A 72089-nucleotide genomic window follows, 5' to 3' on the forward strand; every position below is an offset into this window, starting at 1 on the left:
ATTCGAACAATATGTTTATGCTTCGTTTTTTATCCGACCACCATTATTGAGAATACTTAATATTATTTTTATATTTTGTTTATGTTCTGTCTTTCTATGTTTTTATTTATTTTATTACAATGTTTGTTACAGTAAAAAAAAATAATTAAAGATTAATATCATTATCTATTCTTGTATTTAAATTAAATGTTTAATGTAAAATTTAAAGGGAAAAAATGGTTGATGTAAAGTTAAAGTTAAAATGATTAAATCATTTTTTTTAATGAGGTAGAATTAAAGAGCAAAAATATAGACGGTGCGTCGCTTAAATAAATTTAAACGAAGTTTAAGTAACCTCATATTCTCATGGCCTAGAACTATTATTGAAACAAAAGCATTTCCTCTTTAGTGAGGACCATAAGTGAAAACGATATATTGTCTACATTTAAGCCATTTAGGTAAATCTTTGTCACATAACACTAATTTCCAATCCATAGCAACACTCGTATATTAACCACCATTAAACCATTATCCTACCCACTCTCCAAAACCTCCATTCATGAGTCTACACAAAAAATAACCAAAACAAACCTTCACTGCATTATTATATTTGAAGAACAAAAATGAACAAAGTATCGAAACCCATATCAAGTCCAGGAAGAACAGACAAGTTCCCACCGCCATTGATGAGGTTTCTACGAAGCAACGTTGGAAGCAAGAGCAGCAGAAGACGGTCACGTGCCAGCCCTATGTTCCTCAGAAAGAAGAACACATTAATCGAAGAACCATCTTCACCTAAAGTCACGTGCATCGGCCAAGTCCGTGTTAGACGCTCCAACAACAAAACCACCGCCGCAACCACCTCTCTCCACCGCCTTTGCCGCTGCTTGAGAAGCATCAAATCCAAACCGTTTATAACGGTTTGGACCCAATGCTTCTCACTTTTTCAATCCCGGAGTTGTTGCTGGAGTTGTTATTATTGTAACACCAGCAACAACAACTCCGTAGATTTACATGCTTCACCATCGCCCGTGGTTACGGAGACCGTTATAGACACCGTAACCACAGGCTATGGTGAAGTAGGAAAACTAAAACAACAAGAGCAACAAGAAGATGAAAATGAGATATTTGAAAAGGTGGATAATATTATTAATGAGACGACTCCGAAAAATGCGTTATTGTTAACGAGATGCAGATCTGCTCCGTACAGGTCGTCTTCATTAGCAAGCATATTTCGGGAATCAATGATGGAGAAAACAGGTGAAGAAGAAGAAGAAGTTGAAAAGAAAGTTGAAGATTTGAAGATTGAAAAAGAAGATGAAAGTAATGAATGTGAAGGGTCAAAAGCAGTGCCATTGCCATTGATTCTAAGTAGGTGTAAATCAGCACCAGCAAGAAGATGGGATCAATTACTTCTTGTATGAGGACTTTGACCTAATTAACTGTGATTAAGTTGGTTATTTATTGTTTTTTTTATAAGCCAACGAATCCTTCAAATGGGCTACTCGCTAAATTCACCGTATCCGGATACATTCATCTTTCGTCTTTCGATCCGGAAAAAACCCCACTTAAGTCCAACGCACGTGAACACTCGCCCGAAGGCACGACAGGACGGTGAGATAAACCTGTTCAATTCAAGGATCCAATTAATAAAAACCAACTAATCACCTAGTCTCTCGTCATTACCCTGATGTATCTGAAACTTAATGGTGTGGACAAGAACTCATTGGCTATTTATTGTGTTTAATGCTGTGGACAGGAGCTCATTGGCTATTTATTGTGTTTTTAAGTTTACTTTTGAGTTTGTCTTTTGTTTTAGTAATATTTTTTGTAACATTTTTTTGTAATATGTTAAAAAGTCTATATAAAAGTATGGATTTTGTAAAGATAAGTTGTACAAAGTGTTTGAAGCTTTTAACTTTTTTTATTAGACTTTTGAGTTACTGGTCAGGTGCAAAAGTCCACGTAGAGGAATTCACATGACCCACACGATATTAGGTTTTTGTTTGTCTCACACTTTCCTTTTAATCCTTTTAATTTTTGACTAAATTGATTTTTCGGCCCCTGTTGTTTAGTTCCAAAGCATTTCAGCCGAAAACGAAGTTTTTTAAACATATGAATCTTTGACATTTAAATTTGATAACGAATGGAATTAGCTTAAAGGACCAAAGCCACCAAAAAAAAAAGAAAAAGAAACTAAACTTCAGGGGCAAAAGATAATTTAAGAAAATAAAATAAATATATTTTAAAAGTAATAAAACAAGGAAATAAATAAAATAAAAATATGAGAGTAAACTACATTTTGGCTTGTTTGCGGTTTTGGCCCCTTACGCAAACTCCACCCATTAGCGGGGAAAATATAATTTACTTATTGTTAAATAGAATGTAGAAGAGTGTTTAAGATTTTAAGTTTGTGTTTAATTATAATTAAGGTTCGATTTCCTTATAATTTATATTTCTTTTATGGAAAGGTTTATGAAATTTAAGTTGCTATTATGTGGATATTTTTCTAGTTGTCTTGAACTTTAAAAATAAAGATTTGAAATAGGAAAAGAAAATCAATATGAAATTTAGTCACATTGTAAGGTGTAATGACAGAGTTAAAAGATTAGATTTATTTAGAGTAAAAATGTAACTTATTATTCTATTGAATATTTACTTTATACTAAACAATATTTTTTTTTCTCAAGTGGGACAGAAGATACAAAGGAAAAGTTGAGTAGAGAACTAGAGATCGAAGCTGTGACATTCGTCAATTTCGGGTCTTGTTTGTATTGGTTTTTGTATTTGTTTATTATGTAAACAGACCCGATTTGTAAACCGAAGCTTATGTTATAATCAAAATGATGGATTTATGTTACAATATTGTTTCACACTTGTTGGGTCTTGAAAACATCCTATTTTTATTTGTATTTTTATTTTTTATTTATTTATTTATTTATTTTTTTGTTCTTTTGTGTTTTTGTCTTGATCCATTTTGCATGAAAACTCTTGTGTCTCACAACCATATTTGACCACCAACATTACCCTATATATACACCACCTTTCCTCTTCATTTTCCTTTGCTACAACTCCAAAAAAAAAAAACTCTTTCAAACATCAAAGATTTAAGGTTATCTTCTTAAGTGTTCTTGAAGGATTTTGGTCTTTCATCTTAATTAGTTTATGTAGCCTTATTAATACTTGTTTATGGTTGTGCAACATATATATAATATACACCCTTTGTTTACCTTTGGTAGTTACTTCTCTGATTCCGGTCGGTGAGGTTTCAGACCCCATAAGGCAAGGCTTCATGGATGACTTCGTGTCCTTGATATATATACATCTATATAACTAGTTCATAAATATTAATCTTGCTTATTTTAGTTTGTTGGTCATGTTTACAAGTTCCATGGTTATGGGTTTTTAAAAGTCTATGCTTCGGTTTAACTGTAAATAGCTCTAAACCGTAAACCGAACTTTGTTACTAGTTTTGTTTGTTTAAACATACTTAGTATTAGATCTAAGTTTCTAAAATCATTTTTAAAAATTCTATGATTATGGGTTTGTAGAACCTTACCTCGGTCTTAACCCGAAACACGATCCGAACCGAAAACCGAACTTTTGTTTAAAGACTTTATTGTTAACTTTTGGTATTTTTTTATTTGTACATTATTATACAAGTTCTTTAGTGTTTGGACATGTGAAAACCATCTATGAACTTGTTGTGAGATGGAAACCGAACCAAACCGATTCTTGCTCGTTTAAGACACACAAGTGTGTTTTTTTTAGCCATCAAGACTTGTATATTTCTTTAAAAATAGTTACAAATTGATTTTTAAATATTTTCTTAAGTACTTGGAAATGTTGGATCCAACTTGATCTCATAACAAAGTTTGGACCGACAAAACCGAACACTCGCTTAACGTGCGTTGTTAGTTCTAAAACAATGGAACTACATACTTGGTTAAGTCTTATTAAATTTTATTGAGTTATCTCATAACATTCAATATTTTGGAAAGTTGACTTTGGGTTTGACCAATTATCAAGACCCGAACCGACAACCCGAACACTCGATAAAAAAAACCCGTTTTAGTATCTTTATTCCAAAGGGATTTGCATTCTTGCATTTTACCCACCTTATTACTTAACATAGGTTGAGTAAATATTAAGGTTAGATACTTTAACCCGGTTTCGAGCAAAATTACATTTTTAAAGGGTTATTATTATAAATTCTTAAATCGTCACATTTTAAACCTTGAACTTTAATTATTTACATTTCTCAACATTTATTTTGTTTAAAGACCTTCAAGACAACCTTTCTAAATTCAAGACTTCTTTTCTTTTTAGGCATTGTGCGTTAAACTCGTCGTTCCGACAAATCTCCAAATTATCATCTTTCAAGTTTAACACTTGAATGTGAGTACTTCATACCCCATTTTCCATCTTTTATTTTGGGGGTGACATTTCATACTTATTCAACAAAATTCTTTATATTTGAATCTTAAACCACAAACGTAGTTGTATACTTTACCTAAATAATTGCTCGATTTGGTGTTCTATGCTTATATGCCTATGCGTTTATCGCTTTTGGTTGGTGGAACTATAAAATCCTAGACTATTTGGCATCCCCTTATAGCAAGGTGTCGTTAATGTAATGCAATTAACGATAACTATAAAATCCTAGACTATTTGGCATCCCCTTATAGCTAGGTGTCGCTAATGTGTTTAGCGATATCTATTTATCCAAATTACCACTTTTATTTATCGTTTCGTATGCAAGTTTTGTGGCTATCTTTATTATATACTAATGATCAAACTTATGAATTGCTCACCGACCTTTGTGTTGACAAACTTTATTTTATGAAATGTTGAAGGTTTGCATCTTGGTTGATTTATGATTGTGAAGAAAACGACATCAAAGACCCTAGGATATTAGTAAAAATGAACAATATCAATTTGCCATATTTTGTGATATCTTGTTTATGGTTTTTTTATGGATAATTGTTATGTGACATTTTCGATGTTGTGAAATGAAACGAGTTTATTAAATACTGTCACTTTAATTAGTGTCATGTGCTTATGGACAATCGTTACACCTCGGCATGTTCCGCCGCCTTTGGTCGGAGTGTGACAGAAGCGTACACGAGTGGTATTAAAAAATAGTTGACTAAAATTAAATAGAAAAGTGGTGGGAAATTAAGACCAGAGGCGTACGTGGAATCTTTGAGGTTATTTTTGTCATTTAATTGTATTAAATGACAACTTTTTATGTTAAAAACTTAAAATATAGCATTGTTGTGTAACTTTTGTAATTTGGGACCACGATTCTAGATGCATTACTCTCACCGTCTGTCACGGCCCAATATCAATGAGCAATCATTTAACGAGAAAAGTTAATATTTGAAGAAAATTAATTTATAAAACCACATGGAGTGGTGTCGTGGAGAACCCATGGACGACCCGGCACCGGCCAGGGAAAACATGTAACCCCCCCACCCCCACCCTTTTCAATTCGAGCTTCTTTTTTCCCCGATTGTCATGGATGTGTGGATGCAATGTGATCGCTGACAATGATCTAGAGACCGTTAAAAAACATTTTAAACTGATAAAAACCATTCGAACCAAATTATTTTTTTTAAAAGAAATACTCTATCAACTCTCTCAAATCTTCATATTAATTTCAATATTCAAGCATTTTTGTTGTTTCAAAAAATGGAATCATCATCTAAATCCAACCGAAAACAATGAAAACAATTTCGAAAGCCTTGCCTATAATCGTCACAACCACCGCCACAAGAAATAAAAACATTAGTGACACCCGGATACCTTCCACAATTTCAAACGACCCACCATCGTTGTATAACAATTTGGACAATATCTGTCGAGAAACTTTCAAATGACACGACGCCGGGATGGCAATTCCCTTGCTAATTTATTTTAATTGTTGCATTATAATTTTTTTAGAACGTTTATTTAAATTTATTGCAATGTTTTAATTCTTAAAACATATAGATTTTATTTTTAGTTTTACATATTGTTAGAGATTAATTTAATTTAAAAAGACAGAATTACAAATTTTGTCCTTTAAAAAAAGCCAAATTACGGTTCGTGTCCTTTGTTAAGTTTCCTTGCAGGCGGTGTACTTTAAACATTTTTTTCCTACACGTTATGTCCTTTACGCTAACTGGGTTAGAAAAACTCAGTTAAGTATGACATGTGCCAGACATGTGATGGGCATAATTGTAATTTTAGTGTATCTTTAAATTAAAAAAAAAAGAAAATATATATAACATTCTCCCAAGCCCAAGCCAACCCAAGTTGAATCAAATGGAACAACACACTGATTGCAATTTGGGGTTTTCACGGCCACCAGAACACCGCCGCTACCAACCACCGTCACCTAGGGTTTCCAAACAGAAACCCGGCAACAGTTGGGCAACAACCTCGCTCACCCTTTTCCGGTCGTTTCCTAACAACGCCACGACACCGAACCCCGTCTTCAACACACCATCACCCTCCACTGACCACCATCGCCTGTTACCGTCTCCACCCGACCCTACCATCGCCTATTACAGTCACCTAACCCGATTTTCCGGCGAGCCCACTTAACCTAACAAATCTGAGATCCGGGTTAACCTAACAGATCTGGTTATATTAGCCCACTTAACCTAACTCCAGCCACCATAAATTCCGGCCGGAGTTATGATTAGCCCGATTTTCTGGTAAGATGTTATGATTAGCCCGATTTTCCGGTAAGATGTTATGATTATCCCACTTAACCTAACAGATTTTCCGGTAAGATGTTATGATTAGCCCGATTTTCCGGAGTTATGATTTTCCGGTAAGATGTTATGATTACCCAAGGGTGTGACGACTGATCTAGCATCCATCTGGCAAGAAACACAGCCGCTGCAGCAATATTCGACGGAACAAATACCAAGAAATTATAGTCAATCAAAGTCAACTCAGCTAGATAAGTTGCCAAACACTCCAATTCAACACTCGGGCTCTAACAAAATGTAGAAAAAATAATTAAGACCGTGAACAAAAGATTAAAAGTTAGCCAGAGTTACTAGTAAAGATACAATATTTACCTGCTGTGAAGCTTGTGCTGCTCTTATAAATCTCCTGTAAACAATAAAGATCCATAAAAAATGGACATCAGTTACACCTACGGCTCCGGCCGCCTCGAGTCTCGCGAAACCCTTGTCGGTGAACCCAACCCACGTGTTCAACGCCGCCGGAGTGAACAGTGAATCGGGGAAATAAGTGAATCGGAGGTTCAATGGAACTTCTGATGTTCATAGTTTAGAAGCAAATCGGAGAGGTGGTGCTTGATGCGACGGTGGCGAACGGTTAGGGATGGTGGTGCTAGATTCGATGGTGGCAGGTGGTTAAGGTTGGGTGATGGTTGAGGAAGGGTGATGGCAAGTGATGGTGTTAGTGAAGGTACAGAAACAGAAGAAGAAGTTGTTGCAGGGTAGGCAAAAAGACAAAACTACCCTCACATGCTTCTCACGTGATGGGATTTAACAGAGTTTTTCTAACCCAGTTAGCGTAAAGGACATAACTTGTAGGAAAAAAAAGTTTAAAGTACACCGCCTGCAAGGAAACTTAGAAAAGGACACGAACCGTAATTCGTCTTATTTTAAAGAACAAAATTTGTAATTCTGTCATTTAAAAATAAATATGAGGAAAACTGGGAGTTGTTTGAGGAAAAGTGGAAAAAGTTTTGAGGGGAAATAAAGTGACGATGTGACATACGAGATAAAATAAGAAAAAATAGATAAATTAGGAGGAGTCCGTAATCCGTATGCTCTACATAGGAATGGCAATGAAACCCGAACCCGATGGAAAAACCCAAAACCTGACATAAATGGGACGGGTAATACCCGACCCATTAGGGTTTGGGATTAGTTTTGAAATTTTCGCGGGTTTGGGACGGGTTTAGGATTTCTAATATACCTGATTACCCGATAACATAGACCCATTTACCCGATTATATACCCGATATAGCTTATTATAGTGAATATATATACTATATTCCAAATATATTATTTGTCGAAACTTGTTTATGTCAATCATTTGAGATATTTTATCTTTATGGTAACCAGCTTTGTAATTGATTGGTTATATTTTGTCAAAGCCCGGTAGAAACACAACGGGTTTTGAGCCGGGTATACTCAATGGGTATTTTATCAAAACCCGATGGGAAAACCCGAAACCCGATAGGTAATTACCCGATTAAAACCCGACGGGTTTGGGACGAGTTTGGGATGGACTTTTATAACCGGGTATGGGTTTGGGAATACCTAAACCTGACCCATTGCCATCCCTAGCTCTACGAGAGAGACTTGAAGATTAAAATGGGGCAATCGATTATTAGAAACCCTCATTTATAAATCAAATCCTCTTAACTTTTTACGTTTCTCTCATATCTCACGGATGTTTACTTGAAAACCATTAATTGCATTGTTATTGGTAGAATCTCAAGAAAAACAGAGGAAGAAGAACAACAAAACTAGAAGCTGAAAAAGTTTTAAGTATGAAAGTAACAATCATTACACATACTTTCTAAATGACATCATTTACATATATGCAATGGTTCCCATACAAAAAAGTAAGAAAAAGTTTATGGATTTAAACTCATGCGAATTAAAAAAGTATTTGTGTTTATGTTCTACTATGATGGTGTTCTTGAACCAAAATCACCATCAATCGATTGTGATAGAGCCTTGAAACACTCATTTTTCTGTTTACTTATACTCTTCATATTCTTTGTATGAGTGTGTGAAGATTATGGATCATTTGAAAAATCATGAGTCATGACCATGTTGAGGAAAAAACCAACAAAATCATTTGTGAAAAAAATCTTGTAACATACCTTAGAATAGGGGTGAAAAAACCTTAACCATTAACTGAAATTAGACAATAACTGGACTGCCACCAGACCAAACTAATTGACGGTTACGGCTTAGGTTATTTGATTAACCGATTAACCAGTTATAGTTTAACCATAATAGAACTTTAAACAAACCACACCGAAAAGAATTTAGATATTCTTACAACATGATGAACATATATATATGGACTGGGTATGTGTGTGCATACAAGTTGTGTAACAAAAAACCTTAAAAGAATATTAGCAAAGTCGAGCATTTCGCATTTCGGCACCGGCAATGATACCAAGTTTTTGAGAAAATCTGGATTGGTACCGGCGTCCTGTACCGAGCATTTTCGGCGCCAGCACCGGTACTGAGTTTTTGAGAAATTTTGGATCGGTATCGGTCGTTATTGAGTTCATCCCTAATTCATGTTTGATGTCATTAATTCTTGCTCCATGTTCGTTTAGTCCAGACCCGGCTAGGTTAATTAACCGAAATTAATCAAAACCGAACCATAACCGGGCTTCATAACCAATTAACCGAAACTAAAGTTTGTTTGGTGTTGGCAGAACGGGATGAAAAATAAATAAATAAATACGTTATTGTTAGATCTAAACGAGTCGATCCACTTAAACCAATTTCATGAACATACTATGATCAGTTTAGATTATGTATAAGCCGGTCAGCCCATCTAGCCGTCCAAAACTAGAATTAAACAAAATACTACCAACCAACTTATTTAGATAACGCGGTTCATGCCAGTTACATAGGTTAAGCAGATAGTTCTTTTTACACAGTTAAATAAACAGAATATGCTCAGATGACGCGACACCAACCCAACCAAAATTGCCATCCCTAACCAAAATGCACATCACATTCTCATCACAACAACCTATAACTAATTCAGTTAAGCATCAAAAAAACAAAAAAGTTGCCCACATATGCTGCATTTTTTTGGTAATAAAGTAGTGATGCTAAATAATATTCGTATTTCAAGACATAGCATATAGATGCAACATGAACTAAAGTTATTATTACCATGGTTCACGAGCCCTTGTGTGACAAGGGCTAGGCTACTAGAACACAATGACAGGTCCGGTCTAAACTAACAAAACTAAACCATTCATATTTAGACAATAATCAGAACCAAAACTAACATAATGCAAGCATCTCACAAGAAGACTGTAGGACTGAAACACTAACACGTTTATGGTCGTTTTTGCTTCTGGTGTCCGGTCTATTCTCCAGGAACTGCAACACCCTGCTTCAGTTTCTCCCTCTTCAACTTCTTCTTGGAGACTAGTTTCTTCTTTCTTGGTGGAAGTGTCTTCTGTGCATACATGTAGAGTGCATAGTTGCCAACAAGGAATGTTATCAATAGCCCACCCACAACCAGCAAAACAATTAATCCCGGGTTGAATCCTGTGGCTTCAACATTCTTGTTCACAAATTGCTGCCCAAATTGGTGGATATTAGATTAGCTAGTTGTGTTTGCAATTGTGTACAAGGTTATTTTTTTCTTTGTTTTTTTTATATATTTGTTTTCCTAAAGAGCTATTTTCACAAATTTCCATTACTCATATACTTTGTTTATAGGAGAGGGACAATAGAGCAAAAACATTCAGAATTCGGAAATAACACATTCTGGTTGAATCTGAATTATTATTATCCACCATAGGAAAACTCAATTGAATATTAACAGTTTGGGGATTCAGATATAAAATAAGAACATAGCTATAAGTTTCAGATATAATGTGAATCATGTTGAAGCTCTTCAATAGTAATCATATATAGCAAAATCGAATGTTTTCGGAAGCATAAACAGATCTCAATTTCAATTCCTTTAAACTATTTTAGTTTTAATTCACGATCGTAAACATGTCTCACAACATAAATCACTCTTCCTTTTAAACTATTTGAGTTCAAATTCGCTAACGTAAACACATTTCACAACATAAATGACACTTCCTTTAAACTATTTGAGCTCGAATTCGCGAACGTTAATGCATTTCACAGCATAACTCACACTTCCTTTAAACTATTCAAGTTCAAACTCACGATCGTAAACATGTTTCACAGCATAACTCACACTCCTTCAACTATTCGAGTTCAAACTCACAATTGTAAACGCATTTCAATGCATAAATCACATTTCATTTAAACTATTCGAGTTCCAATTCACGATCATAAACATGTTTCTTATAGAAATTGGTAACCAGAGAGAATACATATTTTTATTTATTGTGTGTTTTTCCAATCGAGTACATAGGTATATATATAAAACTCATAAAGCAATCTCAACTAAAAATGTAGAGAGACTAAATATGTAAAGAGATAAATATGAAAAATAAAAGATATATCTCCAATAGTTTAACAGTATAATCACACTTCATATAAACTATTCGAGTTCAAATTCACAATCTAAACATGTTTCACAGCATAAATCACACTTCATTTTTACAATTCGAGTTCAAATTCACGATCGTAAAAACTTCTCACTCACAGCATAAAATCACACTTCCGTTTAAACTATTCGAGACGGAATTCACGATCTAAACATGCTTCAGCATAAATAGCAATTACTTTAAACTATTCGAGTTCGAATAAATATGTTTCAGCAGTCAGCATAAATCACACTTGCAGACCTAAATTAGCTTAAACGATTAAATCGCGAACGATTATTGAAACCGAATCAACTCAATCCAGATAAAAACAACATGAATGTAAACATCAAGCTAAAAACCCTAGATCAAAGGATGCATACACGGATCTTAAGAAAATACACGAATAATTACGAGATCTGGAAGGAAAACTAACCGATTTATCAAAGGATGGATCCGATCGTAATCCATGAAACGGATTTGAGAGTGAAAGTGCGATTGGACTTCGAAATGAAATGGCGTAACGGAGACTTCCAGGTGCGGTAGTAATAGCATATGGTTTCTGTGAGTTAGAGATTAATTTGCTTTTTCACCCTTGGGTTTTGTGTATTTGTAAATGATACCCACAATTTTTGTTGTGCTTAACCATCCTCGATATTATATGGAGCAGTAGTTGTCGGTTAAGGAAGTAGAGAGATTTTTGTTCATGAGTAAATTTGTATAAACATTATTTATCATTTATAATATTTTAATATTTTTAGAACGTGATTGTGAGTGGAGAAGAGAAAAGATAATGATAAAAGTTTAAAAATATATTATTTAATTGAAAACGAAAGATAATGTAATGTTTTTTAATACAACTGTATAGATGTATAGATGAGTACAAAGACATTGTTGGGAATGCTCTTACACTCTCAAGCAATGTTTTCATAACCGTATCGGACACTGAACCGGTCGGGTTACCGGTTCAACGGTTGAACCGGTCGGACCGGCCGAACTCAAAAATTATGAAAAAAATGTAAATGAAAAAACATATAAAAGTTCCATAGTAAACCGGTTGAACCGGTCTGGTTGTGCAGTCGGACCGGCCGGTTTTTTGAGAAGCGAGTGAACTATATCGAACCGGATCGGTCGGGTGACCGAATCCTGGTCCGACAAGTCGGACCGGCCGAACCGGTCTGGTTTTAAAAACATTGCTCTCAAGTCCTTTCCACCCAAATGAAAAATACTAATAAATATGAAAATGAATTAAAAGCAAAAGAGTAAGCTACGGTTTTCGTCTTTGTTGTTTCTTCAAGTTTGTTATCTTAGTTCAAAAGTATAAGTAAAATTTGTCTTTTTTTGTCCTCATAGTTTTATTTACGGTTTAATTTTCATTCATCTCGTTAACATATTTTGGTCTAAAATGATATATTTTACAAATCACATAGAAGAAAATCGCAACAAAAATGAAACTCTGAGGACAAAAGTAGCAAGTTTTAAAATTTGGACGGAAATAACAAATTTGAACAAACCAGATGATGAAAATCGATTTGAATCTTGACCTGCAAGTTGCAACTAGTGGAATTCCCCGTGCATTGCAGTGAGAATTCGTTTGGTATGAAATTCGTTATACGAATAAACATAGAATAATGATTACAATGGTATGAAGTTACAAACATAAAGTTGTGAGCCTGTGAGTTACTACTTTGATGCCGGTGGTAGATGGTCCTGCGTAACTAAGAAAATAAAATGGTGGTACGTCTAAAAGAATACCAACACATGATGTTTTATATTGTCAGGTTGACCCGCTTGTACACCAAATTAATCAGTGATTACACTGTGACGTTGACCCTCTTGTTCTAAACTAAATAGATCAATGAGTTTGCTAGTTTCTAACTCATATGTTGTAAACCAAGTAGTACTATAGTTAAGTTATGTCTTAGTCCAGTTGATACAAAGAAAGTTCAGAATACCAAAAATAGTATTGGGTTAAATAATGTAAATCTAAGTGGCCATTAGTTTGGAAAAAGGAAGTAAATATTTTTAAAACTATGTGCAATAATATGTCACTTACAAGTTACAATTACAATGATTTATGCATATGCAAGAAGCATAGTATCGAACTTACGAGTTTAAAGTCGAAATATAATATTTTGAGCTACAGGAGGCATATTTTATGCTTGAAAAATGGTAATCCTACAGTGGAATCCTGATGTTTTACATTAGATAGTACGTTCAAGGCAGGCAGCATATTCTACGTTGTATTTCGGGTTTGTTTCAACTTCAAAATTGTGATGTTTTTAAGTTGGATTATGCATGTGTTGTTCATATATGATTTGTAATGTCTTAGGTGAAGGACATGGATAAGGAAATAGATATTGTGAGTAGATGAGAGAGAAATTTAGTGATTTTTCTGTATATTTGAAAAACTACGTTCACCCCCCTATAAGCTTTTAATATTTATTGAAAGTGGTTGTGAGTAAAAGAGAGAGAAAGCGTAATGATAAAGACAATAAAAAATATTATTTAATTAAAATGAGAGAGAAAATACAGTGTTTTTTAGTGTAATTTTGGATTTAAATATGGTGAAGGAGATGGGAATGCTTTAAGACTTTAAACACATGAATTGAGTATTTGTGACTTCGTTTTTTCAAAACTTGAAATTTAGAGCCGATTATGTAAGGATCATTGAAAAGATAGTTTGAGTCCTTTATGATATTGATGTTATTATGTTCTCGCCTCAATCCGTCCCCAACGACAACTTGCCCGAAAATTCTAATGTTTGCTTACGAAAAATTTGAACACCGAAAAATGCGGGCACCATTCAATGCGCCACTATTTATTATATTATGTTGTGTCTACAGGCGTTGTATCATTAATCAAATATATAGGGTTACAATGAGAAAATTGTAAAAAGATAGTTAATTAAGTGTTTTCTTTTTTAAATAAAAAAACAACAAAATTTGAATTATAAGAACAAACTAATTACAATACGATAGCAGGTAAACGGGATCTCAAACCTAATAAATTCTTAGTTACCAAACTCTTAAAAAATTGGATCGAATAATATAATCAATATGAGAAAAGGCCAACAATACACACGGATCTCAACCTAATAAATTTTTTTTTGCAGATTGTAGTAATTTAACAAATATTAATAATTGAACAACATGGCCTATCTTCTTTGAATGATGCATCAAATTAAAGATTTGAAAAAAAAATAGTAAGATTCGTTTTGGTGAAGAAACACACATTATCTTAGTGAAGCATATTTAAAATAAGTTGTTAAACGAGAAAATAATTCACAATGTCACAAACTTTATTTATTTAGGCAAGTGGCATAACCTTAGATATGTCACACATAAAGATAACAGCACCATAAAACCTCAGAATTTACACATTTTGCGTCATTTCATTCACTGTTTACAAACCGACAGTCTGTTCGAACCTCGCCCTCCTCCTCACTTAATGGGTTGTTCTCCGACATAATGAGAAGAGCCTTAGCAAACTGTTGGTGAAAGTAATCGTTATCGGCTGCCATTTTCTCAACAAATGGAGATGTAATTGGGTTTGTTATAAGCTGTTGATCAACCACAAGTAATCCCTTGTTGTTCATAATGTTCTTGTAATACATGTTGTCTAAGATCATTGGTGTTTCTAGGTCGTTCCTTGCGTATTCGACAGCATTCGGATCTGGATCAGGATGTGGACAACGACCCTTGAGATACTCGGCATAAGTCGGGTCCAAAGTTGGGTCAACTGTGGGATATAGTCGATCGACAATGTTGAGACAATGGACCCTGCCTACTGAATGAGCCCCTACAGCAAACAAAAAAAAAAGAAAATTAGGATTATCCAATGTTTTATAACCTATATATTAAATGACTTTCATATTTTATGATTTTTAACTTGCATTTTAGGTTTTGCCACCTAAATCTTGTGGAGTGACTCTTTATATGATTTTTTCTGCCACATTTTATGTTTTCTTTTAGGTTTTGTCATCTAAATCTTGTGGAGTGACTCTTTATATGATTTTTTTTCCACCACATTTATGTTTTCTCCCATGATATTGATCCTCTAAATTAGTTCAAAAGTTTAGCATTTGAATAGATTTTGTTACAAGGAGTTTTAACAACGGACATAATCGTTGACAATCCCTTGGTGAAGGTAAGAGTTGTCGGTAATCCATTAGAAAACACACATGAGAAATTATGATTTTAATTGACAATGAAAATTGCTGGATCACCATGGTAAAATTACCAATGGACTAGCGTCAAAAGTTTCACCTTATGAATATTACAGACGACTCATCTATTACCTAAATATTTCAAGTTTTCAACCAACAACTAAAAGACATGACAAAAAATCTTATATGAAATCTTATCTTCAAAACTTCTGGCCAATCACCAAAGAACTTATCCATTGCAATTCTGAAATCAACGGCTGCCCGCAAAAATGCCTAGGGTCGAGAAATCTTTTTTTTTTTTAACTTACTACTAAATGAGCAATGTAAAATCTTTATATATATTTCAACTAATAATGTTATTTTTATTTCTTTTGTAATTTGAACTATCTTTAAATGTTTTTTTTTCTTCTTAAGGTCACTTTTATATTGGTGTTAGTGACTTAGTGTTATATTATTATTGAAATGATTTTTCATTAAACGTGTTGTTAGATTAAAAATAAGCATAAAAGTATGAAGGTTACCTAAGAGAGTGAAGAAACACTAAGTGACCCCGGGCAGATTACGGATAATCTGGGGGTTAAATAGATGTTTCCCACGAGGGTTAGGTCCGGCAAGATGGTTATTCTTCTGATGACCTGCAAAACAGACACCGTGAGCTCGTCACTGAGAAGGGGGGGTACCTCTTTGTGACCACCCTCCGGCGTGAGAATCAGACTAGATTGCTCTGAATATAAGTGTATATTAAGAGAAATAGCTAGAGCAGATAAGATACAAGATAATGATACCGTTCCAAGGTGTTGGAGTATTTATAGCCGAAGGTAGGTGTCCAAGCAGGTACAGCCAGCTGTATAATATTCCTTTTCTACCAACTGTGGGCTACGCACGTGCCATGCTGGTGGTTGGTGGGTAGGCAGCGGCTGATAGTGACATGGCCGGCTGTGTACTATTCCTTTTCCACCAACTGCAGGCTATGTGCGTGCCACGACAGGGGTTGGTGAGTAGGCAGCGGCTGATAGTGACATTAAGTACTAGAGCGTGCTCCTCGTCGTACTGTTGTCAGTGAGCTGTCGCTGCTTTGGTCAGATCTTTTGTCCATACCTTGGCAGGTATAGTACAAAAGATCCTCCAGTAGCGTACGGACTGGCTCATTTGGGCGGGAGTATTCCCAGCTTGCTCATTCCTTCTTCAGGTGACATTACTGAATTATTTGAGAGTTAGTGCCTTGTGCGTGTAGCCTTGCTGTTAGTGCGGGTAGCCTTCCCTGATGGCTAGTATCCGCAGCTGTAGGAACAGGCGGGGTACGTCACCATTGGGAGGCTTTTCCTGCGGGAACAGCTTGCGTACTGCGCGTAAGGACGTCATCTCTCTGAGCATGGTGGGTCCTACGGATCCAGTTGGTCTTTGCGCAGACGTCCCTCTTTAAGGTGAGTCTTGCGGGTCCAACTGCGCAGACGTCCCTCTTCAAGGTGAGTCTTGCGGGTCCAACTGGGCTCTGCTGGGACCTACCTCTTCAAGTCCCCCCAGTCCAATGTTCTTCTCATGAATTGTTAATAAGTGAGGTGAACTTTTGGACTTAAGCAAGGGGTTTTGAAAAGGGTTTAGTTTTAAGGTTCTTCGCGGGGATTCTTCCCGCGGGTTTCCTAATGTCACGTGCAGAAATTCCCGACTTTTCTGCTTGATCTATGGGTATGATGCGGGTAAGTGTGTAACCTCCTCGCAAGTCAGGAGCGTTGAGTTTCACTTGTGTAGATTCTCCACGAGGTTTTGGTAGTTTTAGACATAGTGATCAATTATGTTAAACAACCAATTCTATCTTGGAGTTTCAAACAATCTAGTTCTCAACGTTCCCGCTATGCGGGGATGTTATTTCCCTTTCCGCAAGCATGGCCCAGAAGATCCTTCTTGGTTTCAATTCCCTGCGAGTGCTAAGTATGTGAAGGGTTTCGCCTTGACACTGTACCCGCACTCGTCTTATAGTTACTTTACTTCCAAGGTATTCTTGGCTTCAATTCCCTGCAGGTGCTAAGTATGTGAAGGGTTTTGCCTTGACACTGTACTCGCACCTGTCTTATAGTTACTTGGTTGCCAAGGTATTCTTGGCTTCAATTCCCTGCAGGTGCTAAGTATGTGAAGGGTTTTGCCTTGACACTGTACCCGCACCTGTCTTACGGTTACTTGGTTACCAAGGTAAGAGGGTATAGTCCCTCTTACTTTTGAATCTTTTTGAATTTTTTTGAATCTTTTTGAAATTCGAAGAGTTGGTGAAAGGATAAGAACAGTCCAAACTGTTGAAGGGACGTTAGCGTTGTCCGACGGTTTCTTCTGACAGTTTCAGGACGTGCAGGAAGTTATGGCGACGTGACAGTATATGGTCATTCCAGACGCTTTTTTAGGCACGTGGGCGCGAAGTTTACGGCGCGCGTCCTGTCGACAGCTGTTGCCAGCTTGCTCTTTCCACGTGTCATAGTTTCATTGCACCTGCGCTTTTCCGTCTCCCCCGCATTAAATTCATCGCATTCATTGCGATGGGTATATAAAGGGGGAAGAGGATGCATCTCAACTCACACTCACTTTTTCTTCTAAGCGATTTCCGGCGAATACTCTAACTTCTGTCGAGCATTCTCCTGAAATCGTTCTTCTTTCCATCCTCAACATGTCTTCCATTCGTGATCCTGAGGCTACTGCCGAGGAGTCCGACGTATACTCTGAGAATCCGGTGTCCGCGTCTGACAAGGACGATAAGAGTACTGCTGGCGAGTGCCAGTGTGCTCTTTCCGTCGACCTTTATCAGTACATCGTCAAGAAGTTCATGCTCGAGCCTTTCGAGCCTGAGTTTCCTGAGCCTCACCAGACGGTGTACGATGCCCCCAAGGGCAAGATAGGGGTGTATGCTGCATTCTTCATCTATGGGAATCTCAGGTTCCCATTGACGAAGTTTGTGTACCGTGTTTTGGAGAAACACGGTGTACATTTGACGGAGGTGCACCCAATGGCGATCGCAAAGGTTCGCCACTTTGAATGGGTGTGCCACATTCTGGGCGTTGAGCCCCGCTTCGACCGCCTGATGACCTTCTACTCCTGGAGGTGCATCTAGGGCTGGTACACCTTGATCACTCGGATCAAGGGTTTGAAAATCTGTGCTACCGAGCGCAGTCTTCGGTCTTGGAAGCGGGAGTTCTTCTATATCTCTGCCCGTGTCGTCCCTATTGCGATGACATTCAAGAAAGGGAGGGCACTCCCAAACCTTCACGCCTCCAACTACCAGGAGGCGGAATGGTTTACCAAGATCTCCCGGATCCAGACTCCGGTTTACCGCTTTGCGGAGTCTGGGATGGTGATGCTTGGGATGAGCTGGGTATGGAAGGATGCTGGGGCAGAGGCGCCACATATTCCCATCGTCCTCGAATACGGTTTGAACTCTATCCCTTACGGTATGCTTCATATCTTTTTGCTGATTTAGGGTTTTTCTTCTAACTGTTTCTGTTTATTTTCAGAGGGGAACAACTTGCAGTCGCTTCTGCAACCGCGTGAGAGCGGTGGTCCCGCTCGGCTGGGTACTCGTGCTCTCGACGAGAACGAGTTGCCCATCTTGGAGCAAACGGCGGATCGGTTTGTGGTGGTCTACCCGCCAGACCACGAAATTCTGAGCACCACGCGGCTAGGTAAGGGTTTCATTAACCCTCGCCCTCTTCATGCTCAAACCTCTGCTGGAGTTTCTCTAATTTTGTCATCTTCTGATGAGGAATCCGCAGATGGTCCTTTCTTCGTAAGGAAGAAGAAAGCTGCCGGCGTGAAGGGCAAGGCGAAGGTTGCCTCCACTGCCGATTAGGGGAACCGGTCTGACTCGGAGACCGAAAGTGAGGAGGCGGCAGGGAACCTTGGTGGTGGTGAGACAACTGTCTCGGAGGTTGAGACAGCTGCCACCTCCGCGCGACCAAGTTCTACGACGGTGACTGGCGTGAAGAGGCCAGTTCCATCGGGTTCGTCCCCGTCCGTCAGAACCTTCAAGATTAAGAAAACTCGTAAGTACCTTTTATTTATCTTACTCTCAATTCTTTCCGCCATTGTTTTTAATATCTTGTCTTCATGCAGGCGTGGATGTAACCGCATTCCAAAGTGATGCGGGAAGGAGCAGTTCTGGACACACGAAGGTAGGTTTGGTCAACCTACCCGAGGCGATGACCCAGGCAGCTGCGCCTGTTTGCAGTGTTGGTTCAGTTGCTCATCCCGTTGAGGCAACTGTTCCAATTGTGACGTCATCTCCGCCGGCTGTCAGTGCCATCTTTACTGCATCCTTCACTGAGCCGGCGGTGATTTTCTCTGCGGGCTCCTCCGCAGCGGCGGCCACGGTTGTGAGTTCACCTCCAGTGAGTTCACCTCCGATGGTCTCTACCGCGGCGGCTTCAACCGTGCCCCCGGCCGGTTCATCAGGTATGTTCAGTGTTGGGGCTTCTAGCCAATCTCTGCCTCCTTCCCATTTGCCTGACCTCTTGGATGGATATCCCTTAGGTTCGGGTGATAGGTTTGGCGGCTACCGGCCTGTTGTCGACCCTACAGGTGCGTAGGGTTATTTTGGCATATTTTTTTTTATCATCTTTTCCTAACTGCTTTTTGTTTTTGCAGTTTCGGATTCCAATGAGGTGTATGTTCCGCGGTGGAACATCCGCCGGGGAACAACCCTTCGGACGGCTGTGGACTGCGTCGAGTGGGCGCGTCACGCAGCCCCAAGTGGTGCGTTGGGGGAAGCTATGTCTAGCTACCAGGAGGGTAGGTTGACGAACGAGCTTCGGATTCTCCTTGCCCGGATGCAGCCGCGCGTCGAGTTGCTTTGTCGTGAAAACGACAAGTTAAAGGCGGCGCGTAGCCAGGAAGTGGCCCAGGCGCGAGCTATCCGGGAGGAGAACATGAGACTTTCCGCCATTACTGCGGAGAAGGAAAAGGCCTTCAAGGCCCTCGAGGTTGAAGTTCAGGCCCGGCTCGAGGCCCTTCCAAGGCTACCCAAGCTGTTAACGAACAGCTTAGGTTGGCTAAGGAAACTGCGCGGAATGCGACCGAGAGGGCCACCAAAGCTGAAGCTGTTGCTGAGCCTCTGCGCGCCGAGAATGAGGAGCTTAAAGCCAAACTAGAGAGGCTCCAGCAGGCTCATGATGCCTTGGCCATGGAAGACGCCAAGAAGCTCCAAGAGATCTTGGACCAGAGGGGTATGCTTGACCACACTGAGCGTAAGCTGAATGGCGTTGTAGAGGCTGCTGCTAAGTGTTGCTTGCCAACCTTAACAAAAGTGAAGCCGAACGCGCCCGTGACCAAGCTCAAGCTGCCCTCCAGGAAGCTCTGATCACCAAGGAATTGCTTCTACGAGAAGCGTTGTCGCAGGTATGCGTAGCTTCATAATGTCTTTACGCTTTTCTTTATACTTAGAAAAGTTTTTGATATTTTTTTTTTCTTTTTGTAGGTTGTGCATCGGATCTTCACGAACACATATTATGATGATGCCATGAGCGCAGCCCTCAACGCTTCCCATGAGGATGGGGAAAAGGCTGGTTTCCTGCTTGGTCTGGGGTTTGTTGAGAAGGGCATCCCGCCTTCCAACTTCCCTCTTTATGACGTGGACACTGAAGCTGCCTATGACCAAGCAGTGAACCAGTATGCTGCCTTCCCGCATCCAGTGGTGGAGAAGGTGAACGAAATTGCTGCTGCTGATGATGGGCTAACCATTCTCAAGACTTTCCTTGAACCGCCACAGCCAACTGATGGTGCGGGTTCGAGTGGGTTTGGAGGGAGTGGTCCTGAAGTTTGAACCTTGAGATCCCTTCCCACCGTTATGATAGATTTACATTACTGTAGGTGGGTAGATACCTGGCCATTCTTATAATGTTTGAATTTTTTATGAAATATAAATGTTTGTGCGGGTAGGACCGTCACTTTCACTTAATGACTTGCTTTATAAACGTTATATGACTTGCTCATGCATATTATAGTTTAATTTGGCACTTGTGCCTCATAAACAATATATGATTCGCTCGTGCATACTTTAGTTTAACTTAGCAATTTCCAAGTGTTTTGGATAAGTTAACCTTTCGACGCGTGGTTGTCAATAGGTTAGTGTTCAGTTTCCTCTATCATGAGTGTGCGGGTAGGACCGTCACTTTCATTTAGTGGGATGACCAATCTTCACCTATAACTGACCTGCGTTAAGGTTTTCCTCATATTTTCCTTAGAAATTTTTGCCGTTTTTTGTGTTTATGCGGGTTTTGCCGCCGTCCACACGCAACGACTTCCCCACTTATTTATGCGGTGAATACCGGCATATCAGTGTTTTGAATAAGTTAAACCTTTCGACGCGCGGTTGTCAATAGGTTAATGTTCAGTTTCCTTTATCATGATTGTGCGGGTAGGACCGTCACTTTCATTTAGTGGGATGACCAAACTTTACCTATAACTGACCTGCGTGAAGGTTGTCCTCATCTCTTAGAAATTTTTGCCGTTTTTTGTGTTTATGCGGGTTTTGCCGCCGTCCACACGCAACGACTTACTTCCCCACTTATTTATGCGGTGAATACCGGCATATCAGTGTGGAAAGTTCATAAGTATAAATGTAAGACCACCAGCGTCAATGTGATAAGGAGAATCATTTCCATTAGAAGTGGCTCTAGGCCTTTTCTTTACAAGTTTGGAATTGATCTACATGCAGCCTGCGTAATTGAGCTCCCTTCCATGTTCTTGGGATGGGGGTGTCATCGAGTCTTTCGATCCGATATGCACCTGGTTCGGAATCTCGTTGTTTACGCAGTATGTAGTCTCCAACATTGAAGCTGCAGTATCATTCGTGTTTTCCCCAACTGGGGTTCTACACGCATTAGCCTGCTCAGCGTTCATTACGCCACGAGGTGTGTGAGTTTCCCATCTCTGACAAATGCTTCGACGACGTCCTTCAAGTCTACGCATTCCTCGGTGGTGTGGCCTTTTGTCCTGTGGAAGTCACAGGATTTGCTTTAATCAGCGTTTGGACGCTGTCGGATAATTGGAGCCTCTGGCCATGGGAGCCTCTCGGTGGCGAATATCTCGGTGACGCTTTTGGTGAGTGGCGTCCATCTGGAGTTCCGGTTCGACAACTGCATGTTATCCTTTCCGCCTAACCGAGGGTGCGAGCCGGATGAGGTGTCAAAGTTTATCCTTGACTGCCAAATACCTAGCTTCCTCTTTTTGTTTAGTCGGGCGGTAAGGACGTTGTTTTCTCTTGTTTTCTGAGTGTAGAGGTTTGTGCTCTGGGGAAGATCCCTACCCAGTTGCTTTTCCGTTTCCGCAAAGCGTTTAGCTGCTGTCATGATGGCATCCCATGTGGATGGCATGCCGTCTTTACCCGTCAATGTGCGAATAAGCTCTGGGTATTCGGCGCCTTGGATGAAAGCTGCGCGAACAAGATCCTCGCTTATGGTACCCAGACTCAGCTTCTTTGAGTTGAAGTGAGTGATGAAGTCTAGTAATGACTCTTCTTCCTCTCGGATGCAGTTGAGGATCGTCCATTGCTCTTCGGTATACTTTCGTTGTTGGCTGAAGTGTTGGCTGAATTTCTGCTGGAAGTCTGCCCAATCGTAGATGTGGTGGACCGGTAGACGGTCGAACCACGCTCTGGCTGCCCCAACAAGCGTCATTTGGAACATGTAACACCACGTGGGTTCCGTCCAATTGCTGACGGTTGCCCCCGCTATGAATCTGTTCAAATGATCGTCTGGGTCAGATATACCATCATATGTGCCTATATTGGATATTTGTTTGGCACTTCTCGGGGCAATTGCTTCCGCAATGTCCCTTGCAAATTTGGACGTTCCCGCATTTGCAGCAGTTGGTCTAAAGGTTTTAGAGAAGTCACGTGGGTTTCGTCCCGCGTTTTTTGGTTTGAAGGTTTCTCCAAAATTCCTTCTCGGTTGGAAGTCCGTTTCTTTGCGCTTCCCTTTCATTCTATGACGAGGGTTTGCGTCGCTGTCGGACTCCCCCCGATCATCGTCCCAGTATTCGCACTCATTGCTCATGTTGAGCTGTTGTCGAGTGCTTCCGAATTCGTCAGCCTGTTAGAGTGAACGTAAGCGTTCATCCAACTCAGCTTGGAATTCCCTCTGACGTGCTTCCGCCCACGCTTTAACTTGATCAAGTGTTTGGCGGGGGAGTCTCGTCTGTTGTTTCTCCAACTGGGTATCGGTGAATCCCAGTGAAGGATTGTTTACTGCACTTGCCCCGGCTTGGGTAACCGGGGTAGTGTTCGTAAAAATTGTGTATTCGCCGGTGTTCCCCCCAGTAGCTGGGGTTGTGGTTACCGGAGTTTCTTGGTCACTCGCTGGCCTTGGCACCGGAGTAACCTTAACCATCTTTCCAGAAGTTTTGAAAAAACTGACAAAGAATAAGTTCTAGCTTTTATGCACGGATGGCGCCAATGAAGAAACACTGGGCTCTGCTGGGACCTACCTCTTCAGAGAGCCACGGTGCCTTCAGCATCAATTCCCACGGATTGAAACCGAGCAAGGACATACATCATGGAATCGTTATGATTCGGGAGTGACGTGTCGATCTCTGCAAGATGGCTTTCCTTGCTATCTTTTCGCCCAGTTTTCATCTCAATGCGCGGTCCTCGCAACTACATAGCATGACATCCAACTTGTCATGTATTATTAAAAAAAAAGAAAAAAGGAAAGTGCATGTATAATTAGTTAATTAATTACATACCAAAACAGCACCATCTCTAGCAGAAAGAGCAACAATGTCTGCACATGAAACAGTCATGGGGCATGAACTCTCAACTGCATCTTTGATTGTTTTTATGTACTTGAAGTTTCTCATTCCCATGCTTCTTGTTGATATCTTTTCTGACTGAATCCCATTTATGCTCTCCAGTAATAATGATGCATCACATGACTATATATATTCAAAAAGACATTTGATTAAGGCCAGCCAATTATGCAATCATGAATTGTTGGTTCATTGTTTTATCTTAAAAATTAGCTTGAATTAATGTTTACCATGCAAGAAACATAAGTAAGAGTACCTTAACCATGCAATCATGGAAGAGAGTTCTTATCCAAGAAACAGCAGTGTTTCCATGCTTATTATACAAAGCTATAACTTGTTCTTTGACTATTTCTTCGACATTTGGACATGTTTGTGAATAGTAATTTAATCGTAATTCACACATACCTTCAAAAACAGTATATAACACGTATAAATATAACTTATGTACGGTGTAAGTATTAAGGAGAGTGATCTACAATTCTACATGTCGCAAACACAAGTAATTAAAACTAGAATTAAAAATTTGTGTAGAAATACCAAAATGAAAATGGAAGAATAAGAGGAAGAGGAAGCTTAGATTGCAAAATGACTTATGGGTTGTCATGTCTCTATGCTTTATAAGCTTGTACTTTTGAGCAAGTGTTACAACTATCTAACCTTCTTTATATAGAGGAGTCTTTGCAAGTGCAAATGAAAATAACAAGCATGCAAAGGTTGTCCACTTGGCCTATTTTTTTGACTTTGTGTTCCTTCATTCACTACCGCCAAACTATTTTAAAAGGGAAATATTGTTAAAATAACATAAATCAATGTTATTAGGTGATATTAAGTTGAAATTTGTTTTGTTTATGTGGAAAGAATAAGTTGTATGATTGCCTAATCAGGCCTAAGGCTTTAAGAAAGATTTCACTAAACACGATTATTTCTTCGAGTAGTTACGATTGGTCGACTAATATGCATATATATCACATGACTAGTTAAGCTTAGAATACGATTCAACAATACTTAGCATTCATAGAAAGTCAGAAACTCTTTGCAGACATCATTCGTAATTATTTTGAAACATGTTAGAATTTGATTATTTGCTAATGATTTATGATTACCTAAACCTTTAAATACTCCAAACTTTTGTTGTTGACTTTTGACTAGTCTGAATTTCCATTATTAACTTTTGAATGACATGAATTTTCCAGACATTTGTTCAAAACTTGGTTATTTTTTGTTGTAGACTTTTTAGTATTTATGATTCAGTTATTGATTTCAGAATATCTTAACTTTCATCATTTCTAGCTATTAGGACGTTTGTTATTGTTCTTCGAACACCCTGGCCCTGTTTACTGGCTTTCCGGATATTTCATATTTTAATGATTCTTAGTTCATAATTGTAATCAGTGGTGTTATAAGGTGAATATAATTAGTAAGAATATGAAACTAAGAAATTATAATAGGAATACTAAATTTTAAAATTGATAAATGAAGCATAAAATTCTACAAGAAATAAATGTTGGGTGTTACACTATTTCCCATATGACTAACAAAGTTGTGTATCATCGTCGAAAGAAAGCAATATGTTAGTGTGTATATAGAGGAACGGTTATTTCATAGTCCATAATATTATGAGAATCACTTTAAAATTTCTACTATCTGTTATATTCACAAACTATTATAAATGCAGATTTCAATATTTTTTAAAGTAAGAAACATATAGTCTTTTGTTTAAATGCACATGTACATATTATGTACATTTTTATAGTTTATTTTCTATATATTAGAATAGAAGATAGATTAAAACAAACAAAGAGTGAAAAACAAAATAATTTTATTTTTATTATTGAAGAGCTATGTATAATGTGTTCATAGAACTTTTAACATAATATTGATTCCCAAATGAGTTGTCTATATATATATATATATATATATTCTTATGACATAATTAAGTATTCTACACAGTATATTAAGTTAAAAAAATGTCATCCATGCAACCATGACTCCTAAGTCCTAAACAAAAGATTATTGTGGATTTGTGGTGCATTTGCACCTATCCGTTATTTGGTCTCGTGATCATACATTCAACTAGACCGTAACGTTACATCTTTTATATAAAACTGGAAAATGATCAATTATTTGTGCAAAAACCTTGCGTGCTTATATTTTTCTCACTAAATAATTATGTTTAATTATGTTTAGTACATTTAAATGAATATATAATGATTAATAATTGAAGTGAGTGGATATTATACGGAAATTGAAAAAGACAATATATAGTAATCGATTTGGGAGGTTCTTGAAATGATTAGAAAGACAACAAGAAAGCCACCCACTAAACTTTCTAGATTTAAAAAATTGTTTGTTGTTTTGAATTTTGTCGTAAGATTCGAAAACTAATAACTAAGTTGTGAAAGAGTTTAAAGAAAAACAGAATAACATATTTGGATGATCCATATTTGTTAGTTATTACAGTCGTATCTCTATAAGAGATGATGCATGATAATCAAAGACTAATGCTCTACTATTCAATATGGAGATACCCAGATAGGTAAATACTGAAGAAGATGAGATAGGCATTCCAAAATATTCTTAAGATAACTTTAACATTGGAATTCATTGAATAGAGTAACACGAACAAACGTACTGATAATGTTGTAGTGACTCAACACAAATTTTTAAATATTATTAAGAACAAAAACCACATAAAATACAATGAGTCTACACCTCTATTTATACTGCATACAAGTATCTGTATCTTATATTCTTATTAACCTTTTGAGACACAACTAACACACCTATTGATTGTACTTAAAGTTTAACCACTAGTGTAGATAAAACCTTTAACCAGATTAGATATATTTTATAAAATATCCCGCAAATGGGATGTTACATATGCATTGTAAGTAGTAGATGATAATTCTCATAATTCTACTACATCAGGAGCATCGAAGACCACTTCTTAGAATAAAATAAATGGATTCACTAGAACAAATACCGACCAATCAATGTGGAGTTCCTAGTTAGGCAATAATGCATGCTTGTTTTCAATTGTGGGATTCATACCAATTTCGATTTTCTTTTATTTATAGTTTTTTTTTAAAGAGTTGATCACTTTGGGGGGCTAATTTCATTTCCTTTTGATTTTCTCACTTAGTATTGCGAATTAGAATTAAGCATCATACATGCATGCATACATATCTATATAGCTATATCCATCATATACACATACTAATCCGCGTGTAAAATATATTGCCACGTCACTCCAGATAACACCCTATAAGATATTTATGGTTTGAGTCAAAGCACAAATATGTTATTTTTGTTTACATTATTATTAGAATATTAGGTGTGTTTTTATTCCATAAAATATTTAATATTTTTGTGCTTTATGCTTTTATTTCATAACTAAATATGAGATGCATCATGTAATAGTCATATATATCTACTTATCCGTATCTTTATACGGGTGTCACTTTTAAAATATACGGTCGAATTGATGTCACTTAAATAAAATACGAAAAATAACACACATAACTTCTTAACCATTGTTTACTACGTACGCTGACCCGACTCAAGTTTTAGTTAAAACTTAAATGCCTAAAGCCCTAAACATGTGCCGACAAACTATAACCCATAACCATAAGATCATTTGTCTGAGCATGTTGCTGCCCGGGGTTCACGTTTTTCTACACAAATTTCAGGTTTCACGAAAAGAGGAAATAGAAAAATGAGTCACGATACAATCACAATACAATCAGCTCATGGCACACGTGAACGTCTATATTTTGTTTGAGGAAGTAGTGTTTTCATGTTAGGTGAGTCTGTTTTAAAAGTTATTTCGCTTCATTCTAAGTGACCAAGTATGAAAAAACGTGCCTTGACAACCAACAAATGTTTATACCATTTATGTTTGAAACTTTTGATATTGTTTTGCCTCAGGTTGTGGAGTTGCTTAGTCGAGTCCAACGACTCCAAGATCTATCAATGTAAATTTTAAAAGACTTGGTTTTGCTACTCAAAAAGTGCTAGCGTGTAGATTAGGCATGTTCAAAACGGTTTGGGACTAGGAACCGGAACCGGTTCCTAACCGGTTCCTATATTCAAAACCCTCAATTAAACCGGTTCTAGGCTCGAACCGGTTAGGGAACCGAACCGGTTCTCCCACCCTCGGACCCCTAACCTATCTAACCGGTTCCTAAACCGGTTCCTGTACCGTAACCGGTTCCAACCGGTTACAGTGTAAAAATTTTTTTTTTTTTCGTTTTTCGTTTGCGGTTTGGATTCTAAACTACGATTCGTATTTGTATAACATGAAAAATAAAAAAAACAATTAACATAAAAATAAACAATTAACTGATGAAGAAAAGACAACTACTGAAGATGTTTGCCACTGAAGACAACTACTGAAGATTGCCACTGAAGACAACTACTGAAGGTTGCCACTGATGACAACTACTGAAGGTTGCCACTGATGAGGAATACTCATCAGTGGGAACATTCATCAGTTGCAGAGTTTGTTGTCACTGATGCAAAATATGAATCGGTGACACATCAGTTGCAGAGTTTCATCAGTTGGAACATCATCAGTTAAATATGTAACCATTGTACAATGTACACTTGTTCATTGGATTTGCAATACAAGTGCATTTAGTTTTTTTTTTTTCGTTTTTCGTTTGCGATTTGGATTCTAAACTACGATTCGTATTTGTATAGCATGAAAAATAAACAAAACAATTAACATAAAATTCATTTTATTTACTTTAAGAAGTTCAAAAAAAAAAAGGTTACATGTTTTAAAATATTCAAAAACAAACTAACAAAACATTAAACTTATAAATATAAAGTTGTGACATATTATTTCTATAAAAGCCTTCTTGTTCGTCGTAATTATTGAGCGGCGACTTCTTCCTCGGAATTACTTGTAGAAATGTCTTCTTGTTCGTCGTGCACTCGAACATCAAGTGGTGTTTCATCTTCGAGAATGGTTACGTGTTGAATACGATCGATTGAGTCCAAGTGATCCTTTAAGCAAATGCACATCTCCACCGACTCCGAATTTAGTCTTGTTCTTCTCACCGATATTACCCTGCCACTAAGAGAAAAAGCGGATTCCGAAGCTACCGTAGAAGCTTAGACGGTTAGTAAATCACGAGCCATGGTGGCAAGAATCGGAAACTCGGTTTCCTTTACCTTCCACCAAGCCAAAACATCAAAAGTGCCATATTCCTCTTCGGATAAACCGGTAGAGTAATCATTTGCACTATACCTTCCTAGTTCGCTTGAAGGGGTGTTACCCCTTTGTTTTTTAGCCGTTACGTTGCGAACGGTGTTCATAAGGCTAATCATGGGATCTCGTACTCTAGTAGCACTTGAACTTGATGAAGACCCCCCCCCCCCCGGCATAGGCATGTGTATGTTTGACCCATATTTATTTAAATAAAAGTCATACATAAATTTAAAATTCAAGTTAAAATCATTTTTTGCCTCTGTTGAAAAGTTTGGGTCAACTTCATGCATATCTAAGGCTGAAAAAATTTCATCTATCACACATTCAACCCCCGTAACATTTAACATTGGGTTTAAAGCGGCGGCGCAAGTAAAAACCGGTGGCAATTCAAGAAAGTATTTTTTTAATTTAAACTTCATTGGTAATATGATGTTTGAAAACATTGGACTTTTATTTTCAAATTCTTTAAGATTGTTAACGATTAAAAATAACTCCGAAAGAACCAAGGGACTTGTCGGATAATACGTTCCCGATAGTTTCGTAGTTGATGTTTTAAAAACTTCAAGAAAAGTCGATAAGTCATTGATAATTTCCCATTTCTCATTTGAAAAGGGGATTGCCAAATCATTCTCGGCAAGACTATAATGAAACATATGTAAAGTTTCTCTTTGTTTCAAAGCACTTTGAAACATTATGCAAGTGGAATTCTATCGATGAGGTACATCCCAATTAGCTCCCAAAGCTTTTCTTCCCGTATCTTTACAAAATTTTCTATATTCCATTTGTCTTTTTTTACTTTTCTTAAAAACTTCATGTATCATTAGTCTAAAATCGTTTATAACCGATGTAACCTCATCCGAAGCAAGTCCGTCTTGCACGATTAAATTAATGATATGTGCAACACACCTTGAGTGAAAAAATACACCATTGCAAATCGGCGTATATTTTAATTTTAATTTATCAACCGCCGATGTATTATTCGACGCGTTATCAAATGCCATTGAAAATATTTTATTTTCTAGTTTATAAGTTTTTATAACATAATCTAAAATTTCAAACAAATTATCTCCCGTATGTGGATACTCAAAGAGTTCGAAAGCAATGGTGCGTTTCATCATTTCCCACGATGACGGGTCTACCCAATGAGCGGTGACACAAAGATAAGATTCGGGTAGACCATGTGGAGCCGACCAAACATCACTAGTTAAGTTTATTCCCGTATTTATATTTTCAAAATATGCAATTAGTACCTCTTTGGCCTTCTTCCACAATTTTAAACAATAACGTTTAAGAGTATGACGACTTACGTGAGTGTATTGTGGTTGAAGCGTATCTCGAATCATGGCGGTTAAGCGAGGGTTGTCGAAGTGGCTAAACGGCAAAGCTTCTTGAATCACAAACTTCGCCATACGATCTTGAACTCGATCAATTTGGTATGTAAATAATCCGCCTTCACTATCCATTTGCGTTTGTTGCGAATCGACGTTCTTTTTCAACGCCTTGCAATACGGTTTTTCGATGTGTTTCTTCAAATTTGTTTAGAAAGTGGGTTTAAATAAATCCCACAAAACTTGCACCGAGCCTTCAATGAAAGGTCACTCAATTCAACCAAATCCCAATTGCACCAAATCTTTTGATTACGATTATGAGGTACAATACGAACGAAACTTGGTTCGGCGTTGGAACCTTGACCAACCGATGATTGTGAGGTAGCCATAACAACAAATATGAACATAGAAGAAGAGAAAACAAGAGATTAGAGAACTCAAAACGTTGTAATAGCGTTTTTTTTGTATTTTTTTGCGTTCGGGTTTGCGTTTTGAGTGTTGTGATGAACCCATGACACCAAATACTTATTTATACTAGTAGTGGGGTGCTTGGGGGAGCCAAAAAACGGCTATTTTTGACCCCAACGGTCAAAAAACGGCCAAAAAAACGATTTCCAACGGCTATATTCGATCCAACGCCTAGAACCGGTTAGGAACCGGTTCCGGATGGTTCGGTTCCAGAACCGGTTCCGGTTCGGTTCCGGTTCCTACCCGCCCCCACTCAGAAATGCAAGAACCGGTCACGGATCATCGGGTTGAATCAGATAGGGTCCGGTTCCTACAAAAAACGGGTAGGAACCGGTTCGGGTCCAGGAACCGGTTTCGTTGAACATCTCTAGTGTAGCTTATTGTCCGTGTGACTTCTATTTCAATGTGAAAAAATATTTATTTATTCGATTATTTTTAAACGTTTATTACTCTAGATAAAATCAAATATGAAACAAAATATTTTTGTTAGGCTATTTATCTATTTTAGAAGGATGAGGCCTAAGTCTACTTTTAGGGCCCATGGCCCATTTTATGTGAGTCAATTAGACTCTTCGCTATGGGCTGGGGGCTTTATTGGGGCACTTTTGGAAGTTAACACTACAGAGTGTAGAGGGACGCTATTGTAGGGGCGCTCGAAGGGGGGGGGGGGGGGGGGGGCTCGTGAAGACCGGGCCTATGGGGGTGTTTTTGTGGGCCCTCTATTTTTCACTCTCTCACTTTCTCATACACACACGTGTGTGTATAATGAACCACATCGGGCATTATGGAGAAGGGCTTTGAAGTCCAGTTTCCTAAGTGGTGATGACGTGGATCATGCATAGTGAGCAGCCTCAAAGATCAAGACGGATATTGATACTTAGGTCCCTTTGGTTTTGTCCTTGTTTTGTGTAGATGAAATAATGGAAAACATGAGAGACAGTAAGACAGAAACACAGAAATTGGAAGACCAATATATAAATGGTATGATCAGGGCCGGCTCAACATCCTCAGAGGCCTAAAACTAACTAAAATTTTGAGGCTCTTTTCTCTTCTTTTCTTTATGCCTAAAAGGCTAAAGAGTATACAAGAATGATAGAATTTTGATGATATACAGTGATAATAGATATGAAGCATTCCTCTTTAGCTTGTGGCACATCAACGAGTTACTAATTATAAAATAACTCTACTTCAAGATCTCATAATACATAGCTCCTATTTAAAATGGAGGCCCTATAAAAGTGGAAGCCTAAAGCGATGGCCTCATTTAGCTTACCATAGAGGCGGCCCTGGGTATGATGTAGAGGTGGTTGAGATGGTAAGTTGCATGAGTAATAGATTCATTAACTACAATTACAAACAGTATTACTAGTTGAGTTCAACGTAATGTTATGACTTCAAGATCAACCAATGTAGCTTCTAAAATATTGGGTTTTGAAGTTCAAAAGGGAATAACGGTATAACTTACTGTCCGCTTGCCTTCTGTTTCGATATAATCACTACTTTTTAATTTTTACTTAGTTAAGATGTTTGTCAGTATTACAACAATAATATATGTAAATATTGAAACTAAGCTAGTGCTGATAAAGGCTTTGCTTTATTAAATGGTGAGATTTCAACCTCTAGTACCTCAACTCATTTGCAACCCTACAAACATTGAACCGAATTAGTTCATGTTAATAATGAGTATAGTCACTACATGATCTAAACAAAATTTAGACTTTGCGGCCAACCAATGAGACTCCATTTCCATGGAATTGATACTACCAAGTTGGATCACACCTAATATTTCATTAGTGGAAAAATACGTTTGATGATGATTTGAATGGGAGTTAAATGGTATTTATTGAATTTGTTTTTTTAAGTATCATGTCAATCAAAGGTGTGTTTAGTTTGCGTAATTCAATATATTTAGTAGAATTAAAATTTTTATTAATTAATGTACTTGATTTCTAATACTTGTTGGAATTAAAATCTTAACTTAATTCTTAATTTGTATGGTTAGCAAATAATCTGGATTTTGATGTAATTCTTCATATAAAGAAAGTTAGCAATCCTATTAAAATGTAAAGAAATTCAACCAAAATAAATGGAATCTCTGACCACATAGCCGTCGCACTCCCCACCATGCCTGCACCACAGCTAATCCATGGAGTAACGACAAGGTGGCTAGGCGTGATCGGGTGAGAGTGATCAAGTCAACAAAGTTGGTAGCAACGACCGTTGGGTGAGTGGTCGAGAGGGTAGAGGTTGCGACCAGTAGATGGTAGCCGCAATGATAAATTTTAGTTCATTTGCGAGTGTTGTATAAACCAAATTCATTACAAATTCAAAATTCTAATACTTTCAAATTCTAAATCCTTTTAGCATTTTAGAGGTGGTTGGTTGGTGGTGGTGTCATGCGGTGATGCTGATAGTGGTGATTGCCATGCCATGGTAGTGGTGGTGGTGGATGCCATGGTGGTGGGATGATGTAATCTGCCACGTAAGTCCGATTTTGCCATATATTTTGCACATAAACACGTTTTTTGGCATGCATGCATGACATGTCACCATCAAACAAACGGGGGTTAGGCTTTTGTTAGTCGCGGCTCGTTGGAACCAAATATGTTAAAAAATGGGACCGTCAGCAACAAACTCGTTAATTGAGACTGTTATTTGTCAATAATTAGAATTATTAAAATCCAATTTTCCAAATAATAATAATAATTGGGTCTAGAACTAGATTAGCATAAATGAGAGTCCTCCAAACCTTTGTCTCTAATAAATTATAAATCTCACCTCAATTACATAAGATAATCTATTAACTAGATAAATTAACTTTAAACGCCACCATAGTTTAAAACATACATCACATCAATTTGCAAGCACCAATAAAAGAAGCCAGGGACTCACTCATGCAAAACAATCAACAAACCTTCTGATTTTAATCTAACTTTCACAAACATTTAACACAAACAAATATGTACACACACATCCCTAATAAGTTAGTATCATGATTGTCATGATGCACAATGTTCATAAAACATATTCAAATCCCCCAAATTTTACACACATATTTACAAATTACAAACATAAAATGAGGTCTTACATATTATTTCTGTTTCACGGGTTCTGCTTTGCAAACAGGACACGAATTCTTCACCGACAACCATTTTCTAATGCACCCGACATGAAAATCGTGCCTGCACACTCTTAGCACACCTACATCATCCATGTTTGCATACTCTTCCTGCAAACAAAACAGCGTCGCATCTAAATTAGTCATAATATTCAAATAATATTTTTATTTAACGCAATCTCACCAGGCAGATGACACAGGTTCCTTCATCTTGTACTTGGTCGGAAGAACAATAAATTGATTCTTGTATACATTTTGAGATAAGATGGTCCGGCAGGCCAGTGCCAACACTTCCAATTCTTTCCCCAAGTGCTAGTAGTTCCTATTAATTTCATTATTTAAACAATAAATTATTAATAATAAAATTATGTAAGAGCCGGCCTGTAATTGAACTAAACAGACACAAATGGGTACATGTTTGTTCATGTAACTTTAACCGAACACGAACAAGAACGTGGATAATTAATTAAACAAACTTTTTTGCTCATGTTCGTCCGTTAAAAAAAGTAACATGTTCGTGTTCGTTCATGTTCGATCATTAAAAATCTAAACAAACAGTTGACGAACGTAAACGAACACAAACAAACATATTATATTTATAAATTTTAATTTATCTATTGATTTTTAAATTCCCTGTTACTATTTAAAAATTGGATCCTTTTATTAAATTCCTGCTTACCCACCTCTCTATTGTAATTGGATCCTTTTGTTCAATATTTATATAATTTAGAAAAAAAAAAGAAAAAAATATTTAAATAAGCATAAACAAACTAGTAAATAAACGAACATATGTGAACTCAAATAAACGAACGAAACATGTGTTCATGTTCGTTCTTTTAAATAAAACAAAAGCTTTTGTTCATTTTGTTTGTTTATTTAATAAACGAAGTTCCAGCTGAACATTTCATGCCATCAAATGTTCGATTTGTTTACAGCCCTATAAACGTCTCGCAAACCTCGTAGCTCATGTCATCTATGTCAAGTCTCATGTCTTGATGTTGATCAAGTGAGTTTCTAGATCCATGGGAAGTTGACCGATCCATAATCATAAGACCCTGCATATTCAAGATAAAATTCAACATGGTTAAAGTCACAGATACAGCAACTGCCATGCCATTATTTTGACCAGTTTACAACCTGACGCGGTGGTCGATCATGAATATTCACCCTAGATAAAGATCGGTATCTCCTGTCACTAGTGTGCCATGAAGGCCGAGGTGGGTGGGAAGGAGAGTTATTGGCGGCTACCTGCACCCCGCCATCCGTCAAGTTGGTTGAAGACACCCTGAAAGTTGAGGCAGGCATTTGACTTTGACTATATCCACTTCTAATTGCTCTCACAGACTGCACAGTGGAACTCGGGAAATTTCTAAGGGTGAGATTGTTATTTTGTTGCCCGGTTACCATCAAAGAGCTAGAATTGCTGCTTCCTTGTTCATAACTAACAGAACTGTTATCTGCAAATTGAATAGTAACTTTTCGTTTATATTATTTTAGGAAACTTGATAATATATTAATACGTACATCAGTACATGAATAACGTTACCATGAAAAGCAGAAGGCATATGATTTGGATTTAAATTGATCGAGGGTGAAACATCCATGGTATGACTATTTGTATAAGAGTGAACTGACACATTATTTGCCAAATGATTTCTTGCAGCGTTTGTTTCCAAGTCAAGCGTAGACCGGCTTCTCACACTCCTATACGAGATCTCCCTGCCAATCGATAGGCCAATAGAGTTTGGTGTATGATAATCCCGAGGAGCATGAAGAAAATTTATGGGTTGACTTTCTTGCCAAGTTGCATTGACCATTGCAACATCAGAAGAACTTTGGCCTTCTGGAACACCGGGGCTTTTACGTTTATGTTGAACTCCAGCATTACCAACCCCAATGTCAAATAAATCTTCTTCATTAAAAGGATTTCCACTGTAATTAGATGAAGATGCTTGGTTTCTATAATCTTCAGGGGCAATGTAAGCAGATGGTGTATGCATAGAAATATTTGACGGACCCGCAACATCTTGTTGATAATTTGGGAGTTGTAGATTGTGAGGTAATAATGAATATCCAGTCGGTGTGTGATTACAGTGCGTGTATTGTGCACCATCAATCGACATATTATCTGTTGGATGTATATGAGAAAAGGGTTAGTTTTTTGTTCATTAACGATATGAAGTAAACATAACTAAAGTCGGGTTTAAGATTAGTTCTAAAGTTTACCTGTATGCGCATAGAAATTTCCTGCAAAGTTCCAGTTTTGATCATTCTCAGTTTCTAACATGTAGGACGAACCGAAATAATGTGGATGCCCCATTTTGATCACAATGCTTGATTCTCAATTATGGTCTACAAGTTTTTCAAAGTGTAAGATGTTAGGAATTATGATAATGAACACTTTGAAACAATATATACACATGAAAGACAAGAAAGTCAGTGAGCATATAGCATCCATCATATTATAACTAGTTACAAGTTAGCTACTTACATTGTTACTTAGTCTAGTATAAATAAGAGATATGTGTATGATATACGTATTCATTACAATTTGTAAATTAAAATCACAAATTTGTCACTTTCAGAATTCTCTCCACGTTCTTTAGATTAGTTCAGAGATTTCTGTTTATACAAAGTTTACACGCCATAATCTCAACCTTATGAGATATACTAAAAGAAGCATAGCGAAAGAGGTGTAAATACAAATAAATTTTTTTTGGAAGAAATCGAAAATCAACTAAACGTGCGGATCAAAAAAATAATCGATGACATCAAGTCGATGGCACATCTTTGGATAAAAAACCGATCTAAGATTTTGGACCTAGATTGGGACAGGCGGACTGGAGAAAGTTTAATTTATAATTCTATTTTTTGTTGTTTTCGTGCCCCGCTCACTAGTCGCTAGCTTCTTGTTGGCCGTTTTGGTGTTAATGAAATTTGTCCATTCGAAAAAAAAGAAAAAAAAACCCAAATGCGTGCGGAATGAATGAATGATAACACCAGAATTTGATTCAAAACTTGTACTAAGTAGAAAGTAAGTAATTGGACAGGATTAGCATACTAACACCATTATTATTATTATTATGATCAATATATTATAATTAACTGTGTTAACATCACAATTAAAGTAAAACAAGCGCAATATATGAGAAAAATTAATTAATAAAATTCTCTTAATTTCTCCTTTCAGTATATTTAAGCCTCTAACTGATGTGTTCTTTCAAATTGTCAATAATAATAATAATAATAATAATCTAGACATGATGATGATGATCATCTTCTACGGAGCTCTTAATTCCGTAAAGTATCCGATAATCGCTAATATCTTTCAACATAGACGATCAATATAACAGATTAATCAAAACAGAAGAAAGTAAGTTAGCAATCTGAATAGTTTATTAAAATTACAGCAGTGATCGATCGATCGATCAGGAAACTGAAAATGAAAAATAAACCTGTAAATTTGACGGTGGATGAATTGAATGAATGTAGAAAGAATTTGTGTGTGAGAGAGAAAGAGAAGAAGGAGAGTCAGGATTCGGTGAATGACCCAGTTAAGAAAAGCAGGCTTTAAACTTTAAAGAAACAAAGAAAGTGTATGTGTTTTGGCTTGTGGATTCACACCTTAATTAATAGCTACTAGGATGGTTTTTATATTTCTTACAAAAATATAATGCACCATTTTGTAATGAATATTTTTACAAATTCAGTGAATTGTTATCATCCAGAAATAAATGCACCATTACTTTATTACAAAATATAATCATATTTTATGAATATCATATTTTACGCTTTTATGCAGCATATATTGTAATGATCTTTTATAAATATAATGAATTTTTTACAGTTTTATATGCCACTGATAAATGCGCAACTTTTGTAATACAAACATTATATTTTTTAATGAAAAATTTCCCTTTAAAACTATAAAGTATCAAATATTTTTAAAAAAGAAAATGATTTAATGGATGGTATAATATTTTCTGAAAAGTATATTTGTATTGGGATACCCCTTTTCAACAAATCACACTACATACAAGCTTCAACTTGAGTTTTATTTGCCAGAAGACAAAACAATTCGTGTTTCTGTTGGTCGTTGATTCTTTTGACTCTTTTTTTCGTGTGTATTAATGTATCTAAGATAGATTCATATTTACCAAAAAAGCAACGGATGTACAAGTGGGATCCAGAGACGGCCCAACCATTTTGAAGGCCTAAAGCGAAGAAAAAAATTTGAGACCCTTACCGAGAGTTTGAGAGACAAAATGGCAGAATTTATAATTTTTATTTTTCAATTACCAAGCTTTTTCGTGTTTCATATATGAAATTACAAATTTTCAGTGTTTGTTACATTTTTTTAAGTTTGATTTATGTATATTATACTTATAAAAGGAAGATATGAATATTTAAAAGCAGTCAACTTTGTTGTGAAACTAAAGAACAATCGTGAAACAAATTGAATAGAACATATAAACAACAAAAATAGAAAGGAAAAAAAAAACCAAAAAGCAACTTGATTATCTGAACATATCGAACTTCGAACCCGAGTGAATGAAATAGAACGCATGCATCTTAACCACCAGGCCAACTATAGCATTGCTGTAAATGTAGTTAAATGTTTTTAATATGCTATATATATAAATATAAATACTTAAATGTTTTAAACGGAGGCCTTGTTTTTTCGGAGGCCTAAAGCCCTACCTTTAGCCGACAATACTGTAGGGCCGGCCCTGGTGGGATCACACCATGTTCATCAAGTAATATTTATACATGTTTCTTTTACCTTTTTAAAAAGAAAAGTTTCAAGTGTCATTTATGATTTAAAGCAATCTAGTAACATAACATGATAACAATCAAAAACAACGTAAATGTCAACTTCTTGTTTTTGCCGTGTAGGCAATGACACATAATAAAGACTAAAGATAACATAACCATATTTAGCAACACAAGATAGAATTTCTAAACTAAGATAACTGGAATAAATAAAGGTAATGAATGAGATAAGATAACTTTATGATATGATAAAACTAGGCATGAATGATTGAATGTCACCAATAATTTAGAACATGGGAACCAAGAACCCCCATCGTGTAACACGGGCATGCTATTGGTTCAAACCAACATTGAAACAAGTCAACGACTTGATCCTAAAACCAAACCATGATCTTGACGTAACTTTGGATTTTTTGGGTACCTATTTTGGTTTGTTTTTCGTTTTGGTTTTTGTTGTTCATAACCAAGCTTTCATGTTTTCGAATGAACTTAACCAAAGGTCAAACCCCTAATTAAAAAGTGTTATCTGTTAAGGGATGAAAATAAGTTTTAAACTCAATCAACGTAAATAGTTTAAGGGAGCGTATAAAAGTTGTTCTTTTAAAAAAAAAAAACCTCCGAGTATCTCTTACTACTAAACTCACTATAGTCAGCAATACACTAAAATTGCATTAAACTAATGGCACGGGTCATAACTCGTACAAAAAGGAAAAATGACAAAGTATATACTCAGAAAATTGAATTCAAATTTAAAACCTCCATAAGAGAAAAAGTAAACCGGTATCAATGTGCCACTCCTTGAAAGTTTATAAATCTGAACTCTATGACTATACGCTATAAGGTCAACTTGGAATCAAACTTTAAAATTATGCGAACCGAAAACCAAAACCATACCGTTTCACACTTGTTTGTTATCGGTTTAGAAACGCATGATCTTAGAACCAAAATATGGATGAAAACAAACTTTATGCTTGGTTTATGCTAATGATTCAAACTTTACTATCCAATATTAATATTAACTAACCTTGTTTTGTTACTAACATAAAAAAAACAAAATGAAGTTTGTGTTATAAACTTATAATTTTAAATGGAATTAACATCCAAATTCCAATAACATGAACAGTTAAAGAAAACATGACGGATGGTATTTACTATCTAGAGCTTTTCACAAGTCGAGCCAAACCCAGCGAGACCTTGCTCGTTGGTTGGCTCATTTACAAACCAAAATGAATTAATGAACCAAACGACTCATTTACAAATCGAGCGAAAATCAAACGGATCATTTTTCAATCGAACATCTAGCATTAGATATTCGATTTGCATACATTTGCTCGTTGCTTGCTTGTGTACAAACCGAGCCAAAATCGAGTGAAGCCTAGTGGTATGGTAACAGTCAGCATCTGAAATAGAACCAGATAACAGTACAAAACTGTTTATTATATGACAGGCTGGTCCAGTTCTCTGATAAAGAAGACACAATAGTTTCCTGTGCTCTTATCATCAAAATCAAATCAAATTACGATGAGCGTAATCGAACTATTAACTCGAGTTGACGCAATTTGCAAGAAGTACGACAAGTACGACGTCGAGAAGCAGCGAGATCTTAATATCTCCGGGGATGATGCATTCGCGAGGCTCTACGCTACGGTAGAATCCGACATTGAGACTGCTCTGCAGGTGATTTTGTGCTTAGATCTGTATGTATTTGTTCGTTTTGGTACCTAGGGTTTTGTTAGGTTTGTTTCACATAGTTAATTCGTTAGTGATTTTGACTTGTTGTTGTGTTTAGAAAGCTGAGACAGCTAAGAATGAGAAAAATAGGGCTTCGGTTGTGGCGATTAATGCCGAGATTCGACGAACTAAGGCTAAGTTACTGGAAGAAGTCCCTAAGTTGCAGAGATTTGCTATGAAGAAGGTTTGATCTCTCTCATTTTGTTTGCTTGGTTAGACTTATATATGCACTATACTATGAAATTAAAGTAGTATGAATTGCTAGATGACTGTTGAGATTAGTTGCCTAATAATCTATGTGTAGCAGATGAGCGAATTGATATGAAGAACAAAACGATAATCGGCGCATTGAATTACTGAAAATTAGGTTTCTTTGTACAGAGAGATTATGATGAAAATGATAATGATATGCTGGTCAACTAATAGTAATTGATAAAACTAGTCAGTAATATTCAAACTGGAGATAGAATGATGACTAGCAAGCAAACTTAAAGATAAAAGATAAGTCAAATAGTATATTAGATAATAGATAACATATCCAGCTAACAGCAGACAGCGTATTTAAAATCTTTTCTTGGTGTTCTAAAGTTTTGGGTTGTGCTTAATCTGGTGGAGGTTGTTTGGTTCATTACAAGTTGTTGCCTTGTGGTTAGAGATTAAGATGATTTGAAATGATTTAAATGAAAAACAATAAAATGCAGATGTAAATGCATCGTTTTTGGTGAAATTCGTATGTCAATCAATCCACATAAAGTATTTTGTGCCATATTTGGGGGACGATTGTGATTAAGTACTTGAATCAGGTTTTTGATATCAATGCCATAACAGGTGAAAGGGCTTTCTCCAGAAGAATTTGCAGCTCGTAATGATTTGGTTCAGGCACTTCCCGATAGGATTCAAGTGATACCTGATGGTGGTGGTGCTGCACCTAAACAGACTGGAGGCTGGGCTGCTTCAGCTTCTCGTACAAATAATATCAAGTTTGATTCAGGTGAATTACATATTCTCAGATTCTTTAGCTCTTGGTTTCTTTATATTCATATGTTAATGCTTCATGTGATACATGAATTTCATAGATGAACGATTTGATGATGAATACTTCCAGCAAAGTGAAGAGTCCAGCCAATTCAGAAACGAGTTTGAAATGAGAAAAATGAAGCAGGTATGTAACTATGTACCGATTATTCAGTTATTGGTCGAAATTGGCATCAATACAAAATACCTTCACTGAGTTTCATGTATTATCTTTTTAATTGTGTTTAGGATCAAGGTTTGGATATGATATCAGAAGGTCTAGATACTTTGAAAAACATGGCACAAGACATGAACGAGGTTTGTTATCTTGTACTTAACCTGCATCTTCCATTGAAAAAGTTGCATAACTGTCAAGATTAAGCTTTTATATTTCATAATTTATGCAGGAAGTAGACAGGCAAGTTCCATTGATGGATGAAATAGACGATAAGGTTTTACTTTTTTTCACTCATTCTTATTGTTATTTCAAACAATATACATATTCGTTTTTTTTAAATGTGCTTTTAATTTTGTTTTTCCAGGTGGATAAGGCGACTTCTGACCTTAGGAATACCAATGTTAGACTTAAGCATACTGTTAATCAGGTGATTAAGTGGAAAATTAAGATATTATTATTATTATTGTTGTTGTTGTTATCATCATGGATTAGATCTAACTTGGTTTTTTTCTCTGTTTATTTTTGTGTGGCAGTTGAGGTCGAGCAGGAACTTCTGTATTGATATTATATTACTGTGTATAATTCTGGGAATTGCAGCCTATTTATACAAGTAAAAGTTCTATTCCCTTGCTTTAGCTGCTTCTAGTGCACATAAATTGACTTTGAGTTGACTATTCAACTTGCAGTGTTTTGAAGTGAAGATTTGTGAACATCATAATTCTGCATGTGGTTTGCTCTTGATGATTGACTTCTTGTGTGGTTAGTTATGTTTGTTCCCGCACTTATGACTTGAACTCTTATGTATATTACGCGACATATTTCTTTTCTAAATATATATTGTTGAATCTATCAAGCACTATGTGCATGTGTATCATATTGGTTTTCCATTTAAATTGGCCATGTATTGAACGTATATTATAACTTTAATTACAGTTGTATAAAGCATAGTTCTAAACTTGCTTATTAAATGAGCTCGACTAAGGTATGAACTTAGATTGAGCTCGTTTTAGCTTGGATCGACTCAAAGTTTTAGTACACTGATCTTAAGTTAGGTTGCGAGAGTCTTGACTTGTTTTGTGCAGACTTTGACTCGGTGTGTTGGTCTATTGGTTATTGAAGTTATCATTGCTTTCATTGGGGCAACTATTGGTAGATGCTTTTTAATGAACCTTGTGAATTCGATTTACGGAACTGAATTACTGTTTATAGGAACAATCGCAACATTTGTTACACAGAAATAAGATTTAATTCACAATGTTTCTCGACGAAATTGTAAGCAATCGTTTTCAGAAAATGCAAGATAATAGAGAACAATCATAAAAAGTAATATTTTTCATTTCTGATGACATTGTATTGTATTTATTTATATAACTATGATAGAGTCCGTGTGATACACATGTGGTTAAAAAAAATTAAACAAAATGGAAGTTTGTGAATCTATAACAATTAAGAAAAAGAGAAAGCTCACATTAATTCATCCTAGTTGAGCTGGTAGACCACAAGCATTTTGAAAACAAGGTTTTTATCCTTCGTGAAGGGGAAATTGAAAAATGGAAACTTGTACATTTGGCAGCCTATGTGATTGTTGAGTGCCTAATTGAATGACATGTGGAAACATTGTGTTGCTTTAATAATATAGGTAGATGTATTTTCCTAATTTGGCAGCCTATGTGATTGTTGACAGACATTAGAGAGTATTGAAAAAAAGGGATAATGACATGTCCTTATTCGTTCCAAAATTTTAAATGCATATCTTTCCTCAACTAAAGATATGCAAATATATCCATTTTAATTTAATTTATTAAAATTAATATGGCGTTGGCAATAACTAGGTGCTGGCAATAACTAAGTGTTGGTGTGACTTGGCACCTTTTTTGGTTGGTGACTTGGCCTATGGCACTTGATAAAAGGCTCCAGAACGGGCAACATCATGAAAAATGCCTCCTTAAAAGTGGTAGGACAAGCCGAGATGTGTAGACATAGCTAAGAGAAATCTAATATGCCTCCTTAAAAATCTCTAACCTTTTCACATGCATGAAAAATGTAATGAACACTTGTTAGTTACAGAAAATGTAATGAATACATGTCAGTTACATGACTCTCAAGACAGTATCCAACAAGATAGACAAGAAAATATAGGAAACTTTATTGAAATTGTTAGGTTTGCTCAGAACTGATGCAAAATTTTGTTCGTTAATTCGTCATAAGTATTTTAAACATGCAAACAGCTATCATGAAAAAACTGGCCCAAATGCCAGGTAAATAACTTCTCTTCTTGCTCACCAAAAAGAGAACTAAGGTCAACCTTGGGTCCACAACTTTTCCTGTTAATCTTCTGGAAGCAAACTGACTTCTCACTATTAAGGAAGTGATCACCTATTACAAATGTTTTTCAAGTGGAAGGAAGAATGGTATGAAATTTGGCTCACTTGATATTTTCTTCTCTTGCTTCTTCTCTTGAGATTTCTATTACAAAGTATATAGGAATTGATCACTCAAGAATATGTTCTAGTGTTTTTGAATTTTTCATTATGCAAGTGTTGGAAGCAAATATTTTTAAATAGAAGATTTGCAAGGCATGTTTAACTTGCAATAGTAAAAGAGCCTTTGTTTCTCAAAGTGTTAGGTATCTTCCTCATGCTTGAGTTAATTTTGTTTAATTCTACTTCTTTAGGAACATTCCTTCTGGTTTTTCTTTGTTTATTTGTATAAACATGTTTTAAGTTCTTTTAATAAAAACCATTAGTTGTTTATAAAATCTTTTATGAGTTTTTATATATTAATCAAGAGTGACTAATTACTTTTGTGATACCCTTGAACTTTTCTTGGTTTATACATATCTTGAATGCTGCTTTGACCTTTATAAGAGAAATATCGTGTATAAGAAAATTGTATTCACTAGCTCAAATGATTACAAGGAGAGTCTTACCTATTTATAGGAGACTTTGACTACAAATGACGCACTAACTAATCCTCACAAATACTAATAAATTAACTAATAGTAATTCTGTTGCATCAACCATAGGTCTTCTGTCCATGTTTCCAATTTGTTTATTTTTATGAACATTGTTGATTGGAGGATTTGATTATGAACATATCTGCGTTTAACACATTTAACGTTGTTGTTATCATCAAAATGTGGATAGTATTTCCAACGCAATTTTGTGGGCAATCTATGAAGAACATTGTTGCAATTTTTATGCGATAAAAGAGACGATTAAAGTAAATTTACAGGAATAACAAGATTAATATTTGTTTCTCTTCTTTGAAGCTAGGTGATTGTGATGAAAGGAAGTGTATATTAAAAAAAAAAAGATGATGTTTTGACTTTGGTGATAAGCACTTCACCCATTTTCTTTGTAGCTAGGTATTTGAGCTCAGCTTATCAGTGACAAAGCATAACCCAACCCGTTTTTGTGAATGCTATCTAATATACAAGGCTGAGGGCAATTGACTCGCTAAAAGCTAGATATTTATCCAGATTCAACTCGCTAAAAGCTTGAAATCGAGAAACCGGAGCTTGTCTAATAAACGAGATTGACAAGGCTTCCAAGTCTACATTAGCCTTTATTTATGTAAATGTAGTAATTTTGATACATAATAATTATCTAATTACATATAATTATCTAATTACATAAATTATAACAAAAATAACTAAATAATATATACTTTATTATAAGATTGTGAATGATATCGGTACATTTTGAATATGTCTTCTACATATTTGCATTTAGCCAGTTCAAAAAATGATTATGAAATGAGAAATATATACCCCTAAGGATTTACTAGGTACGGTTGTTCTAGAAATGAGTATGAAATGAGAAAAATGAGGCAGGCATGTACCGATTATTCAGTTATCCTGTATCTGTGTTAGGTTGGATAACAGGTAAAAATGGTTTATTTTGTGCAGGGCAAATTGTTCAGATTAGTTGACCCAAAACTGATCTGAGTTTCATGTATTACTCTTGCCATTTGTATCTATATTATACAGGATCAAGGACTGGATATGATATCAGAAGGTCTAGGAATACCATTGTTAGACTTGAGCACACTGTTAATAAGGTGATTGAGTTAGCTGGAATTTTTCTTTCTCGTGACAGCTGAGGCCGAGCAGGAACTTCTGTATTGATATTATATTACTGCGTAATTCTTTGAATTGCAGTGATACAGGAGAATAAGTTGACCTGACCCAAATGACAACACGTTAAAGAAACGGCCCGACTGGCGGCCTCGAGTAGGAATCCTTGGAGTATGGAGCAAGGTATGCGATTTAAATTCAAATTTAAATTCGGATTGCATCTATTTTTTATTATTATTTTAAATTTCAATTTCCTAATTTAAATGTTTCTTTGTTCATCTATTTAATATAAATTAGGATCTAGATTTCATTGTCAGGTAGACTTTTATATTGATCAAAGTCATCAAACAATTGTAATCGAGACCCTTGAGGCTTGAGACAGCTGACTTTTGGCTGGAACCATTTGGTTTCAAGCCTTTGAATAATCATATGCCTTTGAGCCATTTGATTCTTCTGTTCCCGCCTTATGCAGCCTACTTTTACAAGTAAAAGTTCTATCCCCTTGTTTAAGTTATTGTTTCTAATACAAACAAATTGACTTTGAGTTGGCATTTTCAACTTGCAGTGTTTTGAAGTGAAGATTTGTGGACATAAGAAATCTACATATGGTTTGCTCTTGTGATGATTTACTTATGGTGTGGTTAGTTACGTACGCTCTCGCTCATGAAACTTGAATTTATGCTTATTACATGACATATTTCTATCTTTTTCTGAATTTACTTACATATTATATTTACTTTCTTACTGTATTCCTAGCCCGTAACATTGCTTGAGGGCAATATAGGGTTGGATGGGTCGGTTCTCAGTTGCCAGTTTAACAGTTCTATTTCGATGGTTCGAACCACTTTTTTTTTTTTAAACATTAGTTTGATTAAAAAAAAATCCTCTATACATCAAACAACTAATCAAGGATGCCTTTGTTTTTAGCTTAAGTCATTCATTTATCTGATTAAATATAACCAAAACTTTATACATGTCTATAAAATATTTTAATAGTCGATGTTTGCTTAAAAAAGTACAAATAGTTAAATGACATCTTCATGTATTCTCTCATATTTCTAGAAAAAGTTATTTGTTATATCAACTAATAAGCTGTATTTATTCACACATGCTTCTTTTATCATGTTTAGAAAAACATTAATTTCATCATTTGGTGTACTAATAGTTTTATTGAAGTTATCGTTGTACACAATGGTTACAACAATTGATAGATATTTTTTTTCAGTGTAAGCTAATGAACTCGGACTTACGTAATCGAATTACTATTACTAATAGATATAAATAATAACTTTGGTGCCGCAAGTGCCCTATTGGGCCACTTGGCGGCTCCTTAGTGGCCGAAGATTTTTTTTTTTTGGGTTTTTTTAGGTCCAATACCGTAACAAACATAACGTAAACCGACCGAATGATGAATGTTGTTTTTTTCTTTTTTGTTTTAGTTCCGGTATCATAACGAACATGATAGAAACCAACCAAATTTGCATAAGCTCACTACATTTTGTTTTAGTTTCAATATCGTAACGAAAACCAACAGAATACCAAATTTGTTTTGGTTTAGTTATGATACGTAACAAACGTGACGGATACCAACCGAATTTGCGTCGACTCACTGTCTCAACGCCGGGGATTGACAACACTCGGGTTTTACCAACATTCGACTTTTTCCGACCGACAACCCCATTGGGCCGCCTCAATTTGTAATATATATATATATATATATATATATATATATATATATATATATATATATATGATTAGTATTATTTGAGAACTCTTAAATTATTTAAGAACTTGAAGGAACTCTTAATAACTAACGTTTTTTATAAAAGTTTTTGTATATTAATGTTATTTAAGTGTAGTTTTATCGCTTTTGACATCTATATTTACGATTACAATTATGAAATTAGTTTTTTTTACGCATATCTATGGATTTTTTTACATATATGTAAATTTTTATCACATAAATTTTACACATGTGTAACTTGTGATTTATATATGTAATTAATTTTTTTTATAAATATAATAAAACAAGTCTCAAATATTGTTAATATATAAAAAAAGTTAAAAGAATATTTGGTTTTAAAGAGTTCCTAAAAGTTCTTAACTTTTTTTGAGTTCTCAAATGATACTAACCCTATATATATATATATATATATATATATATATATATATATATATATATATATATATATATATATATATTTGTTTTAGATTCAATATATAATGCATGTAACCAAAATCGATCAATTCGCGGTTGACTTATTGCATCAACCCCCGTGACTGACAACGCTTGGGTTTTACCATTGCTCGGGTTTTACCAACCTGCCCCGGCGTAATACGCCAGGTGAGCTGCTAGTTAGTGATAATTATGAAGGATAGTAGCGTTTGTTTCATAGAATCTAATCTAATCTAACTATTATATTAAAACAATACAAAGATCCATATGACATTTAATTAACCTATCCACATAAGATTCCACCTCAACAATTTCCAAAATTATAATTTACACCTAATAAGCTATTTAATTTTAATAGTATTATCATTTATATAATTACTAACAAAGTTACAAATATAACTTTAAATGTTGTATTAAATGAGGTTTTTATAAATTTATGAATTATAAAATTTTATTTATTATTATTTATATCTTATGAATCCATAATGTATGTTATTATGTCTATTATTAAATTTAATTTTTTTGTTGCAATTTTTTAACCGTCCGTGTATTACAGGGGCTATGTCCTAATAATATATAATTCACATTGTTCTGAGCAAACATGTAGGCACTGGTTTTTAATGAAAGATAGCATAGAACTGTTACAAAATAATGTTTTTTCATTTACAATGACATTGTATTTGCATTTATTTGCATAATTGTTTTCCTAATTTTGGTAATACGGTCCGACCCAAACCCGAGAACGTTCTAAATCGAGTTGATAGACATCAGAATATCGAAAAATGGTGACACTGGTGGAAAAGATTCTTGAGCCCGTCACTACTGTGATCAACGCCCTGTAACATGGTGATGATTGCGGTACAAGGTCAAATGTGCCCGTAAAATGTGTTCATAGTAATATTGCGCTCCGACTGCCCCGATGATTGGTCCTGCCCAAAAGATCCACTAAAACACTAAAATTAGCATTCTACACATGTAATAGAATCATATGTTACACTAGATTAAATCATCTTATACAAACATGCATACATGATCATTCCAGATGTTCTCTTTGTTGTAGATAATTGCCGCCCCTAAGCTACGAGCTGGGTTGATTCCGGTTCCGGTGATCGGGATCGTCGCTAAGTGAACCATGAAAACCGCAAAGCCAATAGGTAGCGGTGCCAATACCTTGACAAAACCTACAAAAATTAACCAATTGTCTTGCATACCGTAGTAAAAGATAATATATTATACTCACGGGAACATGCGAATCACGGGCATTTCTCTTTGGATCCGTGGTGGAGAGTACGGTGTATACCAAGATAAAAGTGCCTATAATCTCGGCCCCTAGCCCGGTGCCTCGACCATAACCCTGAGATAGCTCATTAGCACCGCCACCATGGTCCATGTAATAGGTCTTTTGTAATGTTTTAACCATGTAACACCCAGCGGTTGCACCAGCACATTGGGCCATCACATACATTAACGCCCTTGGCACAGTCACTTTCCTAGCCATTAACAAGGCAAACGTTACAGCTGGATTCAGATGACCACCTAAAAACCGGAACATTTATTAAAAGCTAAATTTAAATCCATTTTGCATTAACAATGAATATCAAAACAAACCGGAGATGGTGGAAGTGTTGTAAACAAGGACGAAGATCATTCCGCCAAATGCCCACGCAATGCCTAGGAGGCCAACACCACCACACGTGTCGGTGTCGTTGCGGCTCTTGTACCCGATGATGGTTAGAACACTAATGTAAAGGAACAAAAAAGTGGCAACAAACTCGACAACTATGGCTCGGTAGAATGACCACTTTGCGAGCTCCGCCGCCTCAATAAATGGCGAGGCCAGTGGTTGTTCGTAGTCTTGGTTTTCTGCATCGCGAACACCCTCTTCTATGTCAGTATCAGTATCCATTGATTTTGTGTTTTTGATCTTTATATATTTTTTTGGGAATAACTTTGACGAATTTTGAATTGAAAAAGAGTTGAATTTGTTTATTTGAAAGAAAAGAAAAGAAAATGTTAGGATTAAGTTGTAGACTATTGGAAATTAGTTTCTTAGAAGGTCAAAGTGTTTATGAGTGAGTGAATTTGTATGTTAGTGGAAGAGATGAATTAATGGAGAAAAAAGTGGATCTTAAAAGACTTGTTCAAAATTGAAAAACAATAAAGATGGCATTTTGACATTTGTATATTCCATTTTTTAAATCCAAACAGTCATTTAGTCAAGATCAATGTTGTAAAACTTCCGAGTAGGCGGCCGAGTACACCCCGCCTTAGCCGAGTACTCCGTAGGTACTCGCAACTCCCCAGTCGACCGCCTAAGACCGCCTAACGACTTTTACAACCTTGGTCGACATCGTGTAACAAAAATGTTGTATGTTATTTTGCATACTAAAATGTTGTATATTTATGAGTTAATTACATGGTCTATTTGTAAGAAGTACTAAAATGTTGTATATTTAAGAATTAAGATTTGTATCAATTTGTATTTTGTAGAGCATGTTATGGGTTAGAGTTATATTTGAACTGACTTAAAATAATGATAAGTGTGAAAAGTCATAATCAACTGGCATGCTTCAAGTGGGGACAAAAGTGACAAGGAAATAAAAGTAATCACACATATTTGGGCAAATTCCCAAATTATGCCAAATGAGGAAAGAGATTTTTAATTCAGGCCCGAAATTTTGAAAAATCCCATAACGATCCATTGAAAACTCACGGAGGCATGTCATTTGGGTTCGTGCTGTGAGTTTTTGCTAGCCACAAATATTATGTCACGTGTTATATGTCTGACCCCACCTGTGAGATTTCAAGTTAAATCCATCTAACCCGTGAGTTTTGATACCAAAACCATTTCCTTGAAACCATCTCCTCCGTGAGATTTGGAAAAAGTTTAAATTCACCTCATTCCACCATTGTTTAACCACCACCACCTCATTTCTTTAAAATAATCCAGAGTAATCTTCGTCACTATCTCCGTCCTTCAACATTTAACATCACTATCTCCAGCCATCGTCAGCTACACTATCTCCGACCATCATCGCATTCACCATCTCCGGTCGTCGTCATATTCACCGTCCAACATCACCATATCCGGCCACCGTAGCCTTCACCATCCAACATCACCATATCGGCCCACCGGTGTCTTTATGCTAGCCTCCATTTCCGACAACCACAGTCATCGTCTTTGTTTAGATTCACTCGTTTCACTTAAGATCTGCATCAGCTTCGCCGTCTTATCCGGTTTCCCGACAAGTGGTGGTGGTGAAACAATGGTGGAATGAGATGGATTCAAACTTTTTTCCAAATCTCACGGAGGAGGTGATTTTCAAGAAAAAAGTTTTGGTATCAAAACTTATGGGTCAAACGGATTTGACTTGAAATCTCACAGATGGGGTCAGACATATAACACGTGGCATAATATTAGCGGCTAGCGAAAACTCACGGCACGAACCCAAATGTCACGGCTCAGTAAGTTTTCAATGGATCGTTATGGGATTTTTCAAAATTTTTGGCCTAAATCAGGAATCTCTCTTCTCATTTGGTCTATTTTGAGAATTTTCCTCACATGTTTTCTCTCTCCGTATGCAAGGCAAATGCCAATTCTCTAATCATTTTAACGTCTATACCTTTTTCTAAATGAATGTAATATTCTTTTCTCAAATTTTAAATGAATGTCGCATGTCAATCTCGAACAAAAAATAATGAACGTAACAGACAATGATTGAAACACAATAATGAATAAAAAGATACAATGATCAACAAAAAAATGATGAACAGAAACATATAATGAAGAACAAAAAGGCACAATGACGTAATTTTTGTTTTAAATATTTATCTTTAATATGAGTTCCAATTGAAAAACACAGTGACCAAAACCTATAACACAATGCATAAAAAAAACCAATTAAAAAACTCCTTAAACAACCAATAGCAAATGTATAAAAGTCCACTAATTTTTTTATATTTATATAATAATATGGCACTCATATTAAAGTTAAAAGAACGCTTGTTATTATGGTGAAGTTTTTTTTAAAAAAAATTATCGTATAAAAAGTTATGAACTTTTAAAAATGATAGGGAAATTGACATAAGCAGTACATGTGGAGAGGGAAAATCAACAAATGTGAGTTATTACTTATGTCATTTTCATTATTTTTATTCTTTTTAAATTAGTCACAACCACTCAAATATAAAATTAATGGACTAGATTGCTTCTCACACTTCTTATTTCTGTGGCACTTGTATCTTAACCTCATCCTGTTTCGTATTTAACACAACCTCAAGAAATTATTAAATTTGCAATAAAACAATTATTTTACCTTTTTATAGTTTTAAACAAGCTGCACTATTTATATGCTACTCAGGAAAATAAACATAAGCCCCTACCCACCCTCTCCATCTATTCATGGCTTACACACGGTCATCATGAACACCAAGCCAGACCAGTGCCAGCTTTGAGGGATGGATGAGGAGAGCGACGACTCCCGGCCAGATCACTTGGGTAGGCCCGATAATATTCAATATATATATTATCTTTTCAAAAATATGTATACTTAATGTTAAAACCCTTTTGTTTTAGGCCTAAACTTTTCTCGCCATTAGCCAAAGATTTTTAACGATTTTCAGAGACGACCGTGAGCCAAACCATCTACATGCCACCGTCAAACACCACCACACGCAGACTGCCTACATCATAGACTAGGTGCTAAAATGTGGAATGATATCCACATCACATGTTGTGATGAGGACAGTATCACCAATGCTCTTGTGATGCAGCCGATATGCTCTAGTGTGGTGTGTTATGCAGTCCGCTAGTATTTAAGCAAATTAGCGCATGGACGATATTATTGGTTTTTCAAAGCCCTTACCCATCAATTGCACTAGATGTTGATTTTTCAAATTTTCAAGTCCAAATGAACAAATCCGATCAACACTTTAGCAATTAATTTTAGCATTAATGAGAATAGCTTCTACCTTAGTGTTTTAAAGTTAACTAAAATATCATTTGATTTTAGTATACTGTTGAAAACAAATGCATCTAAGTTGTTAAAAAAAAAAAAAAACCCCTACCATAAGAAATTACATTCCCTCCAAACACTTCATAAAATTCCATTACCCCATACTAAACAAACCATAATGATCGAAAAAGTGTCCCTTCACGGGTCTTAACACTTTCGTTAAATCATTAAATGTGCAACATATGTGATCCGTGCATGAACCACACTTCCACTCTAAAGCAAACCTTGTTCTTTAATCCATTGCAGATATAACATCTCAACTTCAAAGCTCATAATCAACAATTACCAAAACAGTCAAAAACAAAACCCTAAAAACCCTCACAACACCCACTTCAATACCACCATCAGCAATCTCCTGCTGCACATCTTTCGGATCCTTACCATCAACCGTATACCCAACCTAGGGCTGTTCACGAGTAGAGCTAGGGTGGTTTCGAGCTCGGGCTCGAAATTAAACGAGCTAGGCTCTAGCTCGCTTTTGAAGTTAAACGAGCTTAAGATCGAGCCAACGAGCCGAGCCATGACTCAAGCCGAGCCTGAGTCGATTTTGGCTAGTTTCAAATCAACTTTTTATAGCTAGTTTTATTCGAGCTTTTATCGAGCAAGCCATGAGCCCGAGCTTTTTAGGTGAGAGTCCGAGTGGTCCGATTTTTGGCGCCAATGATGACACGGATGTAGACTTCGACTACCTGCGACGGGTCAATTTTGGCGGCATTGGTTTTTTCCGGCGGCGTCGAGGGTTTGAGATGTGGAGGAAGAGGAAGGGGTTTAGTTTATATAGTTTTATAGCGGCCCATTGGGCTTGGTTTTGTGATTTGATTGGGCTTAACGGTTTAAAACGGTCCACTGAGAATACATGGCCTTTTTTTTAATAAAGAGATTATCCGGTTAAAAGAAAACACATTAACGGATTGGGTTGGTTTAAGGCATTCTCGGCCCGTTCCTTAAAGATATGTGAGCTAAAAATATGTAAAGGAGATTTGTAAATTATATGTTCTGATTATGAGTGGTTGTGAGTAGAGGAGAAAAAAAAATGTTATATGGGAACGTTAAATTGGGGTTTTACTATTCGTACCGTATAATTTTTTAATACTTTTTAAAAGGGGTTGTGAGTGAAGGAAAGAGAAAACATAATGGTAAAAGTATTATTTAGTTAAACATGAGAAAGAAAAAAACAGTGATTTTTACTATAATTATATGTTATATATGAATATATGGTAGATGCTGGGTTGGGAATGCTCCTACGGCTCTAACCAAACAGAAAACCGAGAATATAGCTTTTGTGTTTTGAAAATTGTTTGGTTTCGGGTTTTTTCATTTTAAGTTTTGTCTTGGTCCTTTTTTTTAACATTTCGACATTATGATTTTAGGTTAGTAAAATTGGTAAAAAAAAATCGAACTTAGCCTTAATTTTTTACTAGTTAAAAGTAAATTAATTAATATGAATTTAAGCTAAGCGGTATCTTCGCCGTCCTCCTCTTCTCCCTCTCTCACATACTTCTTCAGTGTGGAATTTTCAACGCATTCTTCTCCACCCCTCTGCGGTGAATTGGCAGGTATACCGCGTAGCATAAATTGTTACACTAGTTTAGATATGAATATGTTAGATTATTACATCTATTGCCAGAAACAGATAGCACATACAAATTTATGAATTTTATTAAAAAGTTTTAAACAAGCAAATGGACAGCGTGCTGTATACTTGTATTTAGTTAAAAAGTTTGTTATTTGAAAAGTTATGAAATCGTACCCCACTAATTTAATACATTAAATCGGGGTGCCAATGTAATTAAAGAGACTGAAAATAATAATAATAATAAAACCCGTGCGCTGAACATGCTTCATGGTTTCATTTCGATCGTGCGATGAGATAAACGGTTGAGATAGGTGATGGCGCCCCGTCACATCGTATCTTTGTCGTTATGAATACCCGACCTCTGCTCTGTCTCTCTCTCTGTCACCTACACTTACTTTTATGAACCCATCCCATCTACTATAAACTATATACAACCTATACCCTTCAAGTATTCACATATTAATATTGTATTTTTATTGTTAACTGATTTATTTAAGAGTAAATTTAATTACTATTTAGTTTTTTTATTTTTTCTCCTTTTTTGTACGTTGAATCATAAATAACACACGGACTTTAAAAAGTAAAAACAAAAGACAATAAACACTGATAACAAAAAGGCTTGTTGTCTAGTAGTATGATTGTCATTACTAAAGTGTTATTCACTAAGTAATTGAGAGTTCTAGTCTTATAATTGATGTCAGTGTAGATTTAGAAGTGTGTTCATGACTTCATGGTGTGTGAGCTAGCTGTTTTATAGAGTAAAAAAATCTAAATAGGTATAAAGTTTTACATATACTAATTTTAGATTATTTAAGTTAATCGATTATTAAAAAAAAAACTTGTAACAGTGAACGATACTAATACTTAAAATTGGTAACGTGGTTAAAGTGTAGAATTAGATGTCAAGGGTTCACTTTCTATAGCGTGTTTAAAAAAAAAACTTATTTATCTTTCTAGAAAACTATGCACGAGTTAAAAGTATAACAAACTATCCAGTTTCAAAGTTCTTGTTAATTAATGTTGGAAGTTATGTTTGAATACAGCACACTCAATTTGCACTCAAATGACCTCTAAATTGGGAAAACCTATCTAAACGGAAATGCTACCACCAGTTTATAGACAATATTGTAATTGAAAACTTAGACATATTGTAGTAGCAAGTTTATGCGCCATACTGTAATTGAAACACGAGGTTTAACGAGTTACAACCAAAGACATCTTATTTTATCCTATCTTATCTTATCTTACTATTCTAATAAACAAAAATAATGATGCTTAGGTGTCATAACTGCATTCAATTCTAGCCTAGATTTCTTTCCTAATTCTCTAATCTTTTATCTCATTCATTCTAGCTATTCATGGATCATGGGTCAAACCCATTTTGACAAAGGGTTATAACTTAGAGAATTATGAGGAAAATTAGGATATAAGTGTAAACCAAAATATATTCATTTTATCATTTGTTTATTTCATCTAGCTCTAACTCCCTTGTAATACATGAGATTTGTCAATGTTTAAATTAATAAGATGAATTCTTTTAACGTAAAAAAAGATACAAAATAGAAACATAACATCAAAAAACGTTGATTATGTTTATAGTCCTTATAATTTGAAATAATACTTGTAATAAAATTACAAATATTGTATATAAAGAGATTTTATCGAATTTGTAAAATTGAGATTCTAGACTTCTTATTGTTTGTATCATATATTTTATTCCTTTTTTTACTTTAATTTTGTGTCTTTATTTCAAATAATGGATCTTATTAATTTTTTATCATTTGACAAATTTTGTATAATACACGGGTTCAAAAGCTAATTTTTCAATATATGATAATCTTACACTCAAACCGTATAAAATTCAAAATATCAATTCAATAATATAATATTTTTTAAAAATTAACAAATATATAAAATTAACAAAATATAAAACTAATTTTCTTTATCCTTTTTGTCATTTTTTACATTTTATTGTACACAATCTTACCATCACCTCAATCTCTACCATCTAACGATTGAGATTAACAACGTAAAATGTTTCAAATTGAATTCGTTTATATATTTGTTCCATACTCTCTATATATAACAGAGAAAAGAGTTGTTCAAAAAAGAAAAGAAAAGAAGAGTTGAAACTATTGAAAATGAGTTCACAAAAAGTAAATGATTTGTTTCATTTTCCACCTTCTTTGTTTTCTATGTAAATATTGGCTTTTGTGTATGTACTTGGTTAGTTGTAAATTGGTTGCGTGTGTTAAACGTAACTACTGACTTTATTCACTATTGCCGTAAAAACAACCTAACAGAGAACAAACAAATAAAAGTTAATAGAAAGATATAGAATCGAGCATGCTAAAAACAAGAAGCAAACAAACATATCAATCAAATTCTTGGGTTGGTCCAATGTTTTTGGGTTTTTTTATTTTTTTTATATTTTGAATACTAGCTTTAGAACCCGTGTGATGCACGTTTAAAAGAAATATAATTAAGCTATAGAAATTAAATGATTATTTTTTTGTAAAAAATACTAGATTTTATCAAATTAAAGGGTTTCATAAGTTCAAATTCTATTTTGTAATGAAATATTTATACGAATGCGTGGTGCATTCACGCAATTTATTCATAATCACGAAAAAAATGCATCTAGTAATTTTATAAGTTATAATTATAAATTTTAATAGAATATCAAATTCTAACAAAAGATGATAAGATATTTCATTATAAAAGAACATCATATATAAAAGGAATATTGGTTTGTTTTAAATAATCTCAACTATACCCTATTGTCAAATACGGTCCCAACTTCAAAGTTGTCTGGTGGCGGTACCAACTAAAGGTGTATTTGTTTTAAACGAACCACGACTAACAGAAGTTAACTCCGTTGGTGATTTTCTGGCGTGGCGCGCCTAGTTGTCAAAAATTGATTACATAAGCAGCTTACTTGGCATCTGATGATGATGAGTAGGCACATCATTTTTATACATTTGTCAACAATCACAAATCAATATAAATCCTAATCATTCAAACCCAAAATTGATGGATCAAAAGCCTCTATCAATTAAAACTGACAGGGGGATTTTGATAAGGGAATGAAGATGATTAGAATGCATAAAAATGTTTACCCGATTGAAAATGAATCGAAGGATTTATGGCTCGTCGGAGTTCTGATGGTGACGGCGTATCAACATAGGGCAAATCAATGGGGTCCATTGAGTGGGGGAAAAGTAGATGGCGAGCGAAATTGTTGTGCTTGAAAACGAGTGACAACGTATGCTTTTATAGGGTAAATTCCGTGATTTCGTTAGTTATTTAAGACTCATTTAGGAAATGATCTATAACATGTAAAAGCGTAATAGAGGTTGTTTCCATCTCGGATTAGGGTTACGTATCAAAAGATGTAATCGACTGGTCGTTTCGGTCATTAATTTGGCATTAAAAGCTCGCCGGAATAGATGCCGGAAGCATAGGCTGGAAAAATGTGGATGAAATGATGAAGATGGAAGTTATAATTCAATGTTTCATTTCACACCCTTGAACCTTGAAATAAAACCAAAACCACCCTCAACTTTTTCCACGTAAGCATCCACGTATTCACCACATAAGCAATTTTTAACAAGTAGGCGTGCCACGTCAGAAAATCACTAACGGAGTTACCACGGTCCGTTTAAAACAAATACCCCTTTAGTTTGTACCGCCACCAGACAACTTTGAATTTGGGACCGTTATTTGCCAATAGGGCATAGTTGTGATTATTTAAAACCAATACTCCTATATAAAATTAGCATGAATAAAACAAAATTTTGTATTACGATTTCGAAAGAAATGGATGCAAACTCCAAGGATTCATGGAGGTTGAATGAACATGAGAGAATAAAATTGTTATTTCTTCATAATTTTATCTTGTCTTTATCATCGTCGATATATAAATATCGTTAATTGAATTTTACCACATTAATCTTCTACACTCAAAAGTGTATATAAATTGATTTGATATAATTTGAGCGGAAATTTAGGCAGGGAATTAATCTTTAAATGACATGTGTCACAATTATTTTCTTTTATTAGAATATGTAAATACGTATTTTAAATTAATATTATGGTACGATAATAATATTTTCACCTTTTCCTTTCCATAATTCCCACCTGACCACCTCCTTCGATTTATAAGAACACTTTCGGTTAGTAACATCTTAAAACCCGATTTAGAAATTAGTTTCAATAAAAAAAATGGGAACTTAATTTCAATAAAACATGTTTCATGGTGATGGCGGATGCTGATGTGATGTACAAAATGGTGGTGACAAAGGCATATTTAACCTATGTTTCCTTTTCGGAGAACATCTTGAAGAGGACTTGATCACTATCAATTTTTTTGTTTAATGATAATGCCACCTTTTCCATTCCATGATCCCCACACTCTTTGATTTATCATACAACTTTGGTTTGGTAATATCCTAAAACTCGGTTAAAGAATCCGGGTACCCCCAGCGGCAAAGGCGTTTGGGTTCAATAATAACAATGTCGTAATCATTATACATTTTTGTACTTGGAATATACAAAATATATTTTTACAAACCAAGCTCTTTACTGTAGCATATGCCAACACGTCATCAAGTTTATGTATGATCATTCAAAGTGAAAATAACAAACAGCGTAGCTCATACATGATCAAGGATATATAATATCATAACGTAGGTAATGATATATCCCTTATCTACGCGTGGTTTACATGAATGCATCATCCACGATGGTCATATGACACATAGACACGTCTATCAGGGTCACTAGAAATTTGGTTATCTTTTCTAGCGTAACCTTTTCAATGTTTGATATTGTTTGGGAGATATATTCAACTTTTGATAGTATAAATATTATTTTTGTGTGTGATATTAGAAAAAGTGAAAGGTGGAGGAGGAAGGACAAAGGAAGCATAGTATGAATTTATTGTCCCCAAAGCAGTGCCCCCTTTTGGTGTTGGAGGAGAGACACAACTTTGGATCTTTCGAAAGTGGCCACTGACTTTTATGGCAGTCAGTTTGTTGGCCATGTTTTCTTGGTCATATCCTCCAATCGTATTTTTCAAGCCACCTCAATCCCAAGGGCCTAGGCTAATTAATTCCATTTTTCTTTATTAATTAACTAGATTTTATCCCCCGTATTACGAGGGTTATTATACATTATTCGTTTTTAATATTTATATATGTATATTTTAATTTTAATTTTAATTTTATTTATTGTAAGAAAGTTAATAATTAATATACTTGAAATTTGATGATGAAATGGTTTCACAAATATATAATATGTTATAATCCGGTTTAAAAGCTATCTGGGTTTGGTGATATCCATTACCCGTTTATTTTCTTTATTATAAAATTATTTCTTAACTATAAATAATATCTTTTTTTAAATAAAATAGGATATTAAATTTTAGTATATTCCTATTTTATAGGATTTTCATATCAAATATTTGATGAGATTGTTTTTTAATATAAAGAGATGTTATAACAGTTTAAGAGCTATCTGGGTTTGGTGAGACCTTTACCCGTGAATTCCGGTCAAATGCGTGAGAAGCCTTCACTTACAAATAAAGCAATCCGATGACTTGAGATAATGGTTGTTTTACATTTTTCGTTTTTTAATATTTATTTTTTAGATTTTAATTTTCTTTATTGTAAGAAAGTTGATAATATAGTTAGTGTTTGATGATGAAAGGGTTTCATAAACAAATGATATGTTATAACCTGTTTAAAAACTATATGAATTTGGTGACCACGACCCGCTTATGTTTTTTATTGTAAAATTGTTTATTAATTATAAATAATATCTTTTTCTTTTTAAATTGGATATTAAATTTTAGTATATCCCTATTTTATAGGATTTTCATATCAAATAATTGGTAAGATTAATTTTTAATTTAATGAGTATAACCCATTTAAGAGCCATCTGGTTTTGGTAAGATCCATACCCATGAATTTGGGTTAAATCAATGAGAGGCCTCCATTTAAAAATCAAGCAATCTGGTGGCTTCCATAAAAGGGGGGAACGACCACATCGCAACACATAGGATTTTAGGGTTTTCGTTTATATATATTATAGATTACTATAATTTCAATTTTATTTTTAACAATGAACGAATAAAGCCCGGCTACTATGAGTAACCCAATGCCAAAAGAGACAACATACGCCCGCGATTGCATAAAGCGCAGGGTAGCCAAAACTCACCATCTCCTGTTCTGGAAACCCGTCTTCCGGAGGCCCACTATGGTAAAACTCGGTTAGGATCAGATTTGAACTTGAGACCTTGCGGTCTTCAGCACAAATCTTCACTTCACATCCAATGCCAGCTTAGCTAAAGTTCATTGGCTTACTCTAATTTTAATAAAGGCATGCGATCTTCATATACCACCTTGGATCTTTACACACCAGTTTTCGTCTAAACAACTCGTATAGCCTATATAAGTCGTGTAGGCACTGGGTCATGTTAGTTTGTGCCGAAAGGTGTCGGTTTTTCTTTTGGTGTCTTGGATAGCTTTATGTGGGTTGTATAGGCGTATACAGGCGTTGTGAACATTTTTTTTTAATTAACTAAAACTTGTAAATAAAAAAACACAAAATTTAAAAGATAACATCTGAAATGGTTATAAATTAAAAACACGTAACTTAAAATATAGGAGCGTTTCTGGGTACTGACCTTCTAAAATTCGTCATGCTGTCTCCGGTAACCGATGTAGAGGTTGGTCATATGCTAAGGATAATATGGGCAATCAACAATTACTAAAAACATATATAATAAGGTATAATTTAATTATTTTGATCTAATACTATGTAAAGGATAATGATTTCTATATAAATAAATATACAATACACACACACAGAGAGTTACATATTAGCTTATATAGGACTTTTGAAAAAAATACAGTTGTTCATTAGTCAGCACCCATGTGACATTCGTCAATTTCGGGTCTTGTTTGTATTCGTTTTTGTATTTGTTTATTATGTAAACCGACCCGATTTGTAAACCGAAGCTTATGTTATAATCAAAATGATGGATTTATGTTACAATATTGTTTCACACTTGTGTTGGGTCTTGAAAACATCCTATTTTTATTTGTATTTTTATTTATTATTTATTTATTTATTTTTTTTTTGTTGTTTTGTGTTTTTGTCTTGATCCATTTTGCATGAAAACTCTTGTGTCTCACACCCATATTTGACCACCAACATTACCCTATATATACACCACCTTTCCTCTTCATTTTCCCTTGCTACAACTCCCAAAAAAAAAAAACTCTCTCAAACATCAAAGATTCAAGGTTATCTTCTTAAGTGTTCTTGAAGGATTTTGGTCTTTCATCTTAATTAGTTTATGTAGCCTTATTAATACTTGTTTATGGTTGTGCAACATATATATAATATACACCCCTTGTTTAACTTTGGTAGTTACTTCTCCGATTCCGGTCGGTGAGGTTTCGGACCCCATAAGGAAAGGCTTCATGGAGGACTTCGTGTCCTTGATATATATACATCTATATAACTTGTTCATACATATTAATCTTGCTTATTTTAGTTTGTTGGTCATGTTTACAAGTTCCATGGGTTATGGGTTTTTTAAAAGTCTATGATTCGGTTTAACCGTAAATAGCTCTAAACCGTAAACCGAACTTTGTTACTAGTTTTGTTTGTTTAAACATACTTAGTGTTAGATCTAAGTTTCTAAAATCATTTTTACAAATTCTATGGTTATGGGTTTGTAGAATCTTACATCGGTCTTAACCCGAAACACGATTCGAACCGAAAACCGAACTTTTGTTTAAAGACTTTATTGTTAACTTTTGGTATTTTTTTATTTGTACATTATTATACAAGTTCTTTAGTGTTTGGACATGTGGAAACCATCTATGAACTTGTTGTGAGATTAAAACCGAACCAAACCGATTCTTGCTCGCTTAAGACACACAAGTGTGTTTTTTAGCCATCAAGACTTGTGTATTTCTTTAAAAATAGTTACAAATTGATTTTTAAATATTTTCTTAAGTACTTGGAAATGTTGGATCCAACTTGATCTCATAACAAAGTTTGGACCGACAAAACCGAACACTCGCTTAACGTGCGTTGTTAGTTCTAAAACAATGGAACTACATACTTGGTTAAGTCTTATTAAATTTTATTGAGTTGTCTCATAACATTCAATATTTTGGAAAGTTGACTTTGGGTTTGACCAATTATCAAGACCCGAACCGACAACCCGAACACTTGATAAAAAAAAACCCGTTTTAGTATCTTTATTCCAAAGGGATTTGCATTCTTGCATTTTACCCACCTTATTACTTAACATAGGTTGGGTAAATATTAAGGTTAGATACTTTAACCCGGTTTCGAGCAAACTTACATTTTTAAAGGGTTATTATTATAAATTCTTAAATAGTCACATTTTAAACCTTGAACTTTAATTATTTACATTTCTCAACATTTATTTTGTTTAAAGACCTTCAAGACAACCTTTCTAAATTCAAGACTTCTTTTCTTTTTAGGCTTTGTGCATTAAACTCGTCGTTCCGACAAATCTCCAAATTATCATCTTTCAAGTTTACCACTTGAAGGTGAGTACTTCATACCCCATTTTCCATCTTTTATTTTGGGGGTGACATTTCATACTTATTCAACAAAATGCTTTATATTTGAATCTTAAACCACAAACGTAGTTGTATACTTTACCTAAATAATTGCTCGATTTGGTGTTCTATGCTTATATGCCTATGTGTTTATCGCTTTTGGTTGGTGGAACTATAAAATCCTAGACTATTTGGCATCCCCTTATAGCAAGGTGTCGTTAACGTAATGCAATTAACGATAACTATAAAATCCTAGACTATTTGGCATCCCCTTATAGCTAGGTGTCGCTAATGTGTTTCGCGATATCTATTTATCCAAATTACCAGTTTTATTTATCGTTTCGTATGCAAGTTTTGTGGCTATCTTTATTATATACTAATATGATTAAACTTATGAATTGCTCACCGACCTTTGTGTTGACAAACTTTATTTTATAAAATGTTGCAGGTTTGCATCTTGGTTGATTTTTGATTGTGAATAAAACGACATCAAAGATCTTAGGATATTAGTAAAAATGAACAATATCAATTTGCCATATTTTGTGATATCTTGTTTATGGTTATTTTATGGATAATTGTTATGTGACATTTTCGATGTTGTGAAATGAAATGAGTTTATTAAATACTGTCACTTTAATTAGTGTCATGTGCTTATGGACAATCATTACACCTCGGCATGTTCCGCCGCCTTTGGTCGGGGTGTGACAACCCATTTCAGTTGTATAGACCCTATTCGAGTCGTATTGTTCATTAGTTAAGGCCCATTTGGGCTGTATAGACCTTATTCGGGCCCTATAGTTTATCAGTCAAGAACTATTTGGGTCGTATAGGGCTCTATGGGCAGTATAGTTTTTTATGTTATGTCAGGCTCTACACGAGATATTGAAGCCCTATGCGACTCACTTAGGGCTATACGGGTTGTATAGGCTGCAAAAGGTTGTATTCTTGTCCTCTCAGTACACTTGTTTGTATGGCCTATACGACTTATACATACATATACAAGCCTATATCAACTATATTGACTTGTACTCTCACCATTAAGGTGGTGTAAGAAGATCACATCTCTTCCTATATAATAAGGTATAATTTAATTATTTTGATCTAATACTATGTAAAGGATAATGATTTCTATATAAATAAATATACAATACACACACACAGAGAGTTACATATTAGCTTATATAGGACTTTTGAAAAAAATACAGTTGTTCATTAGTCAGCACCCATGTGACATTCGTCAATTTCGGGTCTTGTTTGTATTCGTTTTTGTATTTGTTTATTATGTAAACCGACCCGATTTGTAAACCGAAGCTTATGTTATAATCAAAATGATGGATTTATGTTACAATATTGTTTCACACTTGTGTTGGGTCTTGAAAACATCCTATTTTTATTTGTATTTTTATTTATTATTTATTTATATATTTATTTTTTTTTTTGTTGTTTTGTGTTTTTGTCTTGATCCATTTTGCATGAAAACTCTTGTGTCTCACACCCAAATTTGACCACCAACATTACCCTATATACACCACATTTCCTTTTCATTTTCCCTTGCTACAACTCCAAAAAAAAAAAAAAAACTCTCTCAAACATCAAAGATTCAAGGTTATCTTCTTAAGTGTTCTTGAAGGATTTTGGTCTTTCATCTTAATTAGTTTATGTAGCCTTATTAATACTTGTTTATGGTTGTGCAACATATATATAATATACACCCCTTATTTACCTTTGGTAGTTACTTCTCCGATTCCGGTCGGTGAGGTTTCGGACCCCATAAGGAAAGGCTTCATGGAGGACTTCGTGTCCTTGATATATATACATCTATATAACTTGTTCATACATATTAATCTTGCTTATTTTAGTTTGTTGGTCATGTTTACAAGTTTCATGGGTTATGGGTTTTTTAAAAGTCTATGCTTCGGTTTAACCGTAAATAGCTCTAAACCGTAAACCGAACTTTGTTACTAGTTTTGTTTGTTTAAACATACTTAGTGTTAGATCTAAGTTTCTAAAATCATTTTTACAAATTCTATGGTTATGGGTTTGTAGAATCTTACCTCGGTCTTAACCCGAAACACGATTCGAACCGAAAACCGAACTTTTGTTTAAAGACTTTATTGTTAACTTTTGGTATTTTTTTATTTGTACATTATTATACAAGTTCTTTAGTGTTTGGACATGTGGAAACCATCTATGAACTTGTTGTGAGATGAAAACCGAACCAAACCGATTCTTGCTCGCTTAAGACACACAAGTGTGTTTTTTAGCCATCAAGACTTGTGTATTTCTTTAAAAATAGTTACAAATTGATTTTTAAATATTTTCTTAAGTACTTGGAAATGTTGGATCCAACTTGATCTCATAACAAAGTTTGGACCGACAAAACCGAACACTCGCTTAACGTGCGTTGTTAGTTCTAAAACAATGGAACTACATACTTGGTTAAGTCTTATTAAATTTTATTGAGTTGTCTCATAACATTCAATATTTTGGAAAGTTGACTTTGGGTTTGACCAATTATCAAGACCCGAACCGACAACCCGAACAATTGATAAAAAAAACCCGTTTTAGTATCTTTATTCCAAAGGGATTTGCATTCTTGCATTTTACCCACCTTATTACTTAACATAGGTTGGGTAAATATTAAGGTTAGATACTTTAACCCGGTTTCGAGCAAACTTACATTTTTAAAAGGTTATTATTATAAATTCTTAAATAGTCACATTTTAAACCTTGAACTTTAATTATTTACATTTCTCAACATTTATTTTGTTTAAAGACCTTCAAGACAACCTTTCTAAATTCAAGACTTCTTTTCTTTTTAGGCATTGTGCGTTAAACTCGTCGTTCCGACAAATCTCCAAATTATCATCTTTCAAGTTTACCACTTGAAGGTGAGTACTTCATACTCCATTTTCCATCTTTTATTTTGGGGGTGACATTTCATACTTATTCAACAAAATGCTTTATATTTGAATCTTAAACCACAAACGTAGTTGTATACTTTACCTAAATAATTGCTCGATTTAGTGTTCTATGCTTATATGCCTATGTGTTTATCGCTTTTGGTTGGTGGAACTATAAAATCCTAGACTATTTGGCATCCCCTTATAGCAAGGTGTCGTTAACGTAATGCAATTAACGATAACTATAAAATCCTAGACTATTTGGCATCCCCTTATAGCAATGATAATTTAGTTTATCGTACAAGCTTAGCTAATAACAAACGTAATGCATTCTGTATTATCATTATCAATTAAGTTAATAGCAAACATAACAAGGATAATAACAAGTGGATTGCCTAATATGTATTGTGTTATACTTAAAGAAATGATAAATGAAACTGAAATTAGTTAAATACGTAATGTCCTAACAATGATAAATAACAATTTAGTAATGTATGAAATCCTGTCTGAAGGTGAATCGTGGGCATTATTTTATCGATTCAATTTCATTTATTTTTGGGTTTTTACACATTTTTAAAATGAAGATTATTTCTTTCGATCAAAATCCAATACACATATATAACTTTAGTTTAGAAAATTGAGAGTCCTATTCTTTTAGTGACCCTAAGCTCTTGCCTAGCCTTCTAAGCCTACAAGTCTAGCCTTAGAACTACTTTTTGTTTTTTGATTATAAACGAGCGATATAGACATTAATTAATCCATGAAATATGATCTAAAGGTAAAAAATGGTTTTACTATTTAATGATTGTTTAATTATCTCTATGTATTGTGTCTAAACGTATGAAGTATCTAGAGCACGAGCATGTTTATAGGGCATGATATTAGTATATGCAAGGTTGTCTTCGAGAATTGTAAATAAATTTTGGTTCGAAGACGAAAAAAATAGGACCTTAAATTAGTTGAGTAATCGGGTTTATACATTAAGAGTACATATTTTCTTTCAAAAAAAAATATATATAATTTAAAAAAAATAATAAAAATTCAGACCTTTCAGGGTGTCAGGCCAGGGTCCATCGATGACCCGGCCCTACCTCATAGCTGGCTTTGAGTATATGTGTCCATTTATATAAAGAAAAAAGTGGCTTAAAACTCAACATTCTAATGGTTTGGATGGGCTATTATAATTACATAGTTCTTGGTTGCATCAAACTTAGGCAACTTGGACACATAGTTGTACGTCAAAGACACATTGTTGTATCCGGTTTAAAAGTATCACTACAACTAGTTTAGACACAACGTTGTAATCTGATAACTTAAACACGCTTTTGTAAATAGTTTAAATTTAAAATTGTTTGTTTGGATGACCGTTACATCAAGTTTACATACACCATTTGTTGCATAGTGCATCATTTAAAAATTCTACATTGTTTTCTGAATATATCAATATTATACTTAAATGAAAAATAATAAATTCTTAATTTTATTGTATTACTTTTTAATCAAAAAGTCAAAAAGTATATAAAATTTGTTGAGTTTGCAAAACATGAAACTATATTTGAGTAAAAAAGGTCGTTCAAAAAAAAAAAAAGAATTTGAGTCAAAAAGTCAACAACTGTGCTTGATTTCTTTTTCACATTTTAGTCTTTATTTTAACTTCCTATCATCATTGCATTATTGCCCTCAATCATAACTATTGAAATTTAAGATTAAAGACCTTGTCGGTTTGTTCAATTAACACAATAATAAATAAAAGGAGATTTGATTAACACACAAATTTCTTCATTCTATATATCAAATCCAAAATGCGTGGTGGTGTGTGTGCGCATATATATCGAAATATCATATACATATTAAAGATAACAAACCCTCGTTAATATGGTGTAATTTATTTTAAAAAAAAGTCTTATAAAGATTATGGACATTTCAAAATAATAAACTTCACATGACTTGCATGTACTAGAAAGATTTCGCTTTAAATGATTGTATCTTGAATTTAAAAATTATAATGACTAAACCTCTTAAATTATGTAAAATTATATTTGTATCCTCCTCGTATGCATTATAATATAGTGTGTGCGTGCGTGTGTACATACACGCATATGTGTGTGTTTATGGTTGTAACGAGTGAGCATGGGTAGAAACTATGGCATATATTGTGGGATGAATTGTTTGGAGGGTGCTGAAAACAAAGAGTGGTCTTTGTTTCAACAACATTAATACCAAGAGGCTTTGGAAAATGGACATTTTGATTCTTTTCTTCGTCCATTGCCGATTGTATGAATTAAAATTATTTAAATTTACAGTGGAGAGTGTGTATCACCATAATTTTTGCAAATCCTTTTAAATCAACAATTTCTCGATATATGGCCCCATACAAAACAACCGCACAAATGAGTTTGGCAATCCAATTTTATCCATCTTGAGGCTACTTCATTCTATCTTACTTTCTTCAACGTTTAATCTAAACCACACTAGCGACGTGATCAATGCACGGGTGACCATGGTCCGACTATCAATTGTTCAAAGATCGTCTCAAGAGTTTTAAATTTCATGGTAGATGGGCGATCGACCTCAAAGTGACTTTATTTCATTTGTGAACTAGTCAACTAACCATGAACCTTCTGTCCAAATATGGAAATAAGGTTCCAACATTTCGTTTTCAACACCGTAAATTACCACAATTGGGTACAACATATAATAGTTTTTCAAGAGCTTTAATCTAAAATCAAAACACCTTTTGAAGTTATAGCAAACCCAATACTATTTTATCACCATACGAATACATGTTTCTGAACTCCTCACATCTTAGGAGGATTGGTTTATTAAAGACCTTTAAGTGAAGACCAAAGTCCACAATATGAAAATCAAGTTTTAAATATCCAAACCATCTCAAGTTTTTACCAAAAACATATCTAGATCATACTATCATAGAGCACGTGCCGTTCAAAACATAAGTAGCATAACACACATAATCATATACATAAACCTTGGTCACACAATAACCTATCATATGCGGGTCACTTGCATATAATTGAGGAATCTTTCGTTTAGAGGGTGTTTGGGATTGCTTATTTTCACCAACTTATAACTTATTAACTTTTTGAAAAGTAATAAGGTGTTTTGGACTGCTTATATTGTGAGAGGAAAAGTTTCATAAGTTAGACTTTTGTAACTTATTAACTTAATGAAAATTTATAAGGAGGTAAAATAAGGAATCCCAAACACCCAGTAAGTCACATTTATCCTTAAATTGAATATCCACTTTTTCATCTTAACACCCCAATATTATATTGTCATCATAGAATACATGGTAGCATATGTTAACATCCAATACGATTCATAACATTTGTAGTAAATGTGGGAATTAATCTTGCTTTGACATCTTGTTCTTAAGTTGTGTGATTTCTAAACCTTTTTAACAAATGAAATATAACCAATAAACACCCCATATTATTCTTGAGATCATCATTTGGTTAATAAAAAGTTAAACAAGATTGATAATATGCATAAGGGATCGGCATTAGATCATGATGGGTAAGGTGCTTTCTTTGTAGGCAAACGTTGGCACATTAAATCCTCATGAAAAAATGTTGGCATAATGGTCCACATACCATGCTTTGTATGGTCTAATAACAATAGTAGTTTAATTTATTTAGGCTGCGTGCTATGGTGGGGGGCTTCGAAGCCCCTCAACAGTACCAAGTCAGCGCCACGTGGGCACTGGGGGCATCGAAGACCTAGGGCATGATGCCCCTCTATGGTGAGGGGGCTTCGAAGCCCAACCTTTTTTCTTTTTTTTTTATTTATAAAACAAAAAAACCAATATAATAATATATAATACAATAATAAAAAAATACAATAATACTAAAATACAAAATAAATTAAATAAAAAAACATATAAAAAAATTAAAGCTATTTTTAGTCGTCGTCCTCGCCATCATCTTGCTTATTACTCCAAAGATGTTTAACCAAATTTGATCGAAGGCTGAAATTCGTTTTCTTTTTTCGTGTTTTTAATAAATTAGCAAGTTTCTCATCTTCTTTTAGTGTATAGATCGGCTCTGGCTCATCGTTGTACTCGCCTTGGCAAATTGCTCTACCCGAGTCCTCCAATATCATATTATGCAAGATAATGCAAGTGTACATTATGTTTCTTAACTTATTGTAGAAAATGAGCCGGTTGTCTAATGATAGACCAACGTTTCTTTAATACACCGAATGCCCTTTCGATATCTTTTCTTGCCGACTCGTGTTTTTTCTTAAAATACTGACGTTTTTCGTCAGTCGGGCACGTAAAGCTAAGAACCAACATGGCCCACTCCGGATAAATACCGTCGACTATATATATATATATATATATGTATTATATATTACTGTTAATTGATTTTTTTTAAAACGGTATTATAGCCGTTGGGGTGGGCCCCCCTCCCACCTCCCTCTCCGTGCCCGCCTTCCCCTCCACCGCTACCCCCTCCACGCCCTGGGTAACCGCGTCCCCCGGCGGTGTTTGAAGCCCCACCGCGCCCCTCTCCGTGCCCATAACGACCGGTCTTAGTAATGTGTTAGCTTATTAGAAACAAAAGAACTTATTGACACCACAATGCAATGCTTACTATATAACACTCCCTCATGGTAACCAAATATCACCAACAAAGAAACAATAACCAGGCAATAAGCTAATTCAACATTCCTGCACCTTTTTATAGACAAAGAATACATAAGCAGAAAGTGGGATTCTAAATCGTGTTAGCAATACTTAGATTGAAATACATATTTATGATACTTGGAAAGTTAAAATAAGATAATTTAAAGGGAAACACAAAAAAGGAATATGCATATAATATATAATATGTTATAAAAGCATGTGTGTTCCAAAGTAAGACCAATTATAGAGGCAAATTCCATAACATGATGGTTGGTGGTTATAACTTCTAACCATCGACTGCTAGATAGTTACATAAGTGGAAAATTATTAGCAAAAAAGGTACATTAATGCATGGTAACTTAGTTACCACTGATATCCTAGTTGTAGCCGACACCCAGTACCACCGATGACCAGTTATTATTGTTGATCAACCCAATTGTCACGGATTAATAATAACATACTATTGTGATAACCTCTTATAACCAATTACAAGTGACAAATAGTTTCTATGTAATTTTCTATATTTGAAGTACCCTCGTCCCTTGAGACCCTAGTACTAAAGGCTCCGCATCTAGACCTTGGACGGGAAGTTGCCCGAACCGCGTTGCCGCTTGAATTCTTTGGTTCATTGGTGCATGAAATAATAGTAGTCAATGAGAACATAACTGTAGACACCCTAACTTGTGCCGAAATTGTTCTTATTTTCCTTTGGTCTTGTTTAAATCTCAATTAATAATTTGTTTTAACATACAAATCTAGTGCAAAGGCTTCCAACACTTTGGACTTCGTCTCCTCATGTTAGTTGATAAGAGTATCAAGTTGCTTCACATTCTAAATCGTCAAATCATCCATCAGAAGGCAATAAGGTATATATTCTTTATAAGGCGATCGTGGTTTGTGAATGACCGTTCATAAATATACAGTTATCGATCACATCAACTTTTAACAATTATATTTAAAAAAAAAACATAACAAATGATTTGATATGTGTGGGCTATAAGAAAGATATTAAATTGATTTAACGTGTATGGAAACAAAACAAAATTAGTTTAGCGGTTGAATTATTATTATTATTATTATTATTAT

The 72089-nt window shown here is 35.1% G+C and overlaps 5 protein-coding genes and 1 pseudogene across 7 annotated transcripts; 2 read left to right on the forward strand and 4 right to left on the reverse strand.

Moving 5' to 3' along the window:
- The first annotated feature begins 602 nt into the window (after positions 1–602).
- On the forward strand, positions 603–1597 carry LOC143539508 (uncharacterized). Its single transcript, XM_077032800.1, has 2 exons — positions 603–1256; positions 1460–1597. The coding sequence occupies exons 1-2, from the start codon at positions 603–605 to the stop codon at positions 1595–1597; spliced, it is 792 nt and encodes a 263-aa protein (XP_076888915.1).
- Positions 1598–14498: 12901 nt separating this feature from the next.
- Positions 14499–24780, reverse strand: LOC143539547 (peroxidase 21-like; annotated as a pseudogene). The gene is made up of 5 exons (XR_013136460.1): positions 24714–24780; positions 24433–24581; positions 24114–24302; positions 23856–24024; positions 14499–15028 (listed from the first exon to the last, which is right to left on the reverse strand). The product of XR_013136460.1 is annotated as a peroxidase 21-like (transcript).
- A 9352-nt stretch (positions 24781–34132) lies between these two features.
- On the reverse strand, positions 34133–35733 carry LOC143539548 (putative E3 ubiquitin-protein ligase HIP1). The gene is made up of 4 exons (XM_077032832.1): positions 35443–35733; positions 35262–35360; positions 34490–34627; positions 34133–34416 (listed from the first exon to the last, which is right to left on the reverse strand). The coding sequence occupies exons 1-4, from the start codon at positions 35710–35712 to the stop codon at positions 34279–34281; spliced, it is 645 nt and encodes a 214-aa protein (XP_076888947.1). The 5' UTR covers positions 35713–35733; the 3' UTR covers positions 34133–34278.
- Positions 35712–36625, reverse strand: LOC143539509 (uncharacterized). The gene is made up of 3 exons (XM_077032801.1): positions 36532–36625; positions 35838–36433; positions 35712–35762 (listed from the first exon to the last, which is right to left on the reverse strand). Exons 1-3 carry the CDS (start codon positions 36623–36625, stop codon positions 35712–35714), a joined length of 741 nt encoding a protein of 246 aa, XP_076888916.1.
- Positions 36626–40597: 3972 nt separating this feature from the next.
- On the forward strand, positions 40598–46721 carry LOC143539549 (syntaxin-71-like). Of its 2 annotated transcripts, none has more exons than XM_077032834.1 (9): positions 40598–40755; positions 40868–40993; positions 41638–41800; positions 41886–41971; positions 42073–42141; positions 42231–42275; positions 42366–42428; positions 42535–42611; positions 46645–46721. In XM_077032834.1, exons 1-9 carry the CDS (start codon positions 40600–40602, stop codon positions 46655–46657), a joined length of 798 nt encoding a protein of 265 aa, XP_076888949.1. In that variant the 5' UTR covers positions 40598–40599; the 3' UTR covers positions 46658–46721. The 2 variants fall into 2 exon arrangements, with proteins under 2 accessions (XP_076888949.1, XP_076888948.1); XM_077032833.1 differs by lacking the exon at positions 46645–46721 and adding an exon at positions 42688–42870.
- A 2423-nt stretch (positions 46722–49144) lies between these two features.
- LOC143539510 (aquaporin PIP2-1-like) lies at positions 49145–50161 on the reverse strand. The gene is made up of 4 exons (XM_077032802.1): positions 49864–50161; positions 49496–49791; positions 49285–49425; positions 49145–49222 (listed from the first exon to the last, which is right to left on the reverse strand). Exons 1-4 carry the CDS (start codon positions 50159–50161, stop codon positions 49145–49147), a joined length of 813 nt encoding a protein of 270 aa, XP_076888917.1.
- Between the last annotated feature and the right edge of the window lie 21928 nt (positions 50162–72089).

The sequence above is a fragment of the Bidens hawaiensis genome, unplaced genomic scaffold, assembly GCF_021521415.1.
Source record: "Bidens hawaiensis isolate Kalapana, Puna unplaced genomic scaffold, B.hawaiensis_p1.1 tig00011901_1, whole genome shotgun sequence".
In the NCBI taxonomy this organism is placed as follows: Eukaryota; Viridiplantae; Streptophyta; class Magnoliopsida; order Asterales; family Asteraceae; genus Bidens; species Bidens hawaiensis.

What these genes read in the sequence shown, in the direction of transcription:
- LOC143539549 (XM_077032834.1), top strand. Translation starts at nt 40,600, where the DNA reads ATGAGCGTAATCGAACTATTAACTCGAGTTGACGCAATTTGCAAGAAG. An exon ending in TGGCACAAGACATGAACGAG is followed by an intron (nt 42,142 to 42,230) that starts GTTTGTTATCTT and finishes TAATTTATGCAG; the next exon opens with GAAGTAGACAGGCAAGTTCC. An exon ending in TGGATGAAATAGACGATAAG is followed by an intron (nt 42,276 to 42,365) that starts GTTTTACTTTTT and finishes TTGTTTTTCCAG; the next exon opens with GTGGATAAGGCGACTTCTGA.
- LOC143539548 (XM_077032832.1), bottom strand. Translation starts at nt 35,712, where the DNA reads ATGGTAACCGGGCAACAAAATAACAATCTCACCCTTAGAAATTTCCCG. An exon ending in ATGATCGACCACCGCGTCAG is followed by an intron (nt 35,361 to 35,442) that starts GTTGTAAACTGG and finishes TTGAATATGCAG; the next exon opens with GGTCTTATGATTATGGATCG. An exon ending in GAACCTGTGTCATCTGCCTG is followed by an intron (nt 34,417 to 34,489) that starts GTGAGATTGCGT and finishes TTTTGTTTGCAG; the next exon opens with GAAGAGTATGCAAACATGGA.
- LOC143539510 (XM_077032802.1), bottom strand. Translation starts at nt 50,161, where the DNA reads ATGGATACTGATACTGACATAGAAGAGGGTGTTCGCGATGCAGAAAAC. An exon ending in CAACACTTCCACCATCTCCG is followed by an intron (nt 49,792 to 49,863) that starts GTTTGTTTTGAT and finishes TCCGGTTTTTAG; the next exon opens with GTGGTCATCTGAATCCAGCT. An exon ending in CCCGTGATTCGCATGTTCCC is followed by an intron (nt 49,426 to 49,495) that starts GTGAGTATAATA and finishes GGTTTTGTCAAG; the next exon opens with GTATTGGCACCGCTACCTAT.
- LOC143539509 (XM_077032801.1), bottom strand. Translation starts at nt 36,625, where the DNA reads ATGGGGCATCCACATTATTTCGGTTCGTCCTACATGTTAGAAACTGAG. An exon ending in AAATTTCTATGCGCATACAG is followed by an intron (nt 36,434 to 36,531) that starts GTAAACTTTAGA and finishes TACATCCAACAG; the next exon opens with ATAATATGTCGATTGATGGT. An exon ending in TTCATGGTAACGTTATTCAT is followed by an intron (nt 35,763 to 35,837) that starts GTACTGATGTAC and finishes TTCAATTTGCAG; the next exon opens with ATAACAGTTCTGTTAGTTAT.
- LOC143539508 (XM_077032800.1), top strand. Translation starts at nt 603, where the DNA reads ATGAACAAAGTATCGAAACCCATATCAAGTCCAGGAAGAACAGACAAG. An exon ending in CAGGTGAAGAAGAAGAAGAA is followed by an intron (nt 1,257 to 1,459) that starts GTTGAAAAGAAA and finishes TTTTTTTATAAG; the next exon opens with CCAACGAATCCTTCAAATGG.